Raw genomic sequence first — 72,089 nt, 5'->3', positions numbered from 1 at the left:
TTTTATAAATTCTTTTGGAAACAAACCAAAACTTTGTTTCTACGTATATACAATATTTTCTTAAATAAGTGCTTTCACCATGATTACTTAATATTTAAAATGATGTATCCCTGCTTTACAGACAAGTAATATTTTAATGCTCTTTCACTATGAAATCTGTTTATTAAACTCAAACCAAATGTGTTTTTGAAACAACAACAATTTCAACTTTACATCTTTTCTATCCCTGTCTTTAAAAGAAGTTTTATGAAACAAGATTTTTTTATCAATTCATTTTCTTAAAAGGACCCTGAATATGGAAACTTCAATAAGATCTATTGGGACTAATTTGTTTACATATTGCAACAATATTGAATTTTCATAACTAATATAAAACCTTATTGGTTCAATATAATTAAACTCAATGTTTCCTTCTTATTATTGAAAAGATGCCACCTAGAAAAAAAAGAAAAAGATCCCCAAAGAACCCAAGACCAACCCCTGAGGTCAAAGAGAGTGGAAACACTCAACCTCAACTAGAAGAACAACAAGGGCAGAACGAAGATCAAAGGCAGTATCAGAATCCACCCCCAAATAATAATGACCCTACTGCTCTTCTACTTGCATTTCTACAACAACATACTTAGAATCCACCACCCGATCCTAGGATGCCACGAGTAGAACATACCCAGTCTACTGTATCTTTCAAATGTTTCAAGTATTTGAATCCTCCCGAGTTCAAAGGGACGACTGACCCCATAGAACCTAGAATTTGGCTTAAAGAAATTGAGAAGACCTTTGAAATTATAGGAGTGGAAGAGAACAAGAAAACTATCTTTGATGCCTTTATGTTGAAAGATGAAGCTAATTACTGGTGGGAAGCTAAGAGAGCCATTGAGGAAACCCTGATTATTCCTTGGGAAGTATTTCCCAAGCATCTGGAACAACAAATGGAATTGAAGTTCTTAGAGTTAAAGCAAGGAAACATGACTATTGCAGAATATGAGAACAAGTTTTCACAACTCTCCAGATTTGTACCTTATCATGTTGACATCGAAGAAAAGAGAGCTAGAGAATTATGTTGGAGAATTTCTAAGTCAGAAATCAGGATTTGTTGGGATCAGGATCAAGATTAGCTAAAGTCAATCATGATCTGCATATGTCAATCAGGATTTGTCAAGCGTTATGATCTGATCAGTTGTCAGTATCTACATGCATTCGGATATGACACTGTCAGGATATGACTGTATTATAAGATAAGTTAGAATCTGTTTGATTGCCACAGTCCCAGTATTGGAGGAGTTTTGTATTATCGGTTCCTGACATATAAGAACATAGTTGTTGAGTAGATATGTATAGAAACTAAATAATTCATTTTGTAACATATTTTGTAATTGATAGATATTGATTTTATAGATGTGTGATATATAAACACAGATTAGGTTACCACTCTTGGTACACATCTCGAGCATTATTCATAACCTAACAGCTCTTAAGAATCTTATTTTTTGAGAGAGATATGTAACAGTTTATAAGAGATTTAATAAAATGTTATTTGATCTATATTGTTCTTACTTTACTTCTTTGACAATTGATTTATTTGATAATTATATCCAACCCCCTTAAATAATTATCATATTTTGGGTAACAAGTGGAATCAGAGCAGGCTAATTGATTGTTAATTAAAAAAGTTCAAACATGTCTGGAAGTAAGTATGAAAGCATGAAAATTCCAATCCTAAAAAAAGGTTGATTACTCCACATGGAGAGGTAAGATGCTAATTTTTGAGAGTTGGCGAAGTCGAGAATCAGAATCTGTTTAACAATAAGGATATGATCAACTGTTATGATATGATTATCCGTTGAAAGCTTCATTATTATCAGTTGACAATCTTTAGTCATCCGTTGATATATAAAAATGATTATTTGTTAAAGCTATAACATATATCCGTTGATCAGGTTATCCATTGAGAATGACTTGGATGATAAGTCAGGACTGCGAGATAAATCATAAGATGCTGAATTATAGGATCTTAGTTGATTTAGATATGTATGGAAAGTGTTATAATTACACTATAACATATCTTGTAAGTGGTAGAGGATTGATTGTAGTTGTGTAGTATATAAACACAAAATAGGTTATCACAATGTGTGATAAGAGCTGAACTCAAGTAGTCGCATAACCTAGAAGCTCTTAAAAATATTGTTCTTGAGAGAGATTTGTAACAGTTTATTAAAGATCAATATAAACTGTTATTTGATTCATCTGTTCTTACTTTACTTTCATAGTACATCAATTTGTTTAGTAACTGTATCGAACCCCCCTTAAACAATTACTTTAATGGACAATACTAATGTTTCTTGAAGCCATTGATGATGCATACATTGATATAATTCACAGTGGACCTCCTTATCCTCAAAAGGTTGTGTCCATGACTGTAACAACTCCTAAGCACCATATCAGGAAAGAAAACTCTGAATGGTTAGATCCTGAGAAAGCTGCAATGCTTAAGGATGTAAAAGTCAGGAATATTTTGCACAATAGTTTGGACAATGTGATGTAAAACAAGGTGATTGCTTGCAAAACTTCCAAGGTTATATAGGATTATTTGGAAACTCAGTGTCAAGGAATAATGGAAATCAAAAAGAACAGAAAGGTTGTTCTTGTGCAAGAATATGAAAAATTTGAAGCTAAACCTGATGAGATCATAACCGACATATATGATAGATTTTTGAGTCTGTTGAATGATCTGTCATTTTTCGGAAAAAAATATGATAGGGAGGACTCAAACACCGAGTTTATGAAAGCTCTTCCCGAAGAATAGGACACACAGGAAACCATAATCATGAATCAATACGATCTTGATTTATTGCCACTGGATGAAGTCTATGGGATGCTGAAAACCCATGATCTTGAGATTGAACAAAGGAAGAACTGAAAAGGACATAAATTGAAGATTGTTACTCTAAATGTTGAAGCTCATAAAGTCTAGGAAAGAGTTAGAGAGATCTCAAGAAGAAGGAAGGTGATTGAGGAGTCAGATCCTGACACCGAGTCATCAGATCCTGACACAGATACTGATGAAGATTTTGACATTGAACTGGATGATCCTCAAGTTGTTCAGATGGTTGTCATGTTGGTGAAAGGATTTAGAATGAGATTTGGAAGCCATAAAGAAAAGATGAATTTAACAAGAAGTACTCTAGTGATGGCAAGGGAAAGTTCAAGAAGAATGATGGTCAGTATTCAAGAGAAGAAAATTTGACAAGACCAAGGTGACTTGTTACAACTATAATGAAAGAGGACATTTGGCTACTAAATATCCTAAGTCAACTGGAAAGGTATTGTTCACTTCAAGCTCCAAAAAAAATAGGATGGACTCATCAGGATCAGAAAATGATGATAAATGCTATGCTTCAATGGTACTAAAGAGGATGTGCCTTCCACTAATAAGGTAAAAATGATTGTTTTCCTTATAAATACTGATAGCCTGTCAAAATTGAAAACATTCTTATATTCTCTGCATGTTAATTTTAACAGAAAGTCAATGGAAAATGATAGTTTAATTGATAAGAATAAAGAACTTAGAAAAAAGAAATGACAATTTAGAAGTTGGACTGGTAAGTATGCATGAAAATGAAAAAGCATGTAAAAAGGCCACACATAATGAAGCTCAGATGCACCTTAAATATGCCATGCTAGAGAAAGTACTTGGGAAGGAAAGAGAAGTGTTTAAAACCTGGATGTCTTCAGGTAAAAAGGTTCACAACTTCATAAATGACAAAAACTAAAAGAGTATTTGGGATATAATAAATTCATTGATAAAAATATTTATAATGTTATAACCAACACTACACATGTTAAATTTTTTAGTACTGACGAGAATGGGGTCAAGTCATTATATGAAGTAGGTTATACCTCTAGCATTCCTGATAAGAAGAAAGTTGAATTTAGTGTCAAGGAAAAGAAGGATAAAAATATAGGTATTCTCTCTAAAATTCAACTAGAAAAGTATATATATGAAGCAACTTCTAGGCCTCACAAATCAAGTGTAAAAAGAGGTAAATGGTAAACATGGTATAAATAATGCTAGCAATTATAAATATATTCTTGATGCTTCTGGGAAAGCTTGTTTTAACTATGGAAGTACTAATCATATTGCTATTGATTGTAGGAAGAGTAAAAAGAAAGCTACTGTTATTCCTGAGTCTGATATTAGTGGTAGATCAATATTTTATAAACCACAGAACCCTTGTTTACACTGTGGTAGTATTTGGCATTCCATTTATATTTGTAAGGATTATCATAGTCTGTATCACAATAATTATGATCCCCTACCTATGTTCAATAAAAGAGCTAATTAAGCTAAATCTACCAAATTTAATGATCATGCATCTTATAGAATTAATTCTTACATGATAAATCCTGATTGATCAGATCCAGATAAAGCAATTCCTGATGGACCAATTCCCGATGGACCAAATCCTGGCATGAGGTCTTCTGATGCAAAACATAAGATGTCTAATAGGATCCAACAAGTGTGGATTCTTAAAAATCCTAACTGATTTCCATATTTCTAATTGCAGGGAAATGAAAAGAGTGTGCTAGTAGTGGATAGTGGCTGCTCTACACATATGACTAGAAATATATCCCTGTTGTAAGAATATGAGGAGAAGGCTGACCCAACGTTGGAGATGGAAATATAGAAAAAACATTGTGATATGGAAACATAATCATTGGAACTATCATCACTCAACATGTAGCTCTGGTAGAAGGACTGAAGTACAATCTATTGAGAATCCGTAAAATTATTGGCAGAGGATACTATGTTGTATTTCATGATACTCACTGTGAAGTAGTTCATAAAATTACAAAGAAAGTTGTGTTCAAAGGGTACAGACATGGAAACATCTATGAAGTCAAACTTTATGCAAATACTGATGGACCTGAAACTTGCTTGATTAGCAAGGCATCAATAGATGAAAGTTGGAACTGTCACAAGAAGCTTTCTCACCTCAATTTCAATAATCTTAATAAATTGATGAAGAAAAATTTGGTTAGAGGTCTAACAAATATATACTACTCCCCTGATGGTTTATGTGATGCATGTCCACTAGCAAAGCAAAGAAGGACCTCTTTCAAGAGCTCGGAATCATCTATCAAGAAGCCATATCAAATGTTACATCTGGATCTCTTTAGTCATGTTAACATCATGTCAATCAATAAGAAAAGGTACACTTTATTTGTTATTGATGAGTATACCAGATTTCCATGGGTATTTTTCTTGCACAACAAAGATGAAACTCCAAATATTCTTTTGGATCATCTAAGATTAATTGAGAAGGGTTTTAAGTATAAAGTGCAAATACTCGGGAGTGATAATGGTACTGAGTTCAAGAATAGCAAGATGGATGAGCTATGCAGATACAAGGGAATTTCTCAACAATTCTAAGCTCTTGGAACACCTCAACAAAATGGTGTTGTAGAAAGGAAGAACAGGACCTTGATTGTGGAAACAAATCTACCAACATACTTTTGGGATTAAACAGTCAACATTGTATAATAAACTCAAAACCTAACTCTGATTAATAGACAATGACTAATTCCTTATCAAATGATCAAGGAAAAGAAGCCAAGCTTGAAGCATCTTCACATTTTTGGATGTAAATGCTTTGTTCTAATAACTCATCCTGAAATGCTTGGAAAGTTTGACAGAAAAGCTGATGAGGGTATTTTTGTTGGACACCCTTCTTCCAAAGCCTACAAAGTATTCAATATGAGGACAAGAACAATTGTTGACTCAATCCATGTCTCTTTTGATGATAAGAAGATTACTGGAATTGAAGAAGACACTCATGAAGAACTTGTGTTTGTAAACAAAAAGCTAAAGTCAGGAAAAGATCTAAATCCTGACAACTCATCAAATCCTGATGATGAGTCAAATTTTGATGAGAAGTCAAATCCTGACAATGAGTTCAATATTGATGATGATACTGATCCTGCTCTATAATTGATTATTGAAGATGCACATATTGAGGGGGAGCAACATCAAGATAGGCACAACTCAAATGAATCAAATCCCGATGATACTGATGAATCAGGAAATACTAGATCAACTAGAAATTCTTCTAGTTCAACTAATGATAGCTTATCGGGAGGAGATCATTTAAATGAACATCAAGATCAATTTGGTGAACATTCTACAACTGGAAATTCTTCTCAATCAGGAAATGATAGCGCTGATACAGGGGGAGCTTCACATGAAAATGATGCAACCAATTCGGGGGGAACATCAGGAAATGAGATTGAACTACCAAAAGCTGTCAGATGGATAAAAGATCACACTCCTGATCTTATCATTGGAGATCCTCATGCTTGTGTTCAAACAAGGATTGAAACTGTGTAATATCCAGTGTTATGGATTAAAAATTAGGTCATATTAGTTGCTAGTGTTCGTGAGCTTCAAGGCTTGATTTGACTGCTCTTATGTTTCGTGACTCGTTCTGCCTTAACAAGATGCCTACGTACCTTGGTATTTGCCAAGGATCTAGTCAAAAATGTAGTTCTGATTTGTGGGAGTGAGACCCCTTATATAGGCATGGAATGCCTTTGGATTATGTTAGGGTTAGGAGACTTGGTGGACAAGTCTCAGATTTAAAATGGACTTTGGAGTCCTATAATGCAAGAAATTGATTCCTTTTCCCTAGGGGTTTCTTGGAGGTCAATCTCCAAGGAGTCATATCTCTATTTGGATTCCACTTGTCATCTAATTTTACCTATATTAATTAATTATGAAATTAATTAATGTTCAGGATTTTGGGCCCTTTAGAATGGGCTTTATTGTTAGCCCAATTAGGGCATAATTAATGCGATATCAATTGTGCTACCAGGGTTTATTTTTTCCCTATCATTTCCCCCCAACTTTTAGAAAATTGTACAAGATTTCACAGAAGTTAAGTTCATTTAATCCCTTACAGGTATCATTTTTTGCGTAAAGTGTGGAGCGACCTACACATTTATAAGATTTTCTTTGTTCGCGGCATCGGGGTATTTTTTGAAACTCCCTATTATTTTTCTTACCTTACTACCATTTTTAGGAGTACTCTGGTATTTTCCAGGAATTTTCCCTTAATTTCTAAAATTTTCCATTAATTTCTGGGATTTTTCCTTATTCTCTCAAATTTTTCCTTATTTTTCTGGAATTTCTCCTAAATTTATTGGATTTATTCTTATTTTTCGACCAGAACTCACATTGGATCGACCAGGATTCCTGATCGAAATCGACCAGGAATCTGGTCGAACTATCTCTAAATTTGTCATCATAGTCTACTGTGCTATCGACCAGGATTCCTGATCGAAATCGACCAGAATCCTGGTCGACTTATCTCTAATTTTAACATTGTGGCCTAACTAGATTTCGACCAGGATTCCTAATCGAATCGATCAGGATGCTTGTAATAACCCCAAAATTTTGAACTTTTTGTAACCCTTGTGAATAGTGTTTTTGCTGAATGAGAAAACTTTTCATGCCACACTATGTAGGGGTTCTGTTATGGATATTCTGAGATTTTATTAGTACTCTATATGGTATATAAGTGTATGTAAAGATCGTCAGAATCCAATTCCGAACACTTTGATTTTTCCCGGAAATCCACTAGATACGGAAAGAATTGAGTATAAGGTAACAGGATAAAAAGGATTTAAATTAAAGGATTATAAGAGAGGATCATAAAAGGAATATAATATATTGAGAAATGTTAAGGGAACCTAAGTAATAAGATCCCGGGTATGATCCCTCAAACGATAAACGAAAATGAAAGTTAAGCGAACCGTATAACAGATCAGCAGTCATTAGGCAAACAATTAGGAAGTTAATCAAGGAGGTTAGGGATGATGAGGTCATCCAACCAATGAGAAGAGGGCAACTAAGAGATGATGACACAATAAGGTGATGCAAGCATGACATAGGGAAGGAGGAGGTGTGGTTGGTTTATAACCACACAAATATAAGGTTATTAAGGTAATTAACCAAAAACAAAACAAAAAACAACCAAGCTAAGCCAAACAAATCAAAAAACACAAAATCATTTCATTCTCATCATCTTGCTCTCGGCTTTTCTTCTTTTTCAAAGGAAGAAAAATCAAAATCAAGTTCCAAGCATTGTTAAATCACAAGGTAATTATCTAAGGTTCCTTGTACATAGATATGGATATCCTATAAGTTTAAACTTCTAATTCCTTCACAATCTCTTCCAATAAATTAAGGAAGAAGATGGTGAATAGTAACCTTCAAGAAATAACTTTAGTTTTCTTGATTTTTTTATGAAAGTTCAAGGTAGCTTAAGCATAGATCAAGGCTTCTTTAGGCTTCCTAGCTACTCACACCACTTCAAGGAAGGTATATCATCTCCAAACCCTAGCTTTACTTTGTATATTAGGATGATTTTAATAGTTATGGTAAAGAATAGCTTGAAGCTTGTTTGTTTAGAGTTTGAGTTGGAATGGTGTTGAATGAGATGTTGAAATCTTATGGTTTGGTTAAAGGATTTAGTATAGTTTAAATTCAAGTTTTAGGAATAAGTATAATTGTTAATAATGAGTTGGTTGGGGCTGTTATGATGTAGTTTGGATGGAGTTTTGATTGGGTTGTGAATTGGGGTTGAATTGTGGTTGTTTTGAATTGGTTTAAATTTGGGAAATCGCGTAAACATAGCCGTCGTAATGTCCGATTTACTTTAGACTGCTTTTGTTCATAACATTAGTACCCGAGAACTCCCTGCTAGGTTTTGACCATTGCCATGATTAGATAGTTCATGTTACGAGCTTCGTTTTGATATGTAGTTCGTTTGATTCCGATGTACGGTTTAGGAGAAACGACCGTTTTAAGTAACGACGTTTCGCGAACGAATCATTACCCCTCACCTTACTTTGAAACATAGGTTAAAGACCTTAAAGGACTAATTGAAGTATGAAACATTTATGTAAGGTGTAATAGGTAGTTGGTAAGACACTTGCGAAAGGATGACCTTAAAACTCGTAATGGTTAAATTATTAAAAATGGTGGAGTCGAGGATACTCGAGCGACTTAAGTAAATCGTTAAGCGCGAAAGCGAACGTTAGGACTCTAAATGGTTAAAGTCTAGTTTCTTAAGCGACCGGGGTTTAATTCCGACTTATGTTGTTGTTCAAAGGTTATCGGACCCACTCTAAGCATAAGCCTATCCGGGAGCACTCAGGCAAGTTTTCTACCCGTTATACTGTTGTTGTGATGTATATGTGTATATGCATGATCTTGCGATAAATGCATATTTCTTATTAGCAAATTCTTGCGATATATTGTAGCATGTGATATGGTATATATGCATGCCTGTTTCATATTCTTGAATTATATATCTGTTGGTTAAAATGCTTATACTTGCATAATACATATGTTAGAGATAAGCAGTAGTTGTGTATACCCTTAGTATAGGGACCCAAAGGTGAAAACATTTTCTAAAACCGGGAGTCGAGGATCCCGGGTAGATTTTATATATATATATATATATATATATATATATGGTTATGGTTTTTAAAACTATTAATCGAATAAGATTTATTCGATAACTTTATATTATTTAATGACTATTACTTGAATATTCATCCGAGGACTTATGGCTCCTTTTATTTTATTAATTGAATATTATTTGAATATTCATTCGAGGGCTTATGACTCAGTTTATTTTATTAATTGAATATTATTTGAATATTCATTCGAGGGCTTATGACTCAGTTTATTTTATTAATTGAATATTATTTGAATATTCATTCGAGGGCTTATGACTATGTTTATATTATTTAATGAACATTATTTGAATATTCATTTGAGGATCTATGACTCCGATTATTGCTGAGTTATATTCTTTATTTTATTAAAGAATAAGGTGTCGATAATCAAACTTATTTTTGACTATTCAAATAAAGATAGTACTTTCGTATAAGTATATCTTTGGTTATTTAATACTCATTTCAAGTATAAGTCGTACAACTTTTACTTCAATTATTTGTATGAAGATTATTCTTTATGGGAATATTATTTAAATAATAATATTCAGATATTTTCTAAATATATTGAGACTGATTTACTTCATTAAATCAGCATTACTCCAAACACTCTTTAAAGTGTTTTCGAGTCTTCAAAATAATTTTTAAAAGTTAGAGCGGATCCCAAAACTCATTTTTACATTTAAGATCTTCCTTTTAAAGGGGATTTAAATACTCGCTCAAAACCTGAGGGATCCGGCTCTGTGGTGTATTTTATATTCGCAACGAGGTTGCTGTTTTGGTAAATGAATTGATTACTTACCCAACGTTCGGGAAGTAAGTCTATATATCGAGTCGGCATAAGCAACATGGGCTCAGTGGGCGTCCATGATAGTGTAAGTGGCTCAGTGGGAGTCCATCAAATGCGTAAGTGGCTGAGTGGCAGTCCAGCATAAGGTCCTATTGCGACCAGGGTGATGACCAGTGGGGAATTCGTCCATCTACTAGTAGAAAAGGTTACTTATTGGTATCTTTGCCTGATCAGCAAGATATCAGGTTTATGCCAAAATTCTTTCCTTTCCAAATTTATTGGATATTGCAATTCTGTTCATACTTTACATGACAGAGGTTTTCAGGAAACGTATGTATATATATAGGTGTATATATATATCGGGACTTAATGAAGTATCTCGTAACTTCATTATTTATAGTGTTATTCAAATATTTAATCTATTCAAATCTTGTCGTGTAGTCTCATGTATGTGATGAACTGTTGAAAGCTCATTATAACTTGAACGATGGTAGTTCAAGTAGTATTTGGAAAAGATATAAGTATATTGGAGTATCTTGTAACTTCATCTTTTAAACTTATATCTAGTAAATGATTATCTTCTGCATAACAAAGATTTTCAGAAAAACGTTGAGACAAGGTTAGATATATGAGATCACCTGGCAACGATATTTTTATACAGTTATAAACTGGAACTCTGTGTATATTATACATGTCAGAGGATTTCAAAGATTGTGAAAAGTATATATATATGTATATATATATACTGAATAGTTTGCGACTTGATCGCGTTAAGATATCAGCTTTGTTCATTTCTTTTGACCAAGACTTTCATGAGTACTATGAGTAAGCTCATATATTGTTAATCAGTATACATATTATTTTGGTGGGCTTGTTGCTCACCCTTGCTTTCTTCTTTCATCACACAACATCAGATAGACAAGATGAACAGGACCAAGCTCCCAATTCGCGAGCGGATAGGAAACATTCTGCAGTTTCCTATAGGCGTTGATGTCGCTGTAGCTGAGGTAGGAGCTACCAATAGGCTAGGCTTTCAACTTTTGATGTACCAGATTTATGTATATTTATGAATTGTAATAATGGCAAAGAAATGTAAATTTATTCAGAAAGCCTTTTAAGGTGTATTGACAGATAATTGTGGAATAAAATGACTTGTGATTATTTTTGGATATTCATCTCTGAGACTATAACTTGTGGTGTGTGTGTTTATTGTGGGGTCACAGTACAGAGTAGTTGATTATTTATTAAGATTGGGTGTTATTAAGGGAAATGGAACTCGTGACAACCCGGATCCCCGACCCCGGATTTGGGGGTGTTACAGAAGTGGTATCAGAGCTAAGCGTTATAAACCTCAAAGATGATGTGACGTTAAGATAATAAGTTCACTAAGATAATAAGAACTCTTGCCAAGTTCATAGTCGGGCTACCTAACGTAGTACTGACAGTTAAAACCCTTATGGGAACCCTTATAAATATCGTGATAGAAGCGTAGTTTGTTATCGTATATGGTGGCAGAACTCCGAACCCTGAGGCTGAGGAGCAACAACGCGATGATGTTTTATTACTTATTGGAGATCAGATTGTGGATCCGATAGAGTGTCCTAACGCAGGACCGGATGATGTTGATATTGAGGATGTAACGGTTAAGGATGTTATCCTAGAAGGGATTGTTGCTGAGGAGGATCCCGTGGAGGATCCTGAAAAGAATGAATAAAGGACCACTGATGAATTAATGACCATGATTAGGTCGACTACCAGAGGTAGGATTGGTCTACCATGATGTTTTATTACTTATTGGAGATCAGATTGTGGATCCGATAGAGTGTCCTAACGCAGGACCGGATGATGTTGATATTGAGGATGTAACGGTTGAGGATGTTATCCTAGAAGGGAATGTTGCTGAGGAGGATCCCGTGGAGGATCCTAAAAAGAATGAATAAAGGACCACTGATGAATTAATAACCATGATTAGGTCGACTACTAGAGGTAGGATTGGTCGGTCACTACCGGAGGTTCGTTCAAGTTTGTAAAGATAGTAGCCCCCTTTAACGCGGCTTACTCGTAAGACTGAGAAGTTCGAATGGACAGAGAAATGCGAGAACAGCTTTCAAGAACTGAAGCAAAGGTTGGTGGCGGCCCCTATGTTGGCGTTTCCAGATGAAAAAGGAGATTTTGTGAAGTGTAGTGACGCTTCGCATAAGGAATTAGGGTGCTTCTTACACAGCACAGCAAGGTAATCGCGTACGCGTCAAGACAATTAAGGGAATATAAAATTCGATATCCCCACCCATGAGCTTGGGCTCATGGCAATAGTTTTGCCCTAAAGATTTGAGGCACTACTTGTATGGAGAGAAGTGCGAGATTCACAAACCATAGGAGCTCTAGTACATTTTTACGTAGAAAGAGCTCAACATATGCCAGAGGAGGCGGTTAGAGCTAATAAAGAATTATGATTGGGAGATTCTTTATCATTCGGGGAAAGCCAATATGGTGGCTGATGCCCTTAGTAAAAAGGAGAGACTCAAGATAATAATGCCTTTTGGAGAGTTTATAAGAGATTTTGAGAAAATGGAAATAGAAGTGAAGGTAACCGGAGCCGGTACCGAAAAGCTGTTTGAGATTGCAATACAGACCGAATTTTTGGAAAAGAACATATTGTGCCAGAAAAAGTGATGAATGAAGGCAGAGAGTCAATGACTGGAGAAGAGATCCATACCGAGAAAGATGATAAGGGGATAGTGAGGTGTTCCTACAGAAATTGGGTTCCAAATGTTCAAGAGCTTAAGGATGAGAACTTAGATGAGAGCCATAGTTTGAGGAATAAGATTTAGGGCAAACCCTGAATGTGATAGTCAGGGAGGTTGCCATCAAGAAAGAAAGAACCCATAACATAATAGAGTGGAAAACAAGGTTTTTAATGTATAAGATAACCCCGATTATGGGAGAAGGTTGAAACATTTCATACTAAGGAAACAGAAAGTCGAGTACGGAAAGGAGACCCGAGACGGTACTCCTATACGGCAATTTATGGACCTGTCTAAAAAGGACTTAGACTATTATCCCCAACCACCACCCTGAGGGGACATTGCGATGGGAAATTCTTTCAGGACCTTTAAGTCACTAAGCTCTCAGAGTTCCAAGGAACAGGTTGACCTAGTCGAGGCAAGAGCCTGGCTAAAGGAAATAGAGGAATCATTTGAGATTCTGAATGATTGACGAATCACAAAAGACTGTTTTGTCACTTACCCTCCTAAGAGAGAGACCACCCGCTGGTGAAAGGCCAAGGAAAGCACGAAGCAAGAGATTATAATAAACTGATTTAAGTTCAGTCAATTGTTTTCGGGAAAGTAATTCCCAAAGATAAGGAGATAGTGTAAAAGCTTTGGAGCTAGAACAAAAGCGGATGAGTATGATGAATTATGAATCTAAGTTGTAAAAGTTGTCAAGATTCATTCTGAGGACACGAATCCAGAATGACGGGATGTTTGAAATCAATACTTATGTTGTGTTGGTTCATGAACTAAGGATAAGAGAAAGGAAAATAAAAAGAAACTGAAGTGGAAATGAATATAAAGGCAATAGAGTTTGAGGAATGATAAGGGAGTTGGGTATGAGGAAACCCTAAAGACTCGGAGCAATAGAAATAGAAAAGTATGTAATCGTCAGGATGAGGGTGATTCACCATGAGTTAAAGATGATGATTGAAGGAATAAGAGATACATATATTTTATCCCCTGTAAGTTGGGAGGATTCGAGGAAACCTTGAAATAGTTCGAAGGATAAATAATGAGACGCGGATAGACTGAGGAGACAAGGAAGTAAGAAATTAGGAAAATTGGATGAAGGAAGTGACCTTCAAGAATGTGAAGTGTAAGACCGGTGGCTTGATACCCAGAAAGGGAGACGCCAGGTATGAAAGATATCCCAACATTGAGGTGACTGTTGAGGTAAACAACAAAAGTAAATAAGGAGTTATTAAGAAGAGGTTCACGTTGAACATGACCAATATCTTCCAGAACATCCTTGTTATCGTTACCAAATTAGGCAAGAAAAGCGGATAACCGTTGTTATCTTTTGGAGGCCATATTGATTGACCTCATTTTGAATACAGATGTTATTGTGAAAATTAGGCATATACTATCGAGGTGGGAATGATTGAATAAGACACCCTTATCAGGGATATATGACTTGATTTATCCATGGAAGGATGCATGTACCTTTTTAAAGGTGGAATTAAGGATAGAACATCGGTAACTTAAAATGAATCCTAGGGGAATACATAAAGGTTGGCATTTCACCCTTAATAGGGATAGTATGAGTTTTGACAGTATGAATTGGAAAGGATTAAGGTAACAACAACCTTTAAGAATCAGTGGAGAAATTTTTCAGAAGTATATAGACAATGGTTCTAGTATTAGTAAATGGTATTTTGATATGCCCTGTATCTAGGGAATACAGGAGGAACGATTCAAGGATAACCTTAGAGGTTTTACAAGGAGAAAGGTAATATTAAAAATTCTCAAGAATAGAAATGTTGATAAAGTGAATATGACGTAATTATAATGATGCCAAGTGGGGCACGTGTTAAACCACGAGAAAGTATAGATCGAACCAGTAAAGGTCGAAATTGTTCAAGGCAATTAGAGCCTAAGATAAAAGATGTTCTAAGTATGATTGAAAGTCAGTCGTGACAGTGATTAACCTCTAAAGACTGAGGCAATAACTTATGGAAAAAGATGGTGATATTTTTTTTTACTCATTAGATTTTAAGGAAAACATCTTCACATAAGCTGTGATTGAAATGAGGTAGAAAATTATTTGGAGGTGGTTAAAATGACATTGACTATAAGGAAATTTTACTATCAGGAAAGGCCAAAGAGGTGGCCGACACTTTAAAGGTAAGAGGATAATTATAGGCGCTTGTGCCAAAAGAATACAGTGATGATGGTTAAAGCTGTGAAGGTTGTATTATGGTTTGGAAGATTGACATTCCTTCTGATGACTGTGCAATACCCAACCGTGATAGTAGTTTGGTAAAGGTTTAATTTTTGTAATCGCCATGAGCGGGCTATCTATCTTAGAAGGTCCTATCTTGAGAACAATCCAGGACCATATTTCAAAAAGGACTAAACAAACCTTTGAGTTGAGTCTTCTATTGAAGGCATACGATTAAGAATGCTATTAACCTGCTATCGTTGCTTTGACTGAAACTCTTCTGCAATTTTATCTACTTCATGTCATGAAAGTACGTCAGAGTTTGGAGTGTTCTTCATGAATTATGATTGGTGATTATGTTAACTCCTTAGAAGGATTTGATACGACATGTATGGACTCCGTATGGTTAGATATTAAGATTTCATGGAACGTGAATGACGACAGTAGGTCAGTGGTGGACCATAGTAATACAGTAATGATTCTGCGAGTAATGAGCTGATTATAACCATGAGAGTTGTATTGGAATGGATGTTGAGATTGAGTACCACTAATAGGGTCGTGGTAGTGTATAAGTTATCATTGATAGACTAGTTAAGTAGAGTATCTACCTATTGAATATTTATTCCCTCTTATAAAAAGAGAGTCGTATTACTATATGAGGAAGGTTGCGGTGCAAACATAGAATTCTAGTAACGATGATGTCTAGAATGAGATCCCAGGTTCGATTTTCGATATCGAGGGAGTTTCAAAGGTGATTGTGTATAAGCTCGAGGAAGAGCAAGGGTCCATAGAATGATGGACGGAATAATAAAAATATTTAGGCATGTGAAATACGATGCTATAATACTTGATGTTGATATAAATACATATATGTTTTGTTCTCCTATGACAAACCTCTATAGTTCAGAGGTAGGTTCCAAGCCAGATATTTTGTGGCAGTATATTTTTTTTATATTTACAATTCTCTTCAATGCGTTCTTTTCTCTTCTTTTCATTTCATATAAACTGAGAAGAACAACCCTTCCAGAAGGGGAGGTATTGCCGAATAACTATCTATCTGTGTGATAGAAGCCGAGTAAGATACCAGCTATTGTTTAATTGCTTGTCAAGTACTAAAGGCTGGCCACCTTCTGTACTAACTATGCAATGTAACAAGTGTTCATGATCATAGTGATCTCTCAATGAATTCTTTTACTTCTGTATGATGGATCAAGCTTTCGAAGATAGAAGCAGCTGAAAAAAGAGTAGTAAAGTTGTGGTGGTATTCGGAATGGAAACACATTCGTGATACTAAGGTTGACGAGATTATTAAAAGGTTATAGAACGCTAGCAAGCAAAAGTATAACTAGTATAATATTAGGAACAGAAGGTAGTAGCGATTACGAACTGGAAAAGAATGGGTATTGAGAAGCAAAAGCTCTAATGCTAAAAGCTATAATGAGAGTCTGTGCAATAGACTTGAAAGAAATTGGAATGATCACTTAACACGGATTGAGTTTTCTTACGAAAATAGATCATATGTCATTATCGAGATGTCGCCTTATAAGATCCTTGAGGGAAGACAATGTCGATCTCCCTATGAGATGATGATGTTGCAGAGCGCAAGATGCTTAGACCAGCAGTGGTCCAAAGGACCAAGGATATAATAGATTTAATTAGAGGACGGCTGGTAGTAGCCCAAGATGGGCACACGAAGTATGTTGATTTGATATGAAAGGACAAGGAATAGGAAGTAGGGGACCTAGTGCTATTATAGGTATTCCCTTGGAAAGGAAAGCTAAGCCCACGAATTGTTGGACCCTTGGATATATTAAGAAGTATTGGGAAGTTAGCATATGAGCTAGACTTACCCCAGAACATGTAGCAAGTCATAACGTGTTTCACGTATCAATGTTAAGGAAGTGTAATTCAGATGCCAGATAAAAAGGGGCATATGAGCGCATAGACATGCAACCAGACGTAACCTATATGGAGCAACCAGGAAGGGTTATAGAGTGAAAAGGAACAAGTGCTTAAGAGAAGGGTTATCAAACTAGGCGGAGTTTGGTGGTAGGACCACAATTTGGGAAAATTTACTTGAGAGTTAGAAAGTGTGATGCTAAGAGAGTATCCCTATTCATTTTCTATCTGATTCTGGGACGGAATCCTTTTAAGGAGGGGAGACTGTAATAACCCCAAAATTTTGAACTTTTTGTAACCCTTGTGAATAGTGTTTTTGCTGACTGAGAAAACTTTTCATGCCACACTATGTAGGGGTTCTGTTATGGATATTCTGAGATTTTATTAGTACTCTATATGGTATATAAGTGTATGTAAAGATCGTCAGAATCCAATTCTGAACACTTTGATTTTTCCCGGAAATCCACTAGATACGGAAAGAATTGAGTATAAGGTAACAGGATAAAAAGGATTTAAATTAAAGGATTCTAAGAGAGGATCATAAAAGGAATATAATATATTGAGAAAGGTTAAGGGAACCTAAGTAATAAGATCCCGGGTATGATCCCTCAAACGATAAACGAAAACGAAAGTTAAGCGAACCGTATAACAGATCAGCGGTCATTAGGCAAACAATTAGGAAGTTAATCAAGGAGGTTAGGGATGATGAGGTCATCCAACCAATGAGAAGAGGGCAAGTAAGAGATGATGACACAATAAGGTGATGCAAGCATGACATAGGGAAGGAGGAGGTGTGGTTGGTTTATAACCACACAAATATAAGGTTATTAAGGTAATTAACCAAAAACAAAACAAAAAACAACCAAGCTAAGCCAAACAAATCAAAAAACACAAAATCATTTCATTCTCATCATCTTGCTCTCGGCTTTTCTTCTTTTTCAAAGGAAGAAAAATCAAAAATCAAGTTCCAAGCATTGTTAAATCACAAGGTAATTATCTAAGGTTCCTTGTACATAGATATGGATATCCTATAAGTTTAAACTTCTAATTCCTTCACAATCTCTTCCAATAAATTAAGGAAGAAGATGGTGAATAGTAACCTTCAAGAAATAACTTTGGTTTTCTTGATTTTTTTATGAAAGTTCAAGGTAGCTTAAGCATAGATCAAGGCTTCTTTAGGCTTCCTAGCTACTCACACCACTTCAAGGAAGGTATATCATCTCCAAATCCTAGCTTTACTTTGTATATTAGGATGATTTTAATAATTATGGTAAAGAATAGCTTGAAGCTTGTTTGTTTAGAGTTTGGGTTGGAATGGTGTTGAATGAGATGTTGAAATCTTATGGTTTGGTTAAAGGATTTAGTATAGTTTAAATTCAAGTTTTAGGAATAAGTATAATTGTTAATAATGAGTTGGTTGGGGCTGTTATGATGTAGTTTGGATGGAGTTTTGATTGGGTTGTGAATTGGGGTTGAATTGTGGTTGTTTTGAATTGGTTTAAATTTGAGAAATCGCGTAAACATAGCCGTCGTAATGTCCGATTTACTTTAGACTGCTTTTGTTCATAACATTAGGACCCGAGAACTCCCTGCTAGGTTTCTACCATTGCCATGATTAGATAGTTCATGTTACGAGCTTCGTTTTGATATGTAGTTCGTTTGATTCCGATATACGGTTTAGGAGAAACGGCCGTTTTAAGTAACGACGTTTCACGAACGAATCATTACCCCTCACCTTACTTTGAAACATAGGTTAAAGACCTTAAAGGACTAATTGAAGTATGAAACATTTATGTAAGGTGTAATAGGAAGTTGGTAAGACACTTGCGAATGGATCGCCTTAAAACTCGTAATGGTTAAATTATTAAAAATGGTGGAGTCGAGGATACTCGAGTGACTTAAGTAAATCGTTAAGCGCGAAAGCGAACGTTAGGACTCTAAATGGTTAAAGTCTAGTTTCTTAAGCGACCGGGGTTTAATTCCGACTTATGTTGTTGTTCATAGGTTATCGGACCCACTCTAAGCTTAAGCCTATCCGGGAGCACTCAGGCAAGTTTTCTACCCGTTATACTGTTGTTGTGATGTATATGTGTATATGCATGATCTTGCGATAAATGCATATTTGTTATTAGAAAATTCTTGCGATATATTGTAGCATGTGATATGGTATATATGCATGCCTGTTTCATATTCTTGAATTATATATCTGTTGGTTAAAATGCTTATAGTTGCATAATACCTATGCTAGAGATAAGCAGTAGTTGTGTATACCCTTGGTATAGGGACCCAAAGGTGAAAACATTTTCTAAAACCGGGAGTCGAGGATCCCGAGTAGATTTTATATATATATATATATATTTATATATATATATATATTTATATATATATATATATTTATATATATATGGTTATGGTTTTTAAAACTATTAATCGAATAAGATTTATTCGATAACTTTATATTATTTAATGAATATTACTTGAATATTCATCCGAGGACTTATGACTCCTTTTATTTTATTAATTGAATATTATTTGAATATTCATTCGAGGGCTTATGACTCAGTTTATTTTATTAATTGAATATTATTTGAATATTCATTCGAGGGCTTATGACTCAGTTTATTTTATTAAGTGAATATTATTTGAATATTCATTCGAGGGCTTATGACTATGTTTATATTATTTAATGAATATTATTTGAATATTTATTTGAGGATCTATGACTCCGATTATTGCTGAGTTATATTCTTTATTTTATTAAAGAATAAGTTGTCAATAATCAAACTTATTTTGACTATTCAAATAAAGATAGTACTTTTGTATAAGTATATCTTTGGTTATTTAATACTCATTTCAAGTATAAGTCGTACAACTTCTACTTCAATTATTTGTATGAAGATTATTCTTTATGGGAATATTATTTAAATAATAATATTCAGATATTTTCTAAATATATTGGGACTGATTTACTTCATTAAATCAGCATTACTCCAAACACTCTTTAAAGTGTTTTCGAGTCTTCAAAATGATTTTTAAAAGTTAGAGCGGATCCCAAAACTCATTTTTACATTTAAGATCTTCCTTTTAAAGGGGATTTAAATACTCGCTCAAAACCTGAGGGATCCGGCTCTGTGGTGTATTTTATATTCGCAACGAGGTTGTTGTTTTGGTAAATGAATTGATTACTTACCCAACGTTCGGGAAGTAAGTCCATCTATCGAGTCGGCATAAGCAACATGGGCTCAGTGGGCATCCATGATAGTGTAAGTGGCTCAGTGGGAGTCCATCAAATGCGTAAGTGGCTGAGTGGCAGTCCAGCATAAGGTCCTATTGCGACCAGGGTGATGACCAGTGGGGAATTCGTCCATCTACTAGTAGAAAAGGTTACTTATTGGTATCTTTGCCTGATCAGCAAGATATCAGGTTTATGCCAAAATTCTTTCCTTTCCAAATTTATTGGATATTACAATTTTGTTCATACTTTACATGACAGAGGTTTTCAGGAAATGTATGTATATATATAGGTGTATATATATATCGGGACTTAATGAAGTATCTCGTAACTTCATTATTTATAGTGTTATTCAAAGATTTAATCTATTCAAAACTTGTCTTGTAGTCTCATCTATGTGATGAACTGTTGAAAGCTCATTATAACTTGAACGGTGGTAGTTCAAGTAGTATTTGGAAAAGATATAAGTATATTGGAGTATCTTGTAACTTCATCTTTTAAACTTATATCTATTAAATGATTATCTTATGCATAACAAAGATTTTCAGAAAAACATTGAGACAAGGTTATATACTGAATAGTTTGCGACTTGATCGCGTTAAGATATCAGCTTGGTTGATTTCTTTTGACCAAAACTTTCATGAGTACTATGAGTAGGCTCATATATTGTTAATCAGTATACATATTATTTTGGTGGGCTTGTTGCTCACCCTTGCTTTCTTCTTTCATCACACAACATCAGATAGACAAGATGAACATGACCAAGCTCCCAATTCGCGAGCGGATAGGAAACATTCCGCAGTTTCCTATAGGCGTTGATGTCGCTGTAGCTGAGGTAGGAGCTACCAATAGGCTAGGCTTTCAACTTTTGATGTACCAGATTTATGTATATTTATGAATTGTAATAATGGCAAAGAAATGTAAATTTATTCAGAAACCCTTTTAAGGTGTATTGACAGATAATTGTGGAATAAAATGACTTGTGATTATTTTTGGATATTCATCTCTGAGACTATAACTTGTGGTGTGTGTGTTTATTATGGGGTCATAGTACAGAGTAGTTGATTATTTATTAAGATTGGGTGTTATTAAGGGAAATGGAACTCGTGACAACCCGGATCCCCGACCCCGGATTTGGGGGTGTTACAATGCTGGTCAAATTATCCTTTATTTTAATAGTATGGTCTAACTGGATTTCGACCAGGATTCCTGATCGAATCGACCAAGATGCTGGTCGAATTATCCCTTATTTTGATACTATGGTCTAACTGGATTTCGACCAGGATTCCTGATCGAATCAACCAGGATGCTGGTCAAATTATCCCTTATTTTGACACTACGGTCTAACTGGATTTTGACCAGGATTCTTGAACGAATCGACCAGGATGCTGGTCGAATTATCCTTTATTTTGACACTCTGGTCTTACTGGATTTCGACCAAAGCTACTTTTTCTTCGATTAGGACTATGGTCAAACTAAATGAATTTTTACCACTATAATCAAATAAAACTTCGATCAAGGCGACTTTTGAATTGACTAGGAGTCCACTCGATTATAGACCTTTCAGATTCCTTTCAACCTTCCAGTTTGTCCTAGAAACGTCCTTTTTAGTGGGCTTTCCTTTAACGGGGACGTGCTTTAATGGACTTTTGTCGATTCATTTTCCAAAATTCTGCTATTTAAGTGTGGCGAGAGGCAGAGTTTCTCATTTCACTTCTCACTCACAAATCTCTCTCAAATTTCTCAGTAGTTCCTCTCTTAGGAAAGCGATTTCCGGCGTTATTTGCAACCGTCACTCCACCACCTTCAACCGTTTTCTGAGTTTCAAGCCTCCTTCCTAAGAACTTCAATGGAGGATCGCGACCTTGCTAGGCTGGCAAAGATGAACACTTCTAAAAGAGGTACCACTATTCAAATACGTTATCCTTATAATTCTCTCTTAGACATGATTAATACTAGAGGGGATGAATATTTATCTCTTTCTGACTTAGATTCTTACAACATTGCTAACACTTTCCGTGAGTTAGATGGTAGGATAGAATATAACAACACCCTTCACAAACTCCCCCTAACCTTAGGATTACTCTGACCGCCCCCGGTGATAGGACCTATAATTAGGAGGGGGTACTATTTTCATTTATCGAGGAGCCCTAGTCATAGGTCTTAGGTTCCCTTTTCATGAATTCATTCCGCGTCTCGTTGCAGATGTGCAAATAAACCCTTGTCAACTCCCCCCTAATGCATGGAGGAACATTAACTGCTCTATGGTTTTATGTCTTAGGAATAAATTTCCCCTTTCTATTGCCGTTTTTAGGAAGATATTCCAATTCTATAATAGTTTTTAACTCAACCAGGCTGGGTTTTAATACGTCAAAGGCCCAAAATTCCCCACATTTTTTATGGTAACTCAATTGTTGAGAACAACCAAAAATGGAGAGATGAATTTGTTAGGCTGACTTGGGCCGGAGTATAACGACTCGTATATTTTTATATTATTTAATTTTGTAATTATTGAATAATTAAGTAAATAAAATATGTGTATTGGTTCTGTCAGTTGTGTGTTGTCTTATTATTATTATTATTATTATTATTATTATTATTATTATTATTATTATTATTATTATTATTATTTATGAGTGATCATTGATGTGCAGAGATTATTTGTATAATTAATTATTGAGCCGTATTGTTTTGTTTTCATTTTTAAAAGTGGTTTTACTGCAGATTTATTTTCATAAATATTTGGATTGCCTCTAAAAATTATTTTTATGATTTTATAATTTCAATAATTATTTTTGGGATTTTATAAAATTTAGAAATCAATATTTCATTAATTATTTATCTTTAAATGATTTTTTGATTACATTTATTTGTAAATTCAGAATTTAGTTCCAGGATGCTTTTAAAATTACAAAATTCATATTTTATTAAGTTTGCAATATTTTGAGAATTTTAAAATTCTTTCGGATATTTTTCTGATTAAATTCACCCGCACAATTGTTCGTTAAATCGTTAAATGCGGGTATAATTTGTGTTTCAACTTATGAAACTTTAATTTTATTAACTCTTGAATATTTTGAAAATTTTGGTACAAAATTTGTAATTTTTCGATGTATTTTGATGCGCAATTGGTTCGTTATTTTATCAGAAAATGAACCAGGAAAATTCTTAAAAGCGATTCGGGACACGTGTATTGCATTTGGTTTATCAAGTTGGTACATATTTTGTTGGTTGCTACGAGACAACAACAAAATAAATTAGAAAAAAATAATAATAAAACAACCAAAAACCCCCACCCCTGTTCTTGTTCTCGATCTCTCATCTGCTCTCTCCATCTCTCGGTGTCTCGATTCCTCTTCCTCACTCTCTGTTTTCTTCCCCCTTCCTCTCCTTTTCTCTCTGATTTCTCTACCCTCCCCGGTTCTTGTTGTCGACGCCGCCGCTTTTCTCCGGTGAGTCTCTGGACGGCTAGTCTCAATCGATTCTCTGGCTCTGTGATTATTGCTATGGATATATATATATATATATGTGTGTGTGTATGTGTTATTATGTGTGTGATATAGTGTGTGTGTCTGTGCGCGTCGCGTATGGTGGGAGCATGGGTGAAGGCTGTTACTTTGGTTGGTTATGTTGCTCCTGTTTCCTCTGTTGTTCCTGTGCTTCGATGGTTTTGTTGTTGAGTGCAGTAGTTGGTTAATCGAATTGGTGATGTTCTGAATTAATTATTTTGATTTCTGCAGGAAAATATTTGAGTACATTTCATGAAATAAATGAAATTTGTGCGGGAAATTTTTTAGTAATCAGTTGAATTTGCGTTGGAAACCCGAAATTAATCGGGTACCCGCAAATTTTACCGTTGTCGGCGATGAGCCTCGGTGAGCCGACGGTGGATGGTGATGATTAATTCTGAGTCCTAAATTTATAAAACAAATAAAGTAATTCGTAAATTAATTTTCGGAGCTAAATAGTTATTTATTATAAAGTCGTATTGTGACGTAAATTGTGAAATTGTGATTGTTCGGAATTTGACGTCGATTATGTTTTGACGGGAAGTCCGATAAGTAGCGGAGACGATGTCCGATTTTCAGGAAATGGATTTCGAGAATACGGAAATGTAACCTATATTTATCGGGAATACTAGTCGAGCGTATATATTTGTAAATAAATATTGAATGAAACCTGATTGTTACGTGTATTTTATTAATACATATAAGTATGAGTTGGGAATTGCTACCGTTCGGGTAAAGTGATTAGCGAGGATAAGTCAAGCATAACTGGTCGTCTAACATAGGACATTTCGATTCTGTAGGTTCAAGTGGAAGGACTTGAAAGTTAAATTCGGTTTAAAGTCGAGCTAGTGTATAGTTGTAAAGCTTTGCAAGGTAAGTACCCCTGAACAAATCTTTTACAGTTCAGTAATATATGAATAACTGTTGATTTAATTTGTGTAGTGGAACAGAATGTTTTAAGTTACGTATCCCCTGTATTTGAAAATACTTGTTTAAATTATATTTTGGGGAAAAGTAACTTCTGAAAATGTATATCTCTAAAACTGTGAATAAAATTGAAAAGGTTTTGAAAAGTGTAATGTGATATAATTATCTTAAAAAGAGATAGGTATAAGTTATTTTGAAAATTGGATAAAACGGATAAGATATTGGATGTTTGCGTAAGAGGCCTGTAACGGCCCAGCGGGTTTGCGTAAGTGGTTTAGTCGGTTGTGCGCCCTATTGAACCGCTTAGTCCAGCATGACAGAGACCTAGCTAGTCTCTGAGTTCCGGAACAGGCTTGTGGTGTGATAGACTGATCAGCTGTCCCTAGGATTCGTCCAATATATACGGAAATGATGATTTTATGATTCCTGTAATGGAACAGTGGATTTAGAAATGAAAATAGCATGCTAAAATTGGACTCTGGTATTCACACAACACATAACTGATGATACATTTTATAGGGCATGCTATTTGTTGATATCCGGTTTATACTTGTTTTACTATTTTCCTAACAATTTATGACTTATGTTCCTATAATCGTTTCATAAACTGCTTTACTTGTTATTCAAATAGCGGTAATATTGAGCAATTGATTGCTCACCCTTGCAGCTTATGTTGTATATATATATATATTGCAGATGCCTAGAAGACCTATCAAACCCAATCAGAATAGAGTTTCAGCCATTTCCTGTCCCAGCTCCTCTGAGGTAGTTTATATCAGACCATGTGGTCTGATGAGTTGTTGTAATAATTTAGTGTTTCAGACATGTTGAATAAGTTGGTTATAGTTTTGTAACCTAAATAATACTTAAACCTGGCAAAGGTTTTGGGAGTGAAGGGGTCGTGTTTATGTATTTATGTTGATTCAGATTGTATTATGTATATTGTAGTTGTATTAGTGATGTCAACTCCTGACCCTGGGGTTGAGTTCGTCACAGGTTGGTATCAGAGGTACATGTTTAAGTGCCTAATTTAGGTTATGAGTAGAGTCATATTGGTGTAGGAATTATGTCCTAAAATGTGAGTCAACAACTCATTTAAAGGAGCAAACCTAAGAGTCAGTCGAGGGTTTCCAAGGCGTGACCCTGGCATCTAGAGATGTTTGTTGGAACTGCCCTAACTTTATTGTGTATTTACTGTATATTTATATTGTTGACAGTGGCCTATACTGATATCTAGTTCTCCCTCCCGAGAGAACAGATCTCATTTGAATAGCTCATAATCAGAGAGGACTCTTGATATGGTAGCCAAGGAGACTGCCCTTCTACCTCCACCTATCACTCACTTTGGACCTAGTGATACCGCTGCACCGAGTGCTAGACCTCAGTGGGTTCAGCGTCATGTGTCTGCTGTTAGAGACTTCCCTCTAGGATGCAGACCCAGTAGTGCAGCTCCCCGACCCCCTGTGACACCTCCTCATGGTTCAGGTACCTCTTCTACTATCCCTTATCATGTGCATCCAGCCGTTAATAGGGCCTTAATCTGAGAGCAGAGTCCCGACTTGGCCGCACACTTAGACCGTGTATCTGTTGGTCCCTACCAGGGAGTATGTGCCTTCTCCAGACATCCAGGCTCGGGTTAGAGCCCTCACTAAGTCATCCATTGAGCAGGCTAGGCCTATTGATCTTTTCATCAACTCAGAAACCAGAACAACTCAGTACCAGGGCCTAGTAGATTGGCTAGTGTTTGAGTTGAGAGTTATGGGAAGCAGTGGCTAGATGTTAGACTTTTATATTAGTAGTTTTCAAAACTCGATGCCTGTGTCCTTAGAATTATATAGTATAGTTCGTGTATTAGGCGGAGGCTGCTATGACAACCAATTTTGTTGTGTATTCAGTTTTATTATCACTATTGTACTGTAGCTGTTTAGTTGGATATTTGTACTGCTGTTGTATTGTAGTTTTTCTAATAAAAGTTGTTGTTTAGTTTTTATAAAAAATTTGCACTGTTATTATTGTTGTTACTGTTATTGTTATATTTGTTGTTGATTTTGTTAAATTTAGCCATACATCTTGGGTGGACTCCAATTAAATAATGATGGGAATATTTTATTGTAGCAGCATTCTCCTGACAAATAACAATGTTGCTACCAGGGGGAAAAATTTTTATATTAAACTTTTGTTGTGTTTCAGGATAATGCCGCCCAAAAAGAATATACCGTCCAGTTCCTCTAGTAGAGACTTTGTTGGGGGCCCATCCATGGGTTAATTGCTAGATTTGTTGTGCCAATAAACTAATCAGATGGTACAGCAGCAAGAATAATTACAGCAGCAACAACAATTTCTACAATAGCAGCAACAACCTCAACAATTCATACAACAACAGCACCAACAAATCCAACAACAACAGTTGCAGCTTCAGCAACAACACCAGGAAAGAGAGCCGAACCAAACTATTAGTTTTAAATCCATTTAGTTTGTCAAACCCCCAGAGTTTAAGGGTGAAGTAGACCCTGTCGCTGCCAAAATTTGGCTTAAGGAAATGGAAAAAGCTTTGACCTTCATTCAAGTAAGTGATGATTCTAAAATGGATTATGCGAGTTATTTTCTTAAGGGTGAAGTGAATTATTAGTGGGAATCCACTCGTGCCTTGGAAAAAGAGGGTTCTGTTTCTTGGACCAGGTTTATAAAGTTGTTCTTGGAAAATTATTTTCCAGATTGTTTACAGAATCAGTTGGAAGTTGAGTTTCTGGAGTTAAAACAAGGTGAAAAGGGTGTGTTGGAATATGAGGCCAAGTTTACGGAATTGGCTCGATTAGTTCCTGGGTATGTGAGTACGGAGTTTCAGAAAGCAAGAAGATTTCAACATGGATTGAAGCCTAAAATTCACAGTGGAGTTGTGGCTTTGCAACTCAAGACATATCCTTCTGTAGTTCAGGCTGTCCTAGTAATTGAGAGTGATCAGAAGTTGGACGTCAAGGAAAAGGTCGATAAGAAGAGGAAGTATGAAAGCATTACTGACAAGGCGGATCAAGAAGAATCTAGTCGGAAGTTTTCGAAGCGGTTTAGCCAAAACAGGAATAAAAGATTCAGAAGACAGAGTGTTCCCCAGGTAAGGCCAAGTACCACCTCAGTTACTTCTACTCTAGCCTAGACAGTCAAGTCAGTAGTGGAATGTAAGTTGTAAGGCAAGAGGCATTGTGTCCAGTGCATAAAGGACGTCAAATGTTTCAAATGTGATCAGAAAGGCCATTACGCGTCGGAGTGCTGCTCAGGGAATCCCGGAATTACTTGCTTTAAGTTTGGTAAGGCTGGACATATTGCTAGGAATTATAGGGCTTCTACTCAAGGAAGGATAGGAGGTAGTGCATCCCAAGGACTGGCAAACAGCACAGCTAGAGCCAGAACTTTCAAGATGAACAAGAGATCCAATGCTCAGGACTCTGATATAGTAACAGGTACGCTTTCTCTCAATTCCATACCTGTTAAGGTTTTGTTTGATTCAGGAGTGTCTAAGTCCTTTATATCAAAAGAATGTGTGATTAAAATGGATTTAATATTGGAAGACTTAGCTGAGCCCTTAACCATAGAAGTGGCCAATCAAGATAGAGTTGCAGTGAGTCAATTTTGTCCTAGGTGTCAACTAGAAATTCTCGGGAATTCTTTTTCGGATGACCTAATACCTTTCGAGTTAGGAGAGTTCGATGTGATTCTAGGAATAGATTGGTTGTCCCAACATAAGGCAAATATTGACTATAAGAAAAAGAAAAGTGTGATGTTTACAGAGAATAATGTCAGGATAAATTATCAAGGACAGAAGCAGGAAAAGAAATTTCTCCCGACACTGAAAGCAAAGAAACTGTTGAGACAAGGATGCGAAGCCTACTTAGCCCATATTGTAGACACTGAGAAAGAGGAACCTAATTTGGATGAGATTCCAATAGTAAGGAAATTTCCAGATGTTTTTCCAGATGAGTTGCCACGATTGCCACCAGATCGTGAGATCGAGTTTTCTATTGACTTAGTTCCCGAAGCAGAACCAGTTTCAAAGGCTCCCTACCATATGGCCCCAGTGGAAATGAAAGAGCTAGCTAACCAACTTCAGGTTCTGCTAGATAAGGGGGTAGTTAGACTAAGTGTATCCTCGTGGGGTGCACCGGTGTTATTTGTGAAAAAGAAAGACAGAAGCATGAGATTGTGTATTGATTATTGGGAGTTAAATAAGTTAACCATCAAGAATAAGTATCCCCTACCCGGGATTGATGACTTGTTTGACCAGCTTAATGGAGCGTGCTGTTTCTCGAAGATTGATTTAAGACCTTGCTATCATCAGCTGAAGATCAAGCCTGAGGACAAACCAAAGTCTCCATTCAGAACCAGATATGGACATTATGAGTTCCTGGTGATGTCATTTGGATTGACCAATGCACCAGCTGCTTTTATGGATTTAATGAACCGGGTGTATAAGGAGTACTAGGATAAGTCTGTTATTGTATTTATTTATTGATGACATCCGCATCTACTCGAAGACTAAGGACGACCATGCTGTACATCTGAGGATTGCCCTACAAAGGCTGAGAGAGAAGCAGTTATTAAGTTTTTGGAATGTAAATTTTGGTTAGATGAGGTTCATTTTTGGGTCATATAGTGGGTAAGGATGGTATGAAAGTGGATCCTGTGATGATTGAGGCTGTATCCAGATGGGAACAACCAAAGACCCCGACATAAGTTAGAAGTTTTCTTGGATTGGCAGGTTATTACCGGAGATTTGTAAAGGATTTTTCCAAGATTGTGACTCCGTTAACCAAGCTGACCAGAGAGAATGAAAAGTTTGTTTGGATTGAGAAATGTAAAGAGAATTTCCAGGAGTTGAAGAAGAGATTAGTGATAGCACCAGTGCTAACATTACCAGATGAAATAGGAAATTTCTTGTTCTACAATGATGCTTCTTCGAAAGATTTAGGTTGTGTGTTAATGCAACATGATAAAGTTTTTTCCTATGCGTCTAGACAGTTGGAACCCCATGAGCAGAAGTATCCATTACATGATTTGGAATTAGCAGCAATAGTGTTTGCATTGAAGCGGTGGAGACACTACTTATACGGAGAAAAATACAAGATCTATATGGACCATAAAAGTTTAAAGTACATATTCACCCATAAGGACTTAAATATGAGACAACGGAGATGGTTGGAGCTGATTAAGGATTATGATTGTTCTATTAATTACCATCCGGGAAAAGCCAATATAGTAGCAGATGCTCTAAGTAGAAAGGAGAGATTTAATGCGATTAGGATTGCTGAAGAACTAGAATAGGAGTTGGAAAAGCTGGAAATTGAAGTTCGATTGCCAGAAGGTAATAAGGAACAATTGTATGAAATCACTTTTCAGCCAGAATTGATGAAAATAATTAGAAAGTGTCAAGAAGAAGTCATGAATTAAAGATTGGATAGTTTGACTGGGGAAGAAGTTTGTACTCAAATGGATAACAAAGGTATGATTAGATTTTCCTCAAGAATATGGATCCCCAATGTGACTGAATTGAAGATTGAAATTTTGTGAGAATCCCATAATTCTAGATTTTCTATTCACCTTGGGAGTACCACGATGTATCAGGATTTGAAGCAGAATTTCTGGTGGCCAGGAATGAAAAAGGAAATAGAAGATTGGGTTAGTAAATGTCACACATGTCAAACAGTAAAGGGAGAACATCAAACACTAAGTGGATTGCTACAACTCTTAGAGATTCCACAGTGGAAACGGGAAGAAATTGTGATGGATTTTGTAGTGGGACTACCAAAGATGAATCGAATCATGACGTTATTTGGGTAATTATTGATAGGTTGACGAAGTCTGCACATTTCTTCCCGATTAATGAAAGGTATTCTTTGGACAAGCTAGTCAAGCTGTATTTGGATGAAATTGTGAGCAAGCATGGAGTCCCTGTTTCAATTGTGTCGGATCAAGATCCCAGGTTTAACTCAAGGTTTTGGACAAAATTCCAAGAATGTTTGGGAACTAAGTTGAAGATGAGTACAGCTTATCATCCTCAGACAGATGGCCAAAGTGAGAGAACAATTCAGACAATAGATGATATGTTGAGGGTTTGTGCTTTGGATTTTAGAAGAAACTGGGATGATCACCTGCCATTGATTGAGTTTTCCTATAATAACAGTTATCATGCCATTATAGGAATGCCACCCTATGAAGCCTTGTATATACGGAAGTGTAGGTCCCCACTTTATTGGGATGAAGTGGGAGAGAAGAAATTGTTAGGTCTCAAGTTAGTTTATCAAACCAAGGACGCGATAGTATTGATTCGGAAAAGATTAGAAGTAGCTCAGGATAGACAAAGAAAGAACGTGGACTTGCATCGAAAGGATATGAATATAGAAATAGGATCATCGGTATTATTGAAAGTCTCACCTTGGAAAGGATTGTTTAGATTTGGACAGAAAGGCAAGTTGAGTCCTAGGTATATCAAACCGTTCGAGGTATTGAGAAAAGTAGGTAAAGTTGCCTATGAGTTGGCACTACCACCGCAGCTGCAACATATCCATAACATGTTCCATGTATCGATGCTGAAGAGGTATATTCTTGATTCGAACAAAGTAATTGAGTATGAGCCAATCGAGCTTCAGCCAGATTTGTCCTACGTCGAGAGACCAATCCAAATCCTAGATCGTAAAGAACGAGTCCTTAGAAAAAAGCCTATTCCTTTAGTTAAAGTACTTTGGAGAAATTCTCGAGTAGATTAATCTACTTGGGAGTTAGAGTCAGATATGCTTGACAAATATCCTCACTTGTTTAATTAGTTAAGATTCTAAGGACGGGATCTTTTTAAGGGGGAAGGATAAAACGACTCGTATATTTGTATATTATTTAAATGTGTAATTATTAAATGATTAAGTAAATAAAATATGTGTATTGGTTTTGTCAGTTGTGTGTTGTCTTATTATTATTTATGAGTGATTATTGATGTGTAGGGATTATTAGTATAATTAATTCTTGATTCGTATTGTTTTTTGTTTTCATTTTTAAAAGTGGTTTTATTGCAGATTTATTTTCATAAATATTTGGATTGCCTCTAAAATTGTTTTTATGATTTTATAATTTGAATAAATATTTTTGGGATTTTATAAAATTTAGAAATCATTATTTCATTAATTATTTAACTTTAAATTATTTTCTTATTACAGTTTTTTATAAATTCAGTATTTAATTCCAGGATGCTTCAAAAATTACAAAATTTATATTTTATTAAGTTTGGAATATTTCGAGAATTTTAAAATTATTTCAGAATTTTCCTGATTAAATTCACCTGCACGGTTGTTCGTTAAATCGTTAAATACGGGTATGCGTTGTGTTTCAAAAATAGTTTAAAAATTATGAAACTTTTATTTTATTAACTCTTGAATATTTCAAAAATTTTGGTACAAAACTTGTAATTTTTTGATGTATTTTGATGCGCAGCTGGTTCATTATTTTATCAAAAAACGAACCAGGAAAATTCTTAAAAGCGAATCTGAGACACGTGTATTGCATTTAGTTTAGCAAGTTGGTACGTGTTTTTGTTAATTTCTACATGGAAGTAGCAGAATAAATTAGAAAAAATAATAATAAAACAACCCAAAACCCCCCACCCCTGTTCTTGCTCTCGATCTCTCATCTGCTCTCTCCATCTCTCAGTCTCGCGATTCCTCTTCCTCACTCTCCGTTTTCTTCCCTCATTCCTCTCTTTTTCTCTCCGATTTCTCTACCCTCCAAGGTTCTTGTTGTCGCCACCGCCGCCTTTCTCCGGCGAGTCTCCGACCGGCTAGTGTCGATCAATTCTCTGGCTCTGTGATTGTTTCTATGAATATATATATATATATATATATATATATATTTGTGTGTATGTGTGTGTTATTGTGTGTGTGATAGAGTGTGTGTATGTGTGTGTGCGTGTGTCGCGTGTGTGTGGTGTGTGTGTTTCCGCACCCGTCGCATGTGGTAGTTGCGTGGGTGAAGGCTGTTGCTTTTGTTGGTTGTGTTGCTCCTGTTGCGCCTGTTGTTTCTGTGCTTCGATGATTTTGCTGTTGAGTGCAGTTGTTGGTTAATCGAATTGGTGATGTTCTGAATTAACTATTTTGATTTCTGCAGGAAATTATTTGAGTACATTTCATGAAATAAATGAAATTTGTGCGGAAATTTTTTAGTAATCGGTGGAATTTGCGTTGGAAACCCGAAATTAATCGGATGGTGATGATTAATTCTAAGTCCTAAATTTATAAAATATATAAAGTAATTCGTAAAATTATTTTTCAGAGCGTAAATAGTTATTTATTGTAAAAGCCGTATTATGACGTAAATTGCGAAATTGTGATTGTTGGGAATTTGACGTCGATTATGTTTCGACGGGAAGTCCGATAAATAGCAGATACGATGTCCGATTTTCGGGAAATAGCAGAGACGATGTCCGATTTTCGGGAAATTAATTTCGAGAATACGAAAATGTAACCTATGTTTATCGGGAATACTAGTCGAGCGTATATAATTGTAAATTTATATTGAATGAAACCTGATTGTTACATGTATTTTATTAATACGTATAAGTATGAGTCGAGAATTGCTATCGTTCGGGTAAAGTGATTAACGAGAATATGTCAAGCATAACTAGTCGTCATGGAAACCTTCATCTCGCAGTCCTCCAATCTTCTTATCATCAAACACAACATGTACACATTCCATAACAATGTTGGTTCTGAGAGTGTAGACTCTGTATGCTTTTTCAACTGCATACCCAACAAAAAATACCATCATATGCTTTGGCATCAAACTTTCCATGTTACTCAGTTTGATTATTTAGTATATAGCATTTGCATCCAAAGACATGAAGAAAGTTTCATTTTGGTTTTCTATTCTTGAACAATTGGTAGGGAGTCATGCATTTTGCTCGATTGACCAAAGAAATATTCTGAGTGTAGCATGCAGTATTTACAGCTTTTGCCCAAAAATATGTAGGTAACTTTGATTCTTCCAATATTGTCCTAGTAGCTTCAATAAGAGATATATTCTTTCTTTCCACCACTCCATTTTATTGCGGAGTTCTAGCTGCTGAAAATTCATGCATGGTTCCATTTTCTTCACAAAACAACCTCATGACAGAATTCTTGAACTCAGTTCCATTGTCACTCCAGATTCTTCTAACTTTGAGATCATGATGATTGTTAACTTGTCCGGAAGGCAAACAACTAAACCGCGACCGCAAAGCTCACCGGAAATTAAGGAGGCAACCGGAAACAGAACAAGGAGGGGAAGAAGGGGAAATACAGAGGAAGGGAAAGCTTAAGATATAAAAATGAGAGCACAAGAGAGAGGAGAGAATGGTGAACAAGAAGAGATCGAATAGATAGAATAGAGAGATTGATGCTGCGGGATAAAGAAGAAAAGAAGGGGAGGTTGATTATTATTATATTTTTTTTAAGTTAACACTCATCTAAAGAAACAACTCCTGTCAAATTATTTCACCAGCATTTGCCACATTTCTGCGGTTTATAATACGTGTCCCAGCCTCGCTTCTTTTTGTAATTCTAGTTTGCTTCCTTTTAAAATAACGAACTAGCAACACACCAAAACTTATCGAAAAATTGCAAATTTAATACCAAAATTCTCAGAATATTCAAGAGTTAATAAAAGAAAATTTTTCGGAATTTTTAACCCATTTTTTTAGCACAACTCATACCCGTATTTAATGATTTAACAAATAAACGTGCGGGTGAATTTAATCCCAAAAATTTCAGAAATAATTTTAAAATTCTCAAAATATTATAAACTCCATAAAGTATGAGTTTCGTAATATTTGAAGCACTCCAGAATTAAATACTGATTTTACAAATAAATGCAATCAGAAAATCTTTTAAAGAGAAATAATTAGTGAAATATTGATTTCTAAATTTTATAAAATCCCAAAAATAATTATTAAAATTATAAAACCATAAAAAACAAATTTAGAGACAATACAATCATTTATGAAAATAAATTTGCCTCAAATCCACTTTTAAAAACAGAAAACAAAACAATACGGCTCAACAAACAATTATACAAGTAATCCTCGTAAACCAATAACCACATATAAATAATAACAAACACCACACAACAGACAAGACCAATACACATATTCTATTTAATTAATTATTCAATAATTACTCATTTAAATAATATAAAAATATACGAGTCATTATATCCCCCCCTAAAAAGATTCTGTCCCCAGAATCTTAACTAATTAAATAAGTAGGGATATTTGTCAAGCATATCTGACTCTAACTCCCAAGTAGACTCTTCTACTCGAGGATTTCTCTTGAGTATTTTAACTATAGGAATAGACTTATTTTTAAGGACTCGCTCTTTACGATCTAAAATCTGGATTGGTTGTTCCATATGAGACAAATCTGACTAAAGCTCGATTGGTTCATACTCAATTACTTGATTCGAATCGGGGATATATGGCTTCAATATGGATACGTGGAAAATATTGTGAATATGCTACAACTGCGGCAGCAACGCTATCTCGTAAGCGACCTTTCCTATTTGCTTCAAAACTTTAAATGGTCCCATATACCTTGGCCTGAGCTTACCTTTTTGACCAAATCGAACTAACCCTTTCCAAGGTGATACTTTCAACAATACTAGTGATCTCACTTCTAAGTTCATATCTTTTCGATTTAAATCAACATTCTTTTTCTGTCTATCTTGAGCCGCTTCTAACCTTTTCCAAATCAATGCCACTGCATCTTTAGTCTGCTGAATTAGTTCAGGTCCTAGCACTTTCTTTTCTCCTACTTCATCCCAATACAAAGGTGATCTACACTTGCATCCATATAGGGCTTCATAGGGTGACATTCTGATGCTATCATGGTAACTGTTGTTATAGGAAAACTCAATCAATGGTAGGTGATCATCCCAGTTTCCCTTGAAATCTAAAGCACAAACCCTCAACATATCTTCTATTGTCTGAATCGTCCTCTCACTTTGGCCATCTGTCTGAGGATGATAACCCGTGCTCATATTTAGCTTGCTTCCTAGACACTCTTGAAACTTAGTACAAAATCTTGAATGAATCTCGGGTCTCGGTCTGAAATGATGGACACAGGAACTCCATGTTTGGTTACTATTTCGTCTAGATACAACTTAACTAGCTTTTCCAGAGGAAATCTTTCGTTGATTGGGAGGAAATGTGCTGACTTTGTCAATCTATCGATGATTACCCAAATAGCATCATGATTCGATTTTGTCTTTGGTAGCCCCACTATAAAATCCATCGCAATCTCTTCCCATTTCCATTATGGAATCTCTAAGGGCTGCAGCAATCCACTTGGCCTTTGATGTTCTTCTTTTACCGTCTGGCACAATTGACATTTGCTAACCCAATTTGCAATTTCCTTCTTCATTCCTGGCCACCAGAAATTCTTCTTCAAATCCTGATACATCTGGGTACTTCCCGGGTGAATAGAAAACCTAGAATTATGAGCTTCTCGCAAAATCTCATTCTTCAATTCAGTCACATTGGGAATCCATATTCTTGAAGAAAACCTGAACATACCTTTATTATCCTTTTGAGTACAAACTTCTTTCCCAGTCAAACTATCCAATCCTTGATTCATAACTTCCTCTTGACACTTTCTAATTCTTTTCATCAATTCTGGATGAAAACTGATTTCATACTATTGCTCTTTATTATCTTCTGGCACTCGAACTTTAATTTCCAGCTTTTCCAATTCTTTTGTTAATTCCTCAGCAACCTTCATCATATTCAATCTTTCTTTCCTTCTCAGGGCATCAGCTACCACATTGGCTTTGCCCGGATGATAGTTAATAGAACAATCATAATCCTTAATCAGCTCCAACCATCTTCGCTGTCTAATATTTAAGTCCTTTTGGGTGAATATATACTTTAAACTTTTATGGTTTGTACAAAAACCATAAAACTAAACTCCATCCTTACCCACTATATAACCCAAAAACTAAACTCCATCCTTACCCACTATATAACCCAAAAACTAAACTCCATCTAACTAAAATTCACATTTTCAAAACTTAGCGTACAACTGCTTTTCTCGCAGCCTTTTTAGAGAAATCCTCAGATGTTTGGCATGGTCTTTCTTAGTCTTTGAGTAGATGAGGATGTCATCAATAAATACAATAACAAACTTATCTAAGTACTCCTTATACACCCGGTTCATTAAGTCCAAAAAAGCAGTTGGTGCATTGGTCAATCCAAATGAAATCACCAAGAACTCATAATGTCCATATCTGGTTCTGAATACGGTCTTTAGTATATCTTCAGGCTTGATCTTCAGCTGATGATAACCCGATCTTAAATCAATCTTCGAGAAACAGCACGCTCCTTTAAGCTGGTCAAACAAGTCATCAATCCTGGGTAGGGGATACTTATTCTTGATGGTTAACTTATTCAACTCCCGGTAATCAATACATAATCTCATGCTTCCATCTTTCTTCTTTACAAAAAACACTAGTGTGTCCCACAGAGATACACTTGGTCTAATTACTCCCTTATCCAGAAGTTCCTGAAGTTGTTTAGCTAGTTCCTTCATTTCCACTGGGGCCATATGATAGGGAACCTTTGAAATTGGTTTTGCTCTTGGAATTAGATTAATAGAAAACTCGATATCACGGTCTAGTGGCAATCCTGGCAACTCATCTGGAAAAATATCCGGAAATTCATTTACTATCGAAATTTCATCCAGATTAAGTGCCTCTTTATCGATGTCTACAATATGAGCTAAGTAGGCTTCGCATCCTCGTCTCAACAATTTCCTTGCGTTCAGTATCGAGAGAAACTTCTTTTCCTGCTTTTGTCCTTGATAATTTATCCTGACATCATTTTCCATATACATCACAATCTTCTTTTTGTTACAATCAATATTTGCCTTATGCTGGGATAACCAATCCATTCCTAGAATCACATCGAACTCCCCTAACTCGAAGGGTATTCAGTCTGCCGAAAAAGAATGCCCGTGGATTTCTAACTGACACTTAGGACAAAATTGGCTTACTGAAACTTTATCCTGATTGGCCACTTCTAAGGTCAAAGGCTCAGCTAAGTCGTCCAACATTAAATCCATTTTACTCACACATTCTTTTGATATAAAGGACTTAGACGCTCCTAAATCAAATAAAACTTTAACATGTACGGAATTAAGAGAAAGCGTACCTGCAACTACATCCGAGTTTTGAGCGTTGGATCTCTTGGTCATCTTCAAGGTTCAGGCTCTAGCTGGTTGTCGGTCCTTGTGATGCACTACCTCCTACGCTGCCCTAAGTAGCGACCTTACAGTTTCTGGCAATCTGTCCAACCTTACCACACTTGAAGCAGGTAACTCTGGGATTCCCTGAACTGCACTCTGACGCGTAATGGCCTTTCTGATCACATTTAAAACACTGGATGTCCTTTCTGCATTGGCCACTATGCCTCTTGCCAAACAATTTACATTCCACTACTGGTTTGATTGACTGGGCTGGGGTAGAAGCAACTGAAGTGGCACTTGTCCTTACCTGAGGAAAACCTTATATTCTCAATCTCTTGTTCCTATTTTGGCCAAATCGCTTCAGAATCTTCTGACTGGATTCTTCTTGATCCGCCTTGTCAGTAATGCTTTCATACTTCCTCTTCTTATCGCCCTTTTCCTTAATGGCCAATATATGATCACTCTCAATTACTAGGGCGGCCTGAACTACGGAAAGATACGTCTTAAGTTGCAAAGCCACCACTCCACTACGAATTTCAGGCTTAATCCTTGTTGAAACCTTCTTGCTTTCTGAATCTCCGTACTCACATATCCAAGAGCTAATCGTGCTAATTTCGTGAACTTGGCCTCATATTCTTACACAATCTTTTCACCCTGTTTCTACTCCAAAAACTCAACTTCCAACTGCCTCTGTAGATAACTGGAAAGTACTTCTCCAGAACAACTCTGTAAACCTGGTCCAAGAAACAGGCCCTCTCTTTTCAAAGCACGGGTGGATTCCCACAAATAATTTGCTTCACCCTTAAGAAAATAACTAGCATAATCCATTTTAGAATCATCACTTACTTGAATAAGGGTGCAAGCCTTCTCCATTTCCTTAAGGCAAACTCTGGCGGTAACCGGGTCTACTTCGCCCTTAAACTCCGGGGGTTTGACCGATTGAAAGGATTTGAAACTAACGGTTTGGTTCGGCTCTCTTTGCTGGTGTTGTTGCTGAAGCTACAACTATTGTTATTGGATTTATTGGTGCTTTTGTTGTATGAATTGCTGCTGTTGTTGTTGCTGTTGCAGAAATTGTTGTTGTTGCTGCTGGAATTGTTCTTGCTGCTGAGTCATCTGATTAGACTGTTGGCGCAGCAAATCTAGCAATTCACCCATGGCTGAGCCCCCAACAGAATCTCTCCTAAAAGAATTGGACGGGATATTCTTCTTGGGCGGCATTCTCCTAAAACACTACAAAAAGTTTAATATCAAAATTGTGCCCCCAAGTAGCAACATTTTTATGCATCAAGAGAACGCTGCCACAATAGAATATTCCCATCCTTGTTTACTTGGGGTCCTCCCACGATGTATGGCTAAATTTAACAAAACCAGCAACAAATACAACTATAACAGTAACAGTAATAACAACAGTGCAAAAGTTCTATATAAAGCAAACAACAACTTTTATATATAAAGGAACTACAATACAACAACTGTGCAAATATCCAACGAAACAACTACAGTACAATGCTGATAATAAAACTGAGTACACAACATAATTAGCTGTCATAACAGCCTCCGCCTAATACATGCTACAACAACCTAATATACATATAAAACAACTATAGAACTCCTGAAAACCGACTCTGAGCTCTGTCTATCATTACTGCCACTCTGCTCTAACCACTGCCACTGCCACCAATCGAGCCTAACCAGGTCCTGGTACTAAATGTCCCTAAACTCAAAACTAATAAAAGGTTCAATAGACCTAGCTCGCTCAACAGCAGTCTGAGTCAAAGACCTTACTCGGGCCTGGATATTAGGTGAGGAAATAGGGATGCCCCAAAAAGGTCCAACTGGTACTCGGTCAAGATACGTGGCCAACTCCGGGCTCTGCTCTCTAATGAAAGATCTGTTCACCTCCCGGTGAACATGATATGGAATCGGGGAGGAGGCACCTGATGGAGGAACTGGACGTCTAGAGAAGGAAGAGCTGGATCCGCAACCCGGTGGAAAGTCCCTAACTGCAGATACTGATCTCTGTACCCAACTACGCCGGGCACTAGGTCCTAACATGTCTCTCGGTGCAAATGGAGGAACTGGTGGGGAGGCAAATGAGTCTCCTCAGCTACAACGTCTAGGGTCCTCTCTGAGTCTGAAATGTCTGAGTCAGATCTGTTCTCCCGGGATGGAGGACTGGATATCACTATGGGCCATTGTCAACAATATAAATATACAGGAAAGACACAATAAGGTTAAGGAAGTTCTTTTAAAACATAACAGATGCCAGGGTAACGCCTTCGGAACCCTCGACTGACTCTTAGGTTTGCTCCTCTAAATGAGTTGCTGACTCATACCTTAGAACATAAATCCTATACCTTTTTGACTCAATCCCTAATCTAAATCAGGGACTTGAACCTGTACCTCTGATACCAACTGTGACGGCCTCAACCTCGGGGTCAGGGGCTGACGTCACTAAAATATAACAAACCACAATATAAACTACTAACTTAACATTGTTATACCAGCACGACCCCAATACCAAGATCCGATACAAGTTCAAGTATTATTTAGATTACAAACCCAAAACTAGTTATTTAACAAGTCTGACACTCTAACTTATTACAGATATCATCAGACCTCATGGTTTGATACAAACCACCTCATAAGAGCCAGGTCCGGAAGGGGCTAAGACTCGGTTTTGCCAAGGTCTGATAGGTCTTATAGGCATCTGCAATATATATATATATATATATATATAATGCAAGCTGCAAGGGTGAGCAATCAATTGCTCAACAGTACCACTATATGAATAATAAGTAAAGCAGTTTATAAAAACAGTTATAGGAACAGAAATCATAACTCGTTTACAAAAACAAGTAAAATGGTGGTCCCCCCCGGACCGCCCGGATCCCACGGTATAAACTGTATATCAACAACTAGCATGCTCTATAAAAATGTATCATTAATTGTGTGTTGTGTGAATACAAGAGTCCAATTTTAGCATGCTATTTTCATTTCTAAATGCACTGTTCCATTACAGGAACCACAAAGTCATCGGTTCTGTTACGAAATCCTCCAAAATCAAAATCAGATATATATTTGGAAGAATCCTTGGGACAGCTGATCAGTCTATCCCACCACAAACCTGTTCCGGAACTGAGAGACTAGTTTGGTCTCTGTCACGCTGGACTAAGCGGTTCAAATAGGGCGCGCAACCGACTTAGCCTCTTACGCAAACCCGCTGGGCCGTTCCGGGCCTCTTACGCAACCATCCAATATTTGATCCGTTGTATCCAGTTTCTAAAATCACTTATACCTATATCTTTTAAAATAATTATATCACAACACGCTTTCCAAAACCTTTCCAATTTCATTTGCAATTTAGAGATAGGCATTTTCAGAAGTTACTATTCCCTAAAACATTATATTAATAAGAAAATTTTCAAATACGGGATGGGATACGTAACTTAAAACGTTTTGTTCCACTACGAGAATAAAAACACCAGTATATTCATATATGCTGAAGCATAAAAGAATGATCAGGGGCACTTGCCTTTCGAAGCTTTTCAACTAACACTAGCTAGACTTTAAACCGACTATAACTTTTGAGTCCTTCGACTGAAACCTACAGAATCAAAATATCCTAGGTTAGATGACCAGTTATGTTTGACATATCCTCGCTAAACACTTTACCCAAAAGATAACAATTCCCGACTCGTACTTATACGTATTAATATAGTACACATAAAAAACATGGTTCATTCGATATTTATTTAAAAATATAAACGCTCAGCTTGCATTTCCGTATTTAAAATAATTTTTAGAAAATTTGGACAGCGACTCCTCTATTTATAAGTCTACCCGTCGAAACATAATCGATGCCAATTCCTAAATCACAATCGATACGACTCGTAACATAAATACTTATTTACGTTTCAAAAATAATTTATATGAATTATTTTATTTGTTTTATATATTTAGGACTCATAACGTATTATCACCATCCACCGTCGACTCACCGAAGTTCATCGTCGATGGTGGCATAATTTTGCGGGTACCCGATAAATTTTCGGGTTTCCAACGCAAAACTTTGCTAATTATTTTAAAATCATTCCCGTACAAATAATTAACATCATGAATATTATTTAAACAATTCCTGCAGAAAAAGGAAATAAAAATTTCAGATTCTAGCAATTAAATCCACTGCACAAACTCGGCCCAACAAGGGCCCAACACAAGCCCAACAGAGAATCCAACAAAGAAGCACAAGAGCCACACACGCGGCCACGCGCCGCCACACACACAAACACACACATACACACACTAACACTCGCACACACACACACAAATATTGCACATACACATAGATTATACACATGAGGACACATATATATAGCAGATTTACATATACATATAACCACAGGAACAAAACCGGAATCAATCGAGGCAAACAACCGAACCGCGGCCGGAAAGCTCACCGGAAATTAAGGCGGCAACCGGAAACAGAACAAGGAGGGGAAGAAGGGGAAATACAGAAGAAGGGACATATTAAGATATAAAAACAAGAGCCTAGGAGAGAGGAGAGAATGGTGAACAAGAAGAGATCGAAGAGATAGAACAGAGAGATTGATGCTGCGGGATGAAGAAGAAAAGACGGGGGGGTGATTATTATTATATTTTTTTAAGTTAACACTCATCTAAAGAAACAACACCTGTCAAATTGTTTTACCAGCATTTGCCACATTTCTGCGGTTTATAATACGTGTCCCTGCCTCACTTCTTTTTGTAATTCGTGTTCGCTTCCTTTTAAAATAACGAACTAGCTACACACCAAAACTTATTGAAAAAATACAAATTTAATACCAAAATTCTCGGAATATTCAAGAGTTAATAAAATAAAAAAAATCAGAATTTTTAACCCATTTTTGAAGCGCAACTCATACTCATATTTAACGATTTAACGGATAAACGTGTGGGTGAATTTAATCCCAAAAGTTTTAGAAATAATTTTATAATCCTCAAAATATTATAAACTCCATAAAATATGACTTTCGTAATTTTTTGAAGCATTCTGGAATTAAATACTGATTTCAAAAATAAATACAATCAGAAAATCATTTAAAGAGAAATAATTAGTAAAATATTGATTTTTAAATTTTATAAAATCCTAAAAATAATTATTGAAATTATAAAACCATAAAACACAATTTTAGAGACAATACAATTATTTACGAAAATAAATTTTCCAGAAATCCACTTTTAAAAACAGAAACAAAACAATACGGCTCAACAAACAATTATACAAGTAATCCTCGTAAACCAATAACCACATATAAATAATAACAAACACCACACAGCTGATAGGCCCAATACATATATTCTATTTAATTAATTATTCAATAATTACTCATTTAAATAATACAAAAATATATGAGTCATTATACATATTCCTAACAGAAGGCATTGATTATGATGAAACATTTGCTCATGTGGTAAGAATGGAAGCTATCAGGATTTTCTTGGCATATGCTGCACACAAGAAATTCAAGGTCTTTCAGAGGGATATCAAGAGTGCTTTTCTTCATGGAGAGTTAGCATAGGAGGTGTATGTTGAGCAACCACCTGGTTTCATTGATCCAAAATTTCCAAACAATGTGTACAGACTTGACAGAGAATTACATGGACTCAAATAAGCACCAAGGGCCTGGTATGAAACACTTACCAAATTTCTGATTGAAAGTGGTTTCAAAGAGGTATACTTGACAAAGCCTTAATTTATATTAATAAAGGTAGTCATCTACTTTTGGTGCAAATATATGTTAATGGCATAATTTTTGGGTCTACTATTGACAGGTTGTGCAAGAAATTCTCTGATCTTATGAAGTCAAGGTATCAAATAAGCATGATGGGGGAACTGAGTTATATTCTTGGACTACAAGTAACAAAGACTGATGATGGAATTTTCATTAATCACTCTAAGTGTACAAAGAATTTACTGACTAGATTCAATATGCAGGAAAGTACTACAGCTACAACTCCAAAGGCCAATGCTACTAAGTTAGATCTTGACCAACGTAATTAGGTCGATATTACTGCTTACAGAGGTATGATAGGATCATTATTATATCTAACTTCTAGTAGACCAGATATTATTTATGCAACTTGTTTGTGTGCAAGATTTCAGGCCAAACCTAGAGAACCTCATTTGTTTGCTATGAAAAGAATTTTGAGATACTTAAAGGGGACTCAATCTCTTGGTTTATGATATACAAGAGAATCTGACTTTAGTCTTACAGGCTATTCAGATGATGATTCTGCAAGATGTAAAATTGACAGAAGGAGTACCTCAGGTGGATATCAGTATTTGGGTGGAAGACTTGTTACATGGCAAAGAAAGAAATAGAAATACATCTCTACATTTAAAGATGTAGCTGAATATATTGCTATTGGAAGCTTCCGTGCTAAGCTTTTTTGGATGAAAAATCAGCTTTTGGACTATGCATTGTCTTACTCAAAGATACCTGTCTACTGTGACAATCAAAGTGCAATAGCTATGACAGGAAATCCAGTGCAACATTCTCTCACAAAACACATCAGTATCATATATCACTTTATCATGGAATATGTTATGGAAGGGACAATTGAGCTTAATTTTGTTCCAACTGATCAACAATTAGCTGACATCTTCACCAGGCCATTACCAGAAGCAACTTTTGTAAAGCTCATACATGAACTTGGAATGATCATCTATGACAAGAAATTATCTGTCAAATCTTGATTGTACTACTCAGATCCTGACACACCATGTATTGACAAGGTGAGTCAAATCCTGACATAGATAATCAAATCCTGACGAGGTATATCAAATCCTAACAAGGTCAAATCCTGATGAGATAATGAAATCTTAATAAGCTCAAATACTGACTGTGAGTATTTTGTGATTTTGTGCAATTATTTTTCTTAATTGATACTTGAATTAATTTAATATATTTGAGAATGATTTTTGTGCATAATTATAGAGACGTTTGTAATTCAAAATGATGTGTAATTGCAATTTCTAGTTATTAGGCACACTATCACATAATTATTCCTTAAAAGGCATGCACTATTAACTAGTTTTACAGATTATATGGTCCACTAATTATTACATCTAATTACTTGTTGCCATGTGTAATTGTGTCTAACTGTGTATTCGCTCTATCACTTTTTGACAAAACTAATCGAATTCACAATACACACAATACACATATTTGTTCATCTTCTCAAACTCTTTGTCATTATGAAAAATTTTTCAACCCTAAAATTTGTCAAGAAAACCCTAATTCTTATAATGGCAAACACTGATTCTGTTTCTAAGTTCATCTCCATTAAGTATTTGATCCATGAGAAAACTTTTGCTGCTAATAACTTTATGGCCCCTCTGAACCCTGACAAGATCCATATTAATTTTCATTTGGTTCAAGATTTTCTAGCCCAAAGTGATATTGGGCATGCATTGACAACTCCCTCTCGAGTGTCATATTAAAAGGTTATGCAGATACGGGATACTGCGAGAATACATGCTGAGAAGGGTGTAATCATATTTACCCACGACAAGAATGAGTATGAAATCAATGCTGATATGGTAGAAAAAGCTTTGAAGCTTCCTTCCATGAATGGTCAAGATGTTGTAGTTACTCCAACTGCATCTCTGTTTGAATTTGTCAGGGAAATTAGGCACAGTACTGAATTCACCAAGGCTAGGGAGATGTTTAGGATTAAGCAGTGCCTTTCTGAATAAGGTAACCAATTTTGATGCCCTTCCATTTCTCTCTCTGCAGCTAGGGTATTCTTTGATCAAAGGTCTTAAATTTGATTATGGAAATACTATATTACAATTCCTGATTTCTAGGCTAAGTGGAAAGGATGGTGTAATAGGATATACTAGATTCATGTAGCTGATATGTACTTACCTTTTTCCTGATGTTACATTCGATAAAGATGAACTGTTGTATATTTTTCAAATAACATCAAAGTATATGACTGATTTGGCCAAAAGAAAAGAAAAGTTTTTTGGAAAAGTTAAATTTTCAAATGAGATGTGGCAATTTCTCCACAGAAAGATGCAACATAGGTAATCTACATCAGTTATTGACACTGTGGAACATGGCACATCCAACCCTGTTCCTGACCCAGGTGTTGTTGTTTCTACTCCCAAATTTAAACACATTTCCACCACTGGTTCTTTCCAAAAAGAATCAGTTATAAAATCAAAACCACTACCTAAGACTGATGTGTCAGGAGGACAATCAGGTCCATGAGTTGGTTCACCATCCCCCAAATCACAAGAGAAACAAGTTGGAGTGAGGACTAAGCATGTATCAACCATTAGAACCAAACAAGGGATAGCTGAGAAGAAGAGAAAATCAACACCTAAATCTGGTATGAAACTAATTGATGAGCCATCAGATACTGACAGTGATGAAAGGCCTATTTCTTTCATACTCAGAGTTAAACCAGTGGAGGATACTGGTGTTGTTGGTAAGGATCCACAAGCAGATGCTGCTAAGGGTGAAAAGACTGTTTCTGACGAAAATTTTCCCAAGAAGAAAAGAAAATTGATAAAGTTGGCTGACAAGGTTAAAGCTCAACAGACCACAGTCAAGATATAGATGCCACTTCATGCAACTCTTAATCAAACAAAGTTATATCCTGAGGGAACAACTTTATCAGTTCCTGAGAAAATCACCTCAGTTTTTGATCAAGCCAATACTGACTCACCTCCAGCCAAAATTATTGAGGTCTAATATGAGAGAATGAGTGAGTTAGCTCAACAGGTTGGACATGATACAACTGAAAAGAGAAAAGATGATATTATAGAGTTCTTTCAAAGAAAGAAGTCAATGACTCGATCACCACAGAAGGAGCACATCCCACAAGAACCACTTCCTCAAAGTTGAAGTGCAACTGTTAAAGCTCCAGCCACACAAGAACCACCCACTAAAAGTGAGGGTGAAGCCATTATCATACAATTAACTATTCCTAAAAATACTCAAGGGGGTTCTATTTATGTGGAAACTGAAGTAGCAGAACACATTCAACAGAAGGAAGCTCATCAGGAGCACTTAACAACATTGGATGTTGTTATAAATGATCCTGTCTTTGAGGGAAGCACACGAGAACCTTCAACTTAAAGTGTTAAAGTAGCTTCTAAACATATAATCACACAAGAACCATTGGTTCAAAGTACTAATACATACAAGTCTTTAAATCCTGACACAGGGTCATTTCCTGACACAGCAGTTCCGGACAAGTCAAATCCTGATGCTAACCCTGATGCTGATGTTGCTGACACTACAATTCCTGATCATACTATTGAATTGGTTACTGTAAGGAACAATAGTGGAGCAATTCTAGTACCTCCAATTACTTCTATTCCAATGGAAACAACTCAAACATGTGCATCTCTTTCTCACATTGCTACTTTATCTGCTAGTATGACTGTGAATAACCCTTTATATAAGGATACCCCTATTTATATGACTACAGACCACATTTCTTTGCCACCTCATATTTCTTCTATTGTGAGTGAACTGAGCCTTTCTAGTGAGACTTTGGAAAAAGACTTAGTGAAAACAGAATTAATAAGAGGTAGTCTCCTGAACTGGCAAAAGGAGAGGTAAAATTGAGTAACAAAAGTGAGCAATATATTACTCTTGAAAGTAATATATGTGTGAGAAGTGATGGGATCACTTTAAAAAAAGATTTAGGTGTTTCTTGTTCTATTTTTTCAGGTTCATCAAAGGAAGCCGGGCCTTCTAAATCAGTTCCTGATCTAAAACTGAAAGGCAAAGTGGATGAGCCAATTCCTAACATTCCTGATGTTTCTGACAAGTTTTCTGATTAGGTGTCTTATTCTAATTCTGATAGTGAAGATCTTGCTAATGTATGGCTTAAGGCTGCTAGTGAAGCTTCCAAAATATCTAACTATGGAACTACATTAGGCCATGCTACTCTTGATCCTCATAGAGTATGAGTGGAATCATTCCCGGAGGCTGCCTAATGAAAGAATCTACATAGAAGCTGCTTAATCTCTTGCAAATCATGCTATCAATTCTACATCAAATCCTGATTTGAAGAATGTGATAAAGGCTACTACTATACTGATCAAAGGGATGCAATCTTCTATCCCTTCATTTAAGGATTCTAATGATAATTTAAGAGAGGAAATTGTTAATCTTTTTATGCATATCAAAGGCACAAACAAGCACAATGGCCTAGTCAAGAGAATGTTTCAGTATGGAAGCCAAACAAGAAAGAATGACTGACAAACTGGAATAAATTAAAGAAAATCAAAAGGTCACTAATCAAAAGATGGATGCAATCTTCGCTTTATTACAGGGTCTTGATGCCATAAAGGGGGAGATCATAGCCAAGACAAAATTCACACCTGAATAAGTTTTGAGAAAGATGTCAATCCTAATAATGATGGTGATAATCAAGGTAAAGAGACCTCTAATGTTATGGTAGTTCAATCTAGAACTGGCATACAAACTTAAACTCAAACCCCACAATCAACTCATGTCTCTAAAGATGGTGCCAAAACTGTAAAAACTCAAACAATTACTAACTCTCAGATCCTGATGGAAAAGTAACAATCAGTATCTGCAAATCCTGATTGAGATGAAATGATAATTGATAATCATGACGATGCACAAAGGTTTTACAGAATTTTCAAAACAAAAGCTAGTGCAAGTATCAATCTTTACCATAAAGATAGAAAGGCTGAGGAGTTAGAAGAGATAAGAGCTCTTATTCATCTAGCTGATGAATTTCCTGACATGACAAATGAAGAGATGCTCAGGAAATAGAAGGAAATATCAATCAATTTCAAGATGTAAATTAAAGTGCCCTTAAAGGAAGAGGAAAATCTAGGGAATCCAAAGATGGTGGAAGACGTGGTAGAGGAAAAACCACAAAGATTGTTCAGCAAACAATAGTTTCTTCTCAAAAAATAACTAGATCCAGTGGGGTCGGGATTGAATAAAGGGTTAATTATCAAGTGACTCACTTAGTACGCACTGATGTATCAAGTGGGTCACTAGGTTTCGTTTGGTATTATTTAAACCACCCGACTGGAAACACGTGACACTCCGTTAACTCTGAAAAAATCAAACGTTAAATTAAATGATTTCCGTTAGTTTGATCTACGTGGACTTGCTTTGACCCCATGTTGGATGATATGTGGACTGCTGACATGCTATCAGACAAACTAAAAAGAAATAAAAATAAAAACAAAATAACTATGATCCAAAAATGATTATAAGACATCTAAAAGTATACTCAATCGACACAATTTTTGGCGATCAAAAACAGCAATCGACAATCATCGGCAGTAAAGGTATAATCGAAGAACCCTAAACCCCATTTTTACTATTCATATTGTTATATTTGAAGGGTTTTTAGCACATAAATGCAACAAAAAACGTAAATATATAACTTAAAAATCGAAACCCTCCGCAGGATCCATGTGAAAAATAATATTTAATTCGTAGTTCAGTATGTTTACCTTAAGAAGCTTTACGTTAATGGAAAGATGGAGGTCTTGAATGATCACCACGTAGCCAGTCGCTGGAGCGATCTACGCCTTGAAGGTATCCACACGAATGATCGACCGGAGGATGAGTGTGTACTAGCACGTTCTTGAGGCCGCCTTCTTGCTCTCTCTATCTCTCTTCAAGCTGCTAGGGTTTATGTTTTATCAAATAAAACGTGTAACCCTAATTCTATTAGAAAACGATATTATATAGGCAAAAGTTAATGGGCCTACTACCCTAAACTGAATTTTAGAGTTATTATTATTATTAAATTCGAAATTCTAATGATTCTATTATTAAGTCTCACTTAATCATCCAATAACTTAATTTCAGATTTAATATTAAATTCGAATTTCTTATTTACTTATTAAATTAAGTCACACTTAATTAATAACAAATAATTCGAATTACTTACATTTAATTTAAATCTGAATTTAATTTAAATAACCATCCAATCATTCTTTGTGCGACCCTTTAGGTTATACTACATTGGCAACAATTTTAAATCTAATTTAAAATCATAAACAATGAGCGACATCTAGTAACACATCATTGTTACGCAAGTAATAATAATTAAATCGGTGATCAATTAAACCTTTTGTGAATAATGTACAATGTAATATAATCCCTTTAGCCTTATATTATAAATCAAACTCGAGGCATGTATTGTGTCATTCTCTGTTAACGTTCAATCCTTTTTTCCTTGATCAATGAGTAAACTATTAAACAAATCAGTATTTGAGCACGACCATGCATTTTATAGTCTTACTCAATCAAGAGGCCAATAATATCACTCCTTTAATAAAGAGGGCTAAATCACATCTAGATCATTCATATTTCTCATACGATTCATAATGTACCCAGTGTCTACTTTTATTATTACCCGGTCAAGGATAACTTTTAATAGTATCAAAGTATATTAATTCTTGTTTAGAAATATAATGATTTCAGGTCAAAGGACCAATACATCATTATCACTGAGAGATTAACTTATGACACTATGAACATGTAGTATCTCACAACGGGTCAATCCAACACCATGTATTTGATACATGTGCCTGTGTTTTGACTTTAGTATCACCATACCTATGATCAGTGAGATGTGATCATCAGCCAACAAACACACTAGTCTCAATGTATTTATTATCGTCCCTTAACAATAATACCTGACTAGGTTCCTTTAGGAATATCAATACTATTCTCATAATCTCATTTCTAAGTCATGTACTTAGAGATATAGATTTATATATCATATTCCAAGGACATTTATTAAAGAATAATCCATATAACCATAATTAATAACCCAAATGTTTCATAATATAAACATAATAGTGTTGTCTCTAGGGCACAGACACTAACAATCTCCCACGTGCACTAGAGCCAATCACCCATGTATCTAATACCCATGGAACTATTATGACCTTCGTGCTTTTGCTGCGACAAAGCCTTAGTCAGTGGGTCTGCAACATTATCATCAGTATGTACTTTACATATATGATTATCTCATCTTTCATTAATCTCTCGAAGGAGGTGATATCTCCTAAGTATATGCTTTTCCCGGGAATGGGACCTTGGTTCTTTAGCCTGCGCGATGGCTCCATTATTATTGTAGTAAAGACCAACTGGATCCGTGATCGATGGAACCACACCAAGTCCCGTTATAAATTTCCATATCCAAACAGCCTCTTTGGCTGCTTCACTGGCAGCAATATACTCAGCTTCCATTGTAGAATCAGCTACTGTCTCTTGCTTTGAACTCTTCCAGCTTATAGTACCTCCATTAAGGCAAAACATAAAACCTGACTGAGATACAGAATCGTCTCTGTCTATCTGAAAGCTGGCGTCAGTGTAACCCTTTATAACCAGCTTCTCATATCCTCCATACACCAAGAATGAATCTTTAGTCCTTTTCAAGTACTTAATAATATTCTTGACAGCTGTCCAGTGACCCTCACCAGGATTAGACTGGTATCTGCTCGTCATGCTCAAGGCATACGAAACATCAGGACGAGTACATATCATCGTATACATTATAGATCCAATTGCCGAAGCATATGGAACTTTGCTCATACGGCCCTCATAATCTAATGATTTAGGGCAGTTATCTTTTGAGATCAGTATCCCATGAGACATTGGGACATATCCTCTTTTAGCCTCTTGTATCCTGAAACGATGCAATACTTTATCAATGTATGTATTCTGACTTAGGCCGATTAATTTCCTTGATCTATCTCTATAGATCTTGATCCCTAATATATAGGTAGCATCACCTAAGTCCTTCATCGAGAAACTATTTCCCAACCAAGTCTTAACATCCTGTAGAGAAGGTATGTCATTCCCTATTAGTAATATGTCATCTACATATAGTACTAGGAATACCACATGGCTCCCACTAACCTTCTTTTAAACACATGGTTCATCTTCATTTTGATAAAGCCAAATTCTTTGACTGTGTGGCGCCGTCCAAACCCGGGTCAGAAGTTTGGGGTCCACACTCACACTTTATTTATAACCTACTTATAACAATAATAAAGATAATGATAATATATGCAGTGACCCTACTTACCAACCACCACGGACCGCAACAGGTTAAAGTATGCACACAAGCCAAACACACTAATATATTACAAACCGTTCAAATCCCAATCATTTAAACTCAAACTGAGTATTAAACTTTATTACAACTTTTACAAACTTAAATTATCCCAAAAGAAGCCTACTATCTCAGCTTTCTCAACCTGAACCCCTACCTCTCGCGCTGGACTGGGGATCCTCTTTACCAACTGGTTCCTTTTTAACTGGAAAGAATATAAACAATATCGCCCAAATGAGCTAACTAGCTCAGCAAGTCACAATGACAAAACTGAGAATAATGATCATCAGGTGAACATGATTATGATATCAAGTGAACAATGGATTATGATTTAGAATTAGATATTATACTTTTAATTTAAAAACCAAGGTTAGGCTGCTGATCAATCACGCACTAACCCCGAGCAAGGCACACAGCATTGCTCTAACTACTGGATCCAAGGCACACATTGGCCTAACTTGACCATTATATGGTCTGACCACGAATCTGGTCCACAATTTTATAAAAACAATCCAATTCTAACATAATAACAGAATATGCAATAATAAACAATAACCAGAATCATTAACAACAATGAGTGTTTAACAATGAAAGGGTTTCAATCTTTGTAAGGATCAATAAGGTATTTTAAAAGCTTGGATGCTGGGTAATGAAAGAATTGGATAACAAAGGAATCAACATTTCAGGGTTTCAAAGATTTGGGCTTTCAAAGTATAGGATACAATGGTTGAGTATACAAGTAATTCAGTTCAGTGTTTGGGATTTTGTTTGCATGTATTTGTGGAGTAGTATCGTATACTTGAGGTTCGTGTTTGGGTATACAACAATCAATGGTCTAGAAAGAATAAGGTTCATGGCTCAAGAACAATAACTGGAATCAGGGTTTGGGTTTCAGTGCTTCAAAGCATTTGTAATATCAACAAGACTATCAAGTACTACAATATCTCGAGAAAGTTCAGAACACTTGCCTGGTATTAGCTTACTATACTGCACTCGCTTTCAATTACAACCGTCTTACTCCTCAATTATCTGTTTCCCTTTCCTACGCCTTGCCTCTTCTGCTTACATATCATAAGCATCTATTCAACACATACTTCTATCTACCCTTCATTTTACCCAAATCTGATTAATGGATTGAAAGTTATACAATAATCAAGTAAACACCGAATATGTAGACCGATAGTCAATCAACCAGTCACGTATAGCACATAGTACTACACGTAATCAATGATATATCATTTATAAAGAAGTCTCGGGTCATATATAGGCTTTATGGTATTTAAGATGATTTTTAAAACATTTTTCGGAATTAAAACGGGACGTTAGATCAATTTCGGAATAATAAACAGGGTTCGTTTGGCCAGTTCTGGCTCCGAAACAATTTTATAATAATTATCGAGCCTTGGAAATAATTTAGAATAATATTTTAAAGCTCGAAACTATTTTTCGGAATTTTTAAATCACTTTTAAAATCATTAAATCTAATTAAATAATTAATTAAAATCAATTAATAATTAATTAAATCAATTAATCAATTAATTTTTGAATTAATTGACCAATTAATCAATTAAAATTAACTGAAATTAATTAACTAATTAATTCAGATTTATTTGTGAATTAAAAATAATTTTCGGAATTAAAATAATAATTTTTAGAATTTTCAGAAATTAGAAATGAATTTTTATAATAAAAATAAATAGGAAATATGATTTTAAACATTTTATAAACAGGAATCCTATTTTTGAAAACTTTGCAAACTACAGGGACTAAACTTCACCATATTCAAAAATACAGGGACTAAACTGCAATTTTGCAGTTCCAGTCGCCGGAAAATCGAGGGTGGCCGGAGAATTCACCTCCGGCATCCTCCCACCACCATCACCTCCAGAATTAAACTACACAACACCAGGAACCTATATCTGCAATCAAAATTCATCAATAACCCCAGACTTGGCCGGAATTTGATCAAGAAACTCGCCGGTTTCCGGCGGGTTCAACGTAAACTTCAAAACACAACTCTCTTCTCTACAGACCTCATTGATTCATGAAACTTGTACGACTAGATTGCAAATTTCACAGAGAATACAATACACTATACCACAACATCAATCTATTTCAGAATAAGAACCCCTAAATTTCAATTAAGAACATTCATACGGGTTATAAACCCTAATTTTAAAATTCGAAAATCAAACTCAAATTTGAACATGTTATTGAACTCCAAATCAGACGTATAATATATCAAAATCATCAGGAAAACCAGCTCTACAACATGCAATCATCAAATCATACAAACAATCATCCGAACAAAAATTCATATTTTTAATAAATTTAATTCGAAAATAAATAAATTTCCAGAAAATAAACCTTTGATTCTGCAGGTATATGGATTACAGATTCTGATAGAGCTTTTCAAGACCTTCAAATCCAGTACTCGAGCTTTTTAAACAAAGATCAATAACACCTTCAAAAGCTTGTTTGATTCTCAGAAAGATTTATGAATATAGGATTTTTCTCTGTAAAATTATATATTTATCTATCTGCAAATGATTTTGATACGAAATAAAATACGGTAAAAGGCTATTTATATTTACGGAAAATTAGTATCCCGTTGGATCATTCCGGATATAAACGGTACGTTTATTTGTAAAAACTAATCCAAACGGTATCGGTTTTCGGGATAATTATCCAAATCAGTACAGTTTGTACTACGGTCTTGGTCTTAGCGCCTGGTTACACGTATTACGAAGTGATAATTGTGATAGTTTAATAAAAAGCTCCCGTTTATCGAAAATACGGGTTTTATTGATTTACCGAAATGAATATTGTATCGAAAATGTTGCGCCGGGACCCGCGCAGAACAAACCGTACGCCGTATCGAAAAAGTCGAAACATGGAATATGCTCGGAATATTACAATTAGGTTAGGAAGGAGTTCTCGGAAGAGTTTCGGGTTCCAAAAACGTAACAACAGGTGACGTCGGTTGGTTCCCGTTTTTATAAAATAGATTTTAATTACCCGGAATTTTTTTTTAAAAATTTCATATGATTCTTATAAATCCATAAATCAACATAAAAATAATTAGGAAGATATGACAATTATTTATATTTTATTTTGGACATATAAAAATTAAAATACTCAATCAATATTATTTTTGAATATCCAAGTACAGATAACACTTAACAATTAACTCACAGAATAGATACTGAACACACATAATAATTATTTAATATCAAAAATAATTACACGATATATCCCGGATATTACATCCTTCCCCCTTAAAAGGATTCTGTCCTCAGAATCTCCTAGGAAAACAAATGAGGGTACTTTTCTCTCATATCACTTTCTAACTCCCAGGTTGACTCTTCAACCTTTGGGTTTCTCCACAATATTCTTACTAACTTTACCACTTTATTTCTCAATACTTTCTCTCTTTCTTTTAGAATCTCTATCGGACTCTCTACATATGACAAATCTGCCTGAAGCTCTATTGGCTCATATTCTATTACATGCCCGGAGTCTGGATTATATTTCTTGAGCATCGATACGTGAAAAACATTGTGAATGTGCTCCATGTGCGGTGGTAACGCCAACTCGTAAGCTACTTTGCCAACGCGCTTTAGGATCTCAAAAGGTCCGACATATCTTGGGCTTAGCTTCCCTTTCTTCCCAAACCTCGTTAGTCCTTTCCACGGTGATACTTTCAATAATACCAAGCTTCCTTCTTCAAATTCCATGTCTTTCCTTGACTGGTCTGCATATTTCCTCTGACGATTTTGTGCGGCTATCAATCTTTTCTGGATAATTCCTACAATTTCCTTTGTTTGCTGTACCAGTTCAGGTCTAAGTATCTTGCGTTCTCCTACTTCGTCCCAATATACTGGAGATCTACATTTGCGTCCATAAAGTGCTTCATAGGGTGACATTCCAATGCTGGCATGATAACTGTTGTTGTAAGCAAACTCTACCAGAGGTAAATGTTCGTCCCAACTTCCTTTGAAATCAATAGCACAAACACGTAACATGTCCTCGATTGTCTGGATCGTTCTTTCACTTTGGCCATCCGTCTGGGGGTGATAAGTTGTACTCATATTTAATCTCGTTCCCAAACATTCTTGAAAACTCATCCAAAATCTTGAATTAAACCTTGGATCTCGATCAGATACAATAGACACTGGAACTCCATGACGAACTACGATTTCCTTCAGGTACATATGGACTAACTTGTCGAGCAAAATCTTTCATTTATAGGCAGAAAATGAGCAGACTTGGTAAGTCTATCTACTATAACCCAAATGGCATCATGATTAGCCCTTGTTCTTGGTAATCCAACTATGAAATCCATGGTAATATGTTCCCACTTCCACTCTGGAATCTCCAATGGCTGTAGCAATCCGCTTGGTCTCTGATGCTCTACTTTTACTCTCTGACAAGTATAACATTTGCTAACCCATTCCGCAATTTCCATCTTCATATCTGGCCACCAATAATTCTTCTTTAAATCTCTGTACATTTTGGTACTCCCTGGATGGATAGAATATCTTGAACTATGTGCCACTTGTAAAATTTCATTTTTCAGCTCCGTCACTAGTGGAATCCAAATTCTTGAAGAAAACCTAAGAATACCTTGATCATCCTTCTGCGTGCATAATTCTTCACCTACCAAACGATTTATATCTTGATCAATTACATCTTCCTGACATTTCTTTACTTTCTCCAACAACTCCGGCTGAAAAGTCATACTGTACACTTTTGCTTCCACAGGTTTGCAAACTCTAATTTCCAATTCCAATTTCTGAAATTCCTTATATATATCTTCAGGTACTGATAACTCATTTAACCTTTCCTTCCGACTTAACGCGTCTGCCACCACGTTCACCTTACCGGGATGATAATTAATCGAGCAATCATAGTCTTTGATCAACTCTAACCATCTCCTTTGCCTCATATTAAGTTCCTTTTATGTGAATATGTACTTTAAGCTTTTATGATCCGTGAAAATCTCGCACTTTTCTCCATACAGATAATGTCTCCAAATCTTCAAAGCGAAAACTATAGCTGCTAGCTCCAAATCATGAGTAGGATACTTTTGTTCGTGTGGTTTCAATTGCCTTGACGCATACGCAATCACCTTTTCGTGCTGCATTAAAACACATGCTAGTCCTTTGTGAGAAGCATCGCTATAAATTATGAAATTCCCTTGATCATCTGGAAGTGATAAAACAGGTGCCGTGATTAATCTCCGCTTCAATTCCTGAAAACTTTCTTCACACTTGTCGTTCCATAGAAACTTTTCATTCTTTCTTGTAAGCTTTGTCAATGGTGTTGCAATCCTTGAGAAACTCTGAACGAATCGTCGATAATATCCTGCCAATCCCAAGAAACTTCTTACCTCAGTGGGTGTTCTCGGTCTCTCCCAATTCGTAGTTGCCTCGATCTTTGTCGGGTCCACTTTGATCCCTTCGTTACTGACTATGTGTCCTAAGAATTGAACTTCCTCTAGCCAAAACTCATACTTCAAAAATTTAGCATATAACTTCTTTTTCCTTAAAATCTCCAAAGCCGTTCTCACATGTTCCGCATGATCCTCTTCCGTTTTTGAATAAATTAAAATATCATCTATAAACACAATAACAAACTTATCCAAATACTCCTTAAAAATTCTGTTCATCAGGTCCATAAACGCTGCCGGGGCATTGGTCAATCCAAAAGACCACTAAAAACTCGGAATGTCCATACCTTGTTCTGAAAGCTGTCTTTGGTATATCTTCTGGCTTGATCTTCAGTTGATGATATCCCAATCTTAAATCAATTTTGGAGAAGTACTTGGCTCCCTTCAACTGGTCAAACAGATCATCGATTCTGGGTAACGGATACTTGTTATTGATTGTCAGCATGTTGAGCTCCCTATAGTCGATACACAGTCTCATGCTTCCATCTTTCTTCTTAACAAATAATACCGGGGCTCCCCACGGGGATACGCTGGGTCTGATTACTCCTTTTTCTAACAATTCCTGCAGTTGCTTTGCTAGCTCTTTTATCTCAACAGGCGCCATTCTGTACGGGGCCTTGGATACTGGTTCTGTTCCAGATGCTAAGTCGATCGCAAATTCAATTTCTCTATCTGGAGGAAGCCCTGGTAACTCGTCAGGAAACACGTCTGGAAATTCATTCACAACTGGAATATCTTCAAGTTTTGCTGGCTCCTGACTTCTGTCCATCACATATGCTACGAAATGCTCACATCCTTGTCGTAGTAACTTCTTGGCTTGAATCATCGTTAAGAACTTCTTTACTTGTTTCTGACCTTTGAACGTTACTATTCTTTCATCTGGCATTTTCACCATTACTTTCTTATTTCGACAATCTATCTGAGCATCATGCTTAGATAACCAATCCATCCCTAATATATAATCAAATTCTCCTAACTTAAATGGTATCAAATCTACACAAAATTTACTACCAGAGATCTCAATCTCACAATTCCCACAGACTTGGTTAACAGTTACACGTTCTTGATTTGCTAATTCCACAGTCATTATTTCATTTAAACACTCAACTGGACAATTTAACTTACTAACAAAATCTTGTGAAATAAATGATCGGGTTGCTCCCGAATCTATTAACACTTTGGCACATAAAGAATTCACATTAAGCGTACCTGCCACGACATCCGTATCCTGAATAGCATCCTTCACAGACATATCAAAAACTCTAGCCCTTGGAGTCTCATTCACTGTTGGGATAGATCCCATAATCCTCAATGCATTACTGACTGGGGCCGGTGTCTTGCAATCCCTGGCCATATGTCCTGGCTTTCCACATTTAAAGCACGTAAATCTAATAGCTGGAACCTATACTGCTGGATTTTGGATAGGCTGATCCTTACTTGCTGGCTCTCTTGCTGGCTGATTTCGGCACTCCGTCGAATAGTACCCTTTCTGGTTGCATTTAAAACATACCACATTCAACTTGTTACAAACTCCTCCATGCTTCTTTCCACATACTTGACAATCTGGAAAAGTTAGTCTCAACTGATTTGGCTAATTTGTATTAACTGGACGGTTGCTCTGGCCTCCGTCTCCTGCATTCTGTTTCCTGAAATTAAAATTTCTCCCTGACTGAAAATTGCCCTTCTTAAAATTTGGAAACTTCCCTGTTTGTGACTGACCCTCACTTCCCTCAACTTTCCTTTTCTTGCTTTCCTTTTCCTTCTGGAACATCTCACTCTCTGTCTCTGCGATCATAGCCTTCTGTAGTACTACTGCATAGGTATCCAATTCAAAAATGGCTACCTTCCCTCTGATCCATGGTTTCAAACCCTGCTGGAATCTTTTAGCCTTCTTCCTGTCAGTATCCACATACGACGGTACACACCTTGACAATTCCTCAAACTTACCCTCATAATCTGTTACCGACATGTTCCCTTGCTTTAATTCTAAAAACTTCAGCTCCATTTAATCCTGAACAAACTGAGGAAAATACTTTTCTAAAAACAACTCCTTAAACCTTTCCCAAGTAATAAAATATGTGCCTTCCAATGTCTTCACCATCTCCCACCAATAGGTAGCCTCATTCTTCAGATAGTAACTTGCAAACTCAACCTTCTGTTCTTCCTTTACTTTCACTAAGGCAAATGCCTTCTCTATTTCCTTTACACAAACATTTGCTTCAATTGGCTCTAAGGAACCCTTGAATTCTAGTGGGTTTACTGCCTGAAAAGTTTTTAAAAGTTACCTGAGGGTTGGTCTGTCTTTGTTTTTGTTGTGCCAGGTGAACTGTTTGTTGGGCCAAGATTTGAAAAATCTGGGCTATTGAATTTTTTGTGCACTTTGAGGCCCAAGCCACCAGAAGCTAGCCCTAGGAATATATAAAAGGTTTTAGGTGTTTGTTGGAGGTTTGTAAGTCGTTTGGTTGGGTGCATGAGTGGAATCACAAAATCTGTCCCGCAGGGGACAGTTTTGTTGCAACTTAGAAATAGGAAGTTTTGACCATGTCATGTGTAGGCCCTCATTAGGCCCTGTTGGGCCTTAGTTAGAGGGAGTGTCAAAGAAGTTTTTCCAGCCATAGTTCATAAGATTTTAGTTAGAACCATGTGTCACAAGTTAGTTCAAGTCAGGGCATTTTCTGCACAGAAAAACAGGGGAACCATGAACTTTAAGCTTAGGCCCAAGGAGGCCCAAGCTAGGCCTTTGAGCCACATCAAGTTTGGGAGATGCCTTATGGTCAGAAGAGTCTAGTTTAGAAGTTTTGGAGGTAAACTTGTAGTGTAAGAGTGTCTAATGCACTCAAGAAACCAAAAATGTCATTTTGAAATTTTCCTTAGTGAGCACTTTCACTTATCACATAGTTTTAGAGCACTTATGAGTGAGACCTAGGTTGACCACTATGGTTGCAAGATAGTATAAAGCCAGTAGAGTAAAAGGCCCAAGTGAGGGTCAATAGGTTTTGGATAGTTTAGTAAAGGCACATCGAGTTAGGAGGCCAAATTTGGAGACTTTGTCTAGTTTAGCGACCAAGTAACTTAGTTGGGGATTGAGATCATCCAAGCCTAGTGTTGCATTATGGTGTGTGTGATATTATTTGATATTAAAATATGATATGTGAGTATATGTGGCTATGTGTACTATTGTAGTTATAAGGTGATTATAAATTTCGTGCATATAGGCCTAAGTGCCATTTATGTTTAATTTCGGGTTGTAAATAGGTTGAGTTGGTGATAATATATTATAATGAGGTTATTATTATTTATGTAGGATCTTGAGACGAGGGTAAACTTGCCATAAAGGTCGAGTAAAGCTTCCAGGCTCCTACCTGCCAGACCAGTCCAGCCTTTCTCAAGGCAAGTGATTCAACCTGTTTTTCGTTTACACTGCAAATGTGTGATAATTAGTTCATATATATATGATGTGAGTATCATGAGTTATCTTGATATACTTGAACCAAGTTATTCTTAAATCTATCTTCGTATTATATAGAAATGCCATGAACCCTCAAGTACATATTGCAAGTAGATCAAAAGTCGTATCATGCTAGTACATCAAAGTAATTGGAATGCCATGATAAAATAAAGATTTGTTATAATACTTGATTGATCCTCTTGATTAACATGCTATTGATTCCTAAAATATTGACATCTCACCCTGATGCTTGAACCCCAATAGAAAGTTTACCTTGATACCTAAAAGCCAGATATTCTTTAAAGTTCTTCATGATTGTTTGATAACCCTATCCTTACCCTAAAGTTTGACATCCTGATATACCTTAAGCTAATGATCACTTTCTTTATACCTTAACACCTCTAGTATACTTGTAACCCTTGATGCTTTTCTTCTTGATGTTATAATATATATACCTTGTCTATAACCATTGCTTTAAGCCTAGTTTGGCATTACTCTTTCATATTATCCAATAGCCTTGCTAAATCTCCACACTTATATTTTAGGCTTAAAAGTTGCCTAGGGATCCCATTAATGTTTCAGAACCCAGCAAGGTTCGGGATTACTTCGCGGCTGATCACCGACTGTAATCCGTAGCGTCATAAAATGATTTTGATTAAGTTATGACTTTGAAAATGTTTTGATTCAAGCAAATGATGCCATCACCCAAAATTTCATCTCTGGTTATTATTAGTTATATCTTCGCATTGTCATTCTTTAATATCTCGATTTATGCTTTGTACCGTATTGTTTAGCACTTGTTGAGCATTTGGCTCACTCCTTGCTTTAACCCTGATATTACAGCTAGCAGCTATGGTTAGATTCAAGCAGACAGCATGTAAGACTTGTGATGCCGATGCGTATGTTCGAGCTAAGGTATAATAAGAGATAGTTTCGTGTGAGGACTCGATATTAAAATCAGTTGTAATAGATGGTAGTGTTGGGCTATTCCAAACCCTAAATTGTAAGATCTTGGATTCAGTTATATTAACTTTCTTTTAAATATTATAATAGTTATATATTATGTTTGTTAAGTTGGGGGTGTGACAACGTTTCTCACTCCACATCTCATATGGAGTCTTTTGAACCGATTTAGTTGGAACTCGGTTTAGTGTATATGTAGCCGTTTCTAGAGCATAACCCTAGAAACTTATTGGAAGATCTTCTAGACTCATCATCGATCGCACCATGTCCAATAAAGTACGATTTCTCCTCTCAGAAACTCCATTCCATTGAGGGGTTCCAGGAGGAGTAAGTTGTGATACGATTCCACACTCCTTCAAGAAACCTTTAAACTTGAGGCTTAAGTATTCTCCTCCACAATCTGATCGTAGAACTTTTATACTTTCCCCTGTTTGCTTTTCCACTTCAGCCTTGTATTCTTTGAACTTTTCAAAAGAATCGGATTTGTTCTTCAAAAGATACACATATCCATATCTACTGAAATCATCAGTAAAAGTAATGAAGTAGTAAAAGCCACCTCTTTCCATCGTACGCATTGGACCACATACATCACTATGAATAAGTCCTAATCGTTCGGCAGCCCTTTCACCTTGTCTGGTAAAAGGAGCTTTAGCCATTTTGCCAATGAGACAAGATTTGCATTCTTCGTATGATTTAAAATCAAACTTATCCAAGTAACCATCTTTATGTAATTTGGAAATGTGTTTCTCAATTATGTGACCTAAACGACAATGCTAAAGGTATGTTTGATTTGAGTCTTTTATCTTAATACGTTTATTATCATTATTTATGTTATAGACATGAGTATCTATATCAAGTACATATAAACCATTAAACAAACGTGCAACCCCGTAGGTAACATTATTAAATGAAAAGGAACAACTATTGTTCTGAATCAAAAACGAAAAACCTTTCTTGTCCAAACAAGAAACCGAAATAATGTTTCCGTAAATTGCAGGCACGTAAAAACAATTATCTAGTTCTAAAACAAGCCCGGTGGGCAACGATAAATGATAAGTCCCTACAGCTAAAGCCGCAACCTTTGCTCCATTGCCAACTCGTAGGTCGACTTCTCCCTTCGCTAATGTCCTACTTCCCTGCAGTTCCTGCACATTTATACAAATGTGAGAACCACATCCAGTATCTAATACCCATGATATAGAAGTAGACAAATTGACTTCTATAAGATAAATACCTGAATCAGAAGCAGTAATAACAGCCTTCTTCTTCTTCTTCTGATCCTCCAAATAAGCATGATAGTTCATCTTGTAATGACCCGGTTTCTTACAATAGTGACAATCACCAACCTTTGGAACACCACCTTTAGGCTTCAAAGCCTTAGTCGGATCAGGTTTCGGATTGGCATTCGATTTAGATCTCATCTTCCTCTTGCCTTTTCATTTACCCTTTCCTTTGGCCTTCCCCTTATTCACCATCAACATGGGAGCAGGGGATGCCTTCTGAACATTGGTCTCAACAGTTTTCAACATAGCCAACGGTTCAGTGGGGTTCTTATCTATCTCATTCATATTGTAATTCATCACAAATTGAGAATAGTTGATATTTAAAGATTGCAAAATTAGGTCAATCTGGTGCTCCACAGCAATCGGGGCACCCAACTTGGCAAGGTACTCAATATACCCAATCATCCTTAGAAAATGCTATCCAACCGGATCACGTTCTCCCTGCTTACATGCATGCAAAAATTTAAAAGTATTAAACCTCTCTTGATGAGCCTGTCCTTTAAACATGTGTTTAAGGTGCTCAATCATATCATAAGAATCCATATTCTCATATTGTTTCTGAAGTTCAGCACTCATGGTCGCTAACATGAAACATTGAACATCCGTGTCATCATCGATATGTTTCTGATAAACATTATGTTGAGCACGGGATGCTCCTTCAGGGAGAGGTGCAGGGCAAGGGATATCTATGACATAGAGCTTGCGCTCTTGTTTGAGGACAATCCTCAAGTTCCTCTACCAGTCAAGGAAGTTTGTTCCTGTCAGCTTGTCCTTCTCAAGGACTGATCGCACAGAGAAGTTGTTTGAATTGATTGCCATTTGATATCTACAATGGTCAAAATGCATAAGATAAATTAGTCTCCAGATGATTATTAAATTATGTTCAAGTGATTATTCATATATATTCAAAATATATATCTCCCACTATTTTATCAAATTAATATCCCTAACTATTAATTCGGAAAGAGTATCTTCTATATACTTTCTAGTGAGCCAAGATCCAAATTTTCACAACGTTTTAGTTAAGCTTTGGCTTTATCCTAAAACATGATTCAATAAGGTAGACAACATTTGTCAATTATAACAACTATATAACTTTTGGATAGTTTAGTGGAACAACATTTATTCTTATTTATCCAATAAATCTCACCAAACTCTATGCCTCTAAGTTCACAATCCTATTGTGGTAACTTAGTTAAGTTAAAACATAAAGGTCTAAAATGTATCATATACTTCAACACGCCGTCCCATGATAGATGGAAGTACTTTGCTCGGGCGAACCCACTCCTTATTGATCTAGGGGTTAACGCGTTGAACATATTGGAAGGCATCTAAATAACTTAATATAAATATTAGGGTTTTGTTAGTATTGTAACGATCATGATCCCATCATAAAGAGATTCCCAATTTTTCCTTGAATAAAATACTTAAAATCAATACTCATCAATGGTTTGATTTCCAAGTAGTGGAGGAGTCACATCGGTCTCGCTTAAAACCCACAGCCTTACAAGTTCTATGAACCCATTGTTGACAAAATCGCCCCATGTCGGAAATAAAGAAGATTCGGATTTCATTCCATGTTTCATAAACACGAGAATCTCATAATCATTTGTAAATTTTAAAATCTTGAGTCGTTACAGATTTTATCTTGTTTAGGCATGGCATGGGTGACGTATCTAATACATACATTCATGCATAATTAATCTAATTAGAGCATGCATCATTAACTATTATGTACATGCATTCATACATTAATATGTAAAGTGCAATAAAGTAAATATGTTTGGTTATGGCCCCATCCTATGTGATCTTTATCAAGCTCATGATAAAGATCAAGGTCAATCTAATGTGGTGATGGAAATAAATACAACTACTTATTACATAAGTCTTCTTCTTTGTTAAGACTTCTTGTATGCCTTGTCTTCTTCTTTGAATCACCTCCATTGGATAGCCTTCTTGAGTCTTTAATTACATTAAATGATTGAAAGTAAAACTAATCTAATGAACTTACAAGAATAACTCGAGTTACATTCAAAATTTATGATTACAAAGATTGACGACATGCAAGTCGTATTTAAAACCAAAACCATTACACTAAGGTCGAAAGGCCATAACCATCCACCATGCTCATACAACACATAAAAGCATGTTAAAACACATAATCTGATCTTAACATATCATATTATCCATGATCTAATCATAAAAGAAATATGACAAAAATCAGAAAAATCAGAATCAAATCAGAAAAACAAGAATCACTGTTTACGGACAATAAACAACGTCAAACGCCTTACAGGCGATTTGATGATAGCTTTCGCTATCGGTTTTGTTCAGACGCTCGTTTACCTTTTGAATAGGGTATTCGTTTGGGTAAATCGGACACTAGACCCAGATTTCAGCAAATCTGTAGCAGCCAATTCAGGATCCATATCTAATATGATTCGCATAATTAGAATAAACATAAATCATGTATATATCAATATATATATAGATTACATAATCATCTTATGATTATAAAACTCACATGAATATCATATATTCAAAACCATACATATACAAGCATATTATATCAACATCAAATCATGGCGAATCACGTACATGCTCATATATCGATAAAAGTTAAACACATAACTGAATTAAAAACTTTTCGCAAGTGGCTCTTATGCCATTGAAGGGTTTTTAGCACATAAACGCAACGAAAAACGTAAATTTAAATATTAAAAATCGAAACCCTCCGCAGGATCCATGCGAAAAACAATATTTAATTCGTAGTTCAGTATGTTTACCTTAAGAAGCTTTACGTTAATGGAAAGATGGAGGTCTTGAATGATCACCACGTAGCCCATCACTGTAACGATCTACGCCTTGAAGGTATCCACACAAATGATCGCCCGGAGGATGGGTGTGTACTAGCACGTTCTTGAGGCCGCCTTCTTTCTCTCTCTATCTCTCTTCAAGCTGCTAGGGTTTATGTTTTATCAAATAAAACGTGTAACCCTAATTCTATTAGAAAAATATATTATATAGGCAAGAGCTAATGGGCCTCCAACCCTAAACTGAATTTTAGAGTTATTATTATTATTAAATTCGAAATTCTAATTATTGTATTATTAAGTCTCACTTAATCATACAATAAATTAATTTCGGATTTAATATTAAATTAGAATTTCTTATTTATTTAATTAATTAAGTCACACTTAATTAATAATAAATAATTCGAATTACTTACATTTAATTTAAATCTGAATTTAAATTAAATAATCCTCCAATCATTCTTTGTGTGACACTTTAGGTTATTATTACGTTGGCAACAATTTTAAATCTAATTTAAAATCATAAATAATGAGCGGCATCTAGTAATACATCATTGTTACCCAAGTAATAATAATTAAATCGGTGATCAATAAAACCTTTTGTGAATAATGTACAATGTAATATAATCCCTTTACCCTTATATTATAGGTCAAACTCGAGGCATGCATTGTGTCATCCTCTTTTAACGTTCAATCCTTCTTTCCTTGATCAATGAGTAAAGTATTAAACAAAATAGTATTTGAGCACGGCCATGCATTTTATAGTCTTAATCAATCAAGAGGCCAATAATATCACTCCTTTAATAAAGGAGGGCTAAATCTCATCTAGATCATTCATATTTCTCATTCGATTCATAATGTACCCAATGTCTACTTTTATTATTACCCGGTCAAGGATAACTTTTAATAGTATCAAAGTATATTAATTCCGTATAGAAATATAATGATTACATCATTATCACTATGAGATTAACTTATGACACTATAACATGTAGTATCTCACAATGGGTTAATCCAGCACCATGTATTTAATACATGTGCCTGTGTTTTGACTTTAGTATCACTATACCTATGATCGATGAGATGTGATCATCAGCCAACAAATACACTAATCTCAATGTATTTATTATCATCCCTTAACAATAATACTTGATTAGGGACCTTTAAGAATATCAATACTATTCTCATAATCTCATTTCTAAGTCATGTACTTAGAGACATAGATGTACATATCATATTCTAAGGACATTTATTAATCTAACATCTTATCACATAAAATAAAGATATTATAAATTACTAAAGAGTAATCCATATAATCATAATTAATAATCCAAATGTTTCATAATATAAACATGATAGTGTTGTCTCTAGGGCACAAACACTAACAATATTTAAGTGACTGCATGTATATTTAAGGGTTTGTGTTCATATATGTAAATTTAAATTTTTATGTTTGTATATGTATAAATTTGTGTTCATATATGTTTAACTTTCTGAATATTCGTATGTTAATGTACAATATGGTTCAGATTGATGTTTATGTTCATCATCGTGGGTATTTCGCAAATCCACCTAAAGGAAATATACAGTATGTAGGAGGAGTAGTGGATTTGGTATATAAGGATACTGATACTATGCGTTTTAGTGATTTGGAAGATTATTCCGTTGCTTTTGACTACGACAGACAAAACTCGTTAGTATATTCAGTGTGATGGTCATAGTTTTGAAAAAAATGTTAGGGTGTTGTATAATGATGATTCCATGAAAACTAGTCACATAATTTCGGAATTGAACAAAATTAAAAGATGCACACCTTTCCTCTGTAACATGTAAGAAAACATTTTCCGGGATGTTTTTTGTGTCCAGCTTGTTCGCAACCGTACTCTATCTCCACAGAAACAATGACGATGTGACTCAGGGAGAAAATTCACTCTGCTACTCATATTGAAGAACAAATAAACCTAAAACCCAACTTGAATATGTGCATATAGGTGGGTGTATTTGTACATATAGGTGGGTAGAGGCTTATGTGGATAGCCACGTTGCAGAACTAGCCGTTAGTATTCCACAACAGCTTTTTCCGTCTGCAGTTTTTAAATAAATTAACGGAGTGTCATGTGTTGCCAGTTGAGTGGTTTAAATGATACCAAACGAAACTCGGTGACCCGCTTGATACATTAGTGCGTACTAAGTGAGTCACTTGATAATTAACCCATTGAATAAATACCTAAGACATCTCATTCTTAGGCTCCTAAAGTGTATGTTAATCCAGTATTTCTCAATCCTGTACCAAGGCCTAGAAAAGTACCAAATATAATTCTTTACAAAGAAGGAGGTGAAGAAGAAGAACAGCTGTTTAGAAGACCAAGGAAACTTCAAATAGAAGCAGCTCCTGAAAACTCAATTCAAAATCCTGACAATACAAATCCTCATGGATCAATTCCTGATCCTGATAGGTGGTCTATTCCTAACTTAGTTGATGATGGAGAAGAAGCTGTCTTGGAGCACTTAAATCTACATATCTTTCCTGCATATGTTGATGTTTACAATGTTTAGATTGAAAAGGAAAAAAGGAGGGAAGAAGGAAAAATCAGAATAGCAGTAAACAGAGCTAACCAAGAGTTCAAAAACATGTTTTGGAGGTCTGGAGGAGAAATGTGGAAATGCACTTATTAGAAAGTACTTCATAAAAGAGTAGAAATAAGGGCTTATAACTTTCCTAGAATTAGGAACAGTTACAAGTGGGAGAAGATTGATGATCTTAAATACAAAAAGCAGATGAATTTTACTCCTGGAGGGATAAGGAAAGAAGGATTGGTTGAACCTAATATTTTGAACATAAATGATGATATGCCTTCTTGGGTGACAGAGCTCAAGCTCTTAAATTAAATGATCCATACACAAGAAGAGAAATTGGGCATCATGAAGCTCAGCTACTTAATACAAGATTGGTGAACTTCACATTAGCTGATAGACATGGTCAGGAAGTCACTGCAAATCATTTGGACAAACTTGAAGCTGTGAAGATCATTCTTGACAGATATGATGGTTCGGAACCCAAAAAAAAGATCTTGCCTATGCTACAGGGTGACCAAGTCCAAGTTCTTTCACTTGATGAACTGTTGATAATGTCAACCAAAGAACTAGAATACATTCACTATCTATTGAGGGTTGAAAATGAAGCATCCAAGGAATGGTCATACTTAATCTATTATGCCATTAAAAGAAGAATTCTTGATAAGGTCATTCAATACACTGGACATTATATTCCTACATACATGAGCTTTAGCAATCAGGAGGTCAACATGAAAAAGGGAGCAGCAATATTTGAAACTATCTGGACTCAAAGACATTTAACTATGAGTGGTAATAGAATGAAGCCATGTTATGTGTCACTGGATGAGTTGATGATTAAAAGAACTCCTATTGAGATGCTGAGAGCTGCTATATACCAGTTGTCTGAGGAAATTGAGTATGAAAGAAATTGAGTTTATCAAGAACCATGAAGATCAACATATATTCCTGAGTATGCTCTACAAATTCTACTTTCTATATTTGGTATCAGACATTACTATATAATTTATGCTTATTCTATTATTATTCCCAAACAATCTAACAAAGAATAACAGAAGGGGATTGAATGTAATTCTGGCTACTTTTTGGATTTTAGGAACTGTTCTACTTTGAATATATAACTGTGTTTGATTTAGCTAAGGTGAGGAATGAAAGTATTGGAGAAATCAAACAAAAAGTATCAAATACAAGTATTTAAAAACTTTCTGGTGGATTGAACTTTTCCACTAGAGATATATATAAATTTGAGAACTCTATGATGCAAGATTTGCACATAGGTGCTTACAAGTTGAACTTACAAAGAACAGAGAAATTCTTTACAGATATAGCTTTATCTATTTCTCTGGTAATTGCTTACTCACTTCGATACTGTTCTACTTGCTACCCTCAGTTTATATATCACCAAGTTACATGATAAAAAGACAAACAAATAGGACAAAATGTTTCTAGTCTAATTTCATGCTTCTTCATTTCTCTTTCCAGCATCTTTGAATATCTTCAGTTTAGCACGGAAATGGAAATGTTTCTTTGTTCTCTTAAACCTGTAAATAGGCTGCCACATTCCATTTACATACAGTCAATGCCTGTGACTGTCAAGTCACTATCAACTGCTTTTGAATTTGTTCATCTGTTGAAACTCTGTGGGATCATCCATTGAGACTTTGTTGGATCATCCTTTGAGAGTCTAATTGATCATCCGTTGAGACTCTAGTTGATCATATGTTGAAACCTTGTGGAACATCCATTGAGAGCATCTTTATAGAAGTTAACTATATTTCAATTATACAAGATTACAAGGCATCTAATATTTAAAGCTAACCAACCTATCTTGCATATCAATCTAGTAGTCAACATGACTTAATACATTCTACAACATCTAGTTCTCTAAGGCATTACAATATGTAGAAATTTGCTACTAAACTTATTAATACAGAAGCTACCCTTTCAACGGATGTTAAAGTGATCATTCTTTGAAATCAACAAAATCACTAAATTAAATCTACTAAGGTGTTTTGTTTAACTTTTCATCAAGTACAAAACATATTCCTAACATCTGCAAAGCATAAACTTGGGGAGATTGTTGGAATATGTCAGTCAGGATTTATCAAGCGTCAGAATCAGATCAGTTGTCAGTATCTACATGCATCTGGATACGAATGTATTACGGGATAAGTCAGAATTTATGATTGACACAATCCTAGTATTGGAGGAGTTTTGTATTATCGGTTCCTGACTTATAGGCACATAGATGTTGAGTATATATGAATAGAAACTAGATAGTTCATATTGTAAAATATCTTATAATTGATAGAGATTGATTTTGTAGCTGTGTGATATATAAGCACAGATTAGGTTACCACTGTTGGTACACATCTTGAGCATTATTCATAACCTAGCAGCTCTTAAGAATCCCGTTTCTTGAGAGATTTCTGTAACAGTTTATAAGAGATTTAATAAATTGTTATTCGATCTATATTGTTCTTACTTTACTTCTTTGACAATCGATTTATTTGATAATTGTATCCAACCCCCTTAAACAATTATCATATTTTGGGTAACAAATTTCAACTAGGATTGTGACTCTAGCTATGGATTTATAATCGAATAGCAGTACTTAAGATTTCTAGTTATGTAACTCTTGTGCATAAAGCTTCAATTGTAGAAAGCGAGAATGATTTGTATCCTAAGGACAAAGGTGGTATCAATAGAAAGTTTTCAAGCAATAATGGGAATTATTGGAGGAAGTTTGATGGAAGCAAGAAAAAGAAACCATTTTTGAAAAGAGAGGATCGAAGGATTGACAATCGTAGGTTTGAGCGCAAAGACAACCGAAGTAACGAGACTAGATTCTGAACCCCTGAAACAACGAATCTGATTCAAGGAAGACCTCCTTTTCCAGATTGTAAGACTCGTGGATGGGAACATGGCGGACAGTGTCTCCAGGAGAATGTTACATGCTACGTATATGGAAAGAAGGGACATTATGAAAATAATTGCAAGGAGAAGGCCATCACTTGTCACAGTTATGAAAGAAAAGGTCGCTACACTCGCGAATGGCGAAACGCCCCAAAGGAAAGTACAGTACCCAGACTTATGGCACCCCCAGCTCGAGGAAATAATAACTTAGGCAACGCCACCAACACCAACAAAAAACCTACTTCACGTAATTTCAACATGACTCTAAAGGATGCTATTGCTCATAATTATGTGATCGCAGGTACGCTCCCAGTGAACACTATAAAGTTTGTGTGTTAATTGACTTTGGCGCTACTAGAGCATTTATATTTGGGAGCTTTGTGAATAAGTTGGGATTAGAATTATTGTTATTAGATGAGGATATGATGGTA

At 35.7% G+C, this 72,089-nt stretch overlaps 1 protein-coding gene across 1 annotated transcript; it reads left to right on the top strand.

Moving 5' to 3' along the window:
* The first annotated feature begins 26,109 nt into the window (after nt 1-26,109).
* On the top strand, nt 26,110-45,820 carry LOC141690407 (uncharacterized). Its single transcript, XM_074495212.1, has 5 exons — nt 26,110-26,296; nt 27,301-27,377; nt 27,537-27,920; nt 28,053-28,913; nt 45,569-45,820. Exons 1-5 carry the CDS (start codon nt 26,110-26,112, stop codon nt 45,818-45,820), a joined length of 1,761 nt encoding a protein of 586 aa, XP_074351313.1.
* The last annotated feature ends 26,269 nt before the right edge of the window (nt 45,821-72,089 follow it).

This window comes from Apium graveolens, chromosome 10 (assembly GCF_009905375.1).
Source record: "Apium graveolens cultivar Ventura chromosome 10, ASM990537v1, whole genome shotgun sequence".
Classification (NCBI taxonomy): domain Eukaryota; kingdom Viridiplantae; phylum Streptophyta; class Magnoliopsida; order Apiales; family Apiaceae; genus Apium; species Apium graveolens.
This window is presented reverse-complemented; position numbering and strand designations above follow the sequence as displayed.

Excerpts from the sequence above, each read along its gene's own strand:
- LOC141690407 (XM_074495212.1), top strand. The coding sequence starts at position 26,110 with ATGGTAGCCAAGGAGACTGCCCTTCTACCTCCACCTATCACTCACTTT. Across the intron at positions 27,378-27,536 it reads AAGCTTTGACCTTCATTCAA|AATCAGTTGGAAGTTGAGTT; the intron begins GTAAGTGATGAT and ends GATTGTTTACAG. Across the intron at positions 27,921-28,052 it reads GAAGACAGAGTGTTCCCCAG|AAAGGCCATTACGCGTCGGA; the intron begins GTAAGGCCAAGT and ends AAATGTGATCAG.